The sequence below is a fragment of the Nelumbo lutea genome, chromosome 1 (assembly GCF_056320005.1).
Source record: "Nelumbo lutea isolate HS-2025 chromosome 1, American lotus-T2T, whole genome shotgun sequence".
Classification (NCBI taxonomy): Eukaryota; Viridiplantae; Streptophyta; class Magnoliopsida; order Proteales; family Nelumbonaceae; genus Nelumbo; species Nelumbo lutea.
In genome coordinates, this window is record NC_142684.1 from 103201673 (window position 1) to 103273761 (window position 72089).

Below are 72089 nucleotides of genomic sequence, written 5' to 3' on the forward strand. Positions count from 1 at the left end.
ACCTCAACCCTATCCAGCCTGGCCCAAGTTGCACCCCAAGGCCCAAACTACAATTTAAATCCAATCAGACCACCATGGTATCACAGCTGAGACCCGACGTTGTAGGCAAACTTGGTGTTGGTGAGCACATTGAATAAGCATTGAATAAGCATGTTGGCACCTATCCCACAATTCATCGCATGAAGAAGAATACTGAATACAGTGTCGGGTGTACAGTACCCACCAGATCCGGACTAACCGCAGCTAGTTAGGAATTTACGGAGGTTGTAAGAGGGAATCCACTATCCAGCATAACTTCTGTGTTGCAGAGTTATCTCTTCCCACTTTGTGAAATTGTCTCCCGGCCCCTTCCTCTATATTTACAACAGGATCTTAGACCATGTTTTGTCAGGCCTTCAGTTGGCAGAACTCTTTTTTTTTTTTTTTTTTTTTATAAAAAAATAGTTTTATATATTAGTTATGTTTTCTTGTAGAATTGATCCACTAGAACTCTCAAATATGAGGTGGAAATGCACTTCATCATCTAATTAAATCCTTTTTTTTTTGTGAAACCCAATTTTTTTATAATCATTTCAATAAAACCCCATTCTAATTAAGTTGTAACATTGCCATATATGCACTTGAAGCAATAATTTCTGAATGAAATTGTACAACTTTATGGGCGTAAAAAAGAAGAAGAAGAAAGCTTATAATTGTTTAAGAGGTGTATGTCAGTCCTAAAATGATTGAGCTTGGGATCATCTGGTTTATTGGTTCTTAATTTCCTTGATTAGGTATTAGCTCAACTCGATATCTAAGCTGATCCAATTTTTGTTCAGTCTCATTCAAGAGATGCTTATCATGCTTTGGTACATCATGAATGTTTATGAAAGGATGCTTCATCTTTCATACCCACCAAGCACACACAGAGAGAGAAAGAGAAATGCTGCAACAGAATATCGAAATCATAGGTAGTTGTTTGTTTCTAGCTACCTTTTAACAACCAACAACCATGTGGAGATTTCACAACTTGACGATTTATTACAGGGCATGAATACTACAAATAACCTGCATACAATGTATAAATGGGGTGGCCCATTCTTTAAACGGATGAGTTGACCTTGCCATGCATGTGACCGTACATTGTTTCTTTTTCTTTTTTTTTAAAAAAAAAAAAACAGATTATTTATCTCGCAAACAGCATCTTGTTTGACTCGTTTAAATTAAACATACAATTGGGGGCCGTCCCATTAGTATACAATGCACAAAGGCATCAAACTCGAAGAATTGATGCTATCAGTAGAGACAGAGATGATGCATTATGGGGGTGGAGTTGAAACTGTCTAAATAAGCCTGCTGTGAAACTCTGATTTTTTTTTTTTTTTTGTCATATTGATTCACTTTTTGGCATCATGGAGTTTGGAAACCAGGATTTTTAGGAGTTTGTCGCCAACGTTAGATTTTTTTTTTCTTTTTTAAGTTGATTATCTTTTGCTTTTTGATTGCAGTATCCGTGAAATTGAGCCCAACATAGTGATTTTGATTTCAAAGTTTTCAGGAATTAAAAAAAAAAAAATTCAGTATTCTTGAAGGTGAATTGATTCTCAATTTGTTTAAGTACATGACACTGTTTATGGTTAAAACAGGCAATACCTTACTAATGCATGTGTGCCATGCTGTTTGTAGACACCTTAAATTGATGTTTCAGATAATAGAACAACAATGGTATTAATCATTCTAGTTGAAGAGGCAGTCTTATGTGATGTGATAATTCATCTCTCACCAATTTGTATTAATCAATCCAAAACGTTTAAGGTAGAAAATGGCAATGGTATCAAAACAACTTACATCTTAAAAGATAACCCTAGAATAAAATCAATTATCCAATTTCAAAATTGAGGTAATGTTTCATTTTTGGAATCAAATTTATTTCTGGCCCGGCTCAAGAAATTAAATGTTATAAGAGAGTCGGTTTCCAATGATTTTGAACGATTCTGTCCTCAAGAACAACTACAATTAGAAGAGTGCCGCATTAACTTTCAAATTTCATGTTTAGGTGAGATCAAAACAAATAACACAATGGGGTCTCCTCTCCTTTACATGAAACTAGAGGATATTGAATGAGGTGAAAAGTAGTGGTTCAAATTACATTTTCTGTTTTTACAATTGAAAAGGAACCGAATTTTAATTAATCGTAGAATTCAATGGAATTAAGATAATAAGACTTAGCCCCTCTTGGGGATCACTTATTTTAAGTACTTATTCAAATAGGTACTTAAAATAAGCGGATCACATAATAAGTGGAATATAAGCACTTATTTATAATTGGCAAAAAAAAAAAAACCCCTGGGCCAACTTATATTAAGCGCTTATTGAATAAGTGCTTATTCAAATTTTGTGGGACAAAATTGTCCCTATAAACTTTTCAAATTTCCACTGAATGCCCTTTCTACAGAGAAGACGATAGAAACCCTATTGTTTTCTCCATTTGTGTGTAAAGACCTTTTAGTAGCGGTAGTGACAGCCTGGCAGGGAACTCGCGCAGAGCTCAGATTCCAGATATGTGAATTTCCTATATTTTTCTCAAACACTAATAAGTACTTAAGAATAACTTATTTTTCAAACCACTTATTTGTACCCATAATATCTTAAATAAAAAATTTAATGAGAGAGAATTGAATGGGATAAAAAGTAGTAATTCAAACTACATCTTCTGTCTTAACAATTAGAGAGGGTCCAAATTGAAAAATAGAGCTATTTTAATCAAACAAAAAGTTTACACTCATTCGTACTTGTAGTAATAAGTGCATGCCTGGAAAGAAAAATCAAATCTAATTCAACTCTCACAATATTAATTCAGTCTAAAGTTTTAAGTGATGAATAATTGATGCAAGGAAAATGGTCATTAGCAAGTAGTACTTAAAGTGGTATCAACCTTTGTCTATTTGTAAGAAGGGTAATGACATATACTTCTGACATCTTACCAGAAGTCTCTAACCAGAAGTACCATATCCCATAGGTGGGCAGAGTATGAGGTGGGTAAATTGTTAGTATAAACATGTTTAGCCAAAAGTTCATTTATATATAGTCTAATTTCAAGAATAAAAAAAAACTCTTAGGAATTAAAAAAAAAAATCCTAACATATTAATGATACAAAATTGGAATATTTTATATGAATTAAATGTATGTAAAATCTATTAAATATATATTATATGTATAAATACAATTTTATTTATATTACAAAATATATAAGAAATAAGTATCTCATATTTTTGAAAACCCTTATTACTTGTATTCTACACTTTTTTTTTCACAAAGTTGACATTTTTTTCCAAGTATGCTTCTCAATATATTTTTTTTAAAGAAAAAATCAATTAAATACACATGAATAATATACATTATGCATGAATGGCACATTTGTTAAAAAAAAAAATCAAACTCAAAGTTGCATATTTTTCTAAGTATATATGCTTTTCATCCCTGGTCGTGCAAACAAATGGTGGAAGAGCAGTTGTCTGAAGAGGACCCATTTCCCATTTCTAATCCCTCTCTCTCTCTCTCTCTCTCTCATTCCTTGGTTTGAAGAGGATAATGGGTTTCTCACCAGACAAGCCAAGATAAGAGAAAGTCATGTGCTTTAGCAGCATAATGTTGATAAATGCTTATTTTTTTCTTTCTTTCCTTATTTCTTTTGAATTGTTTGGTGGATGAGTGATGTGGAAATGTGGGCTTGCTTCTCTTCTGTTGGAACTTTATGTTACGGAAAGCAAATTGAAAATACATATATATGTCCTCGTAGACTCGTGGTCATAGAGACCAACCAATAGGAGTAGTTGGTGGAAGAGAAAGTGTTGTCCATCACTAAGTGTATTATCATTCACATACTTATTATTATTAGTATTTAATTTGGTTTTGGGTAAGAGTAAGACCACTGTACTGTACACCGACTTTCATTAAAAAAAAAAATCCCAGTTTCTTGTATGTCAAAGAGAATAAAGACATGGGAAAGTCTTGAAAGCCTTGATGGAAGGCTAATTAAACCTATTAAAATAGCAATCTCATGTAAACAAAGTCAGTCATTGACTCCAGACTCCAGAGAAGAAGCACGGTCGGGTGGGGGGAACAGATCTCAGCCATCAATCCAAGTGAAGAGTGTTATGATATTACAAGGCAAATTGTGTTTCTTGTCTAAACAAAAAAACACTGTCATGGGAACAAAGAGAACTTCTCCGGGAAAAATGCTTCTTTCCCAACAGTGAAAATTTTATTTACCGAATGCACAGATCTTCATATATAGTTTGCATAAATTATTAGATTAATTAAAAAAAAAAGGTGGCATTCAGGTTGTTTGAATGGGGACTACTTCTCTCTTAATTTGCTACATCTTTATATATATATATATATATATATATATATATATATATGGATTCAGGAGAAACTATTAATGGTTATGACTTGGGTTGTGTTTGGTACTATTTCAGTATCACAACAGAAAAGGAGGGTTAAGAACAACAATATTCAAGTGTTTTGTAATTTGTGTTGCAAGAAATATTTACTAAATTGTAGGAGGTAGGTTTTACCTATTCTAAGATCAATAATGAAGATGTTATACAATATCATCATCATCATCATCATCTTATATAAATCGATCTATGTATTGTTTGTTTCAAGTATTTGGAATTTATGATGTATACTAATTATTTTAAACATATATAGATACATGAATAGCTTACAACTAGAACATGACAAAACTTGGTTAACTGCCGGGTACGTAATTAGCTAGCTCTTATTCTTTCTTTCTTTCTTTCTTGACTGTTTGTAATAATGTAAAGGGAAAAAAAAAACGTGTTATTTTAGAAACTTAATTAACAAAATAAGGGCAACAGTCGAACTATAATTTTATGATTATTCTGATCAAATCAGTCAACCATTTGCTAATTTACAATTAATAATGCTTTGTCAAAAAAAAGAAAAAAATCCAAGGGTCATGTATCGATCAGGTGGGACACATGATCAGTACTTGATCTTGATGGAGATGGTTGAAATGCAAACTAGGGGCCGGGTTGTAACTTATTGAGTGGGTCTCGGGTCTCTGTAGAGCTTTTGTCAAAATTTTGAAGGGGTACGACGACCCTAGGACTTGCCGACTTGGGCTCCAACAATTAATGCACGTTTCTGTAGAGCTTTTGTCAAAATTTTTTAAGGGATACGGCCCTCCAGACCTGGGCTCCAAACAGTGTAAAAGTTTCAAATCAGTACCCAATTTGCACCCTTTTAAGTCAAACTGATAATCACTCAGGGGATGAAGAAGCAGTAACAGGATTAGTTTGGAATCCTACTATGAGCCTTAACTTACAGTATACGTGTATAACACACTCTTCCATCAGGAACTAAAAAGAGAGGATAATTTTATTATAAAAAATTAAGGTGGGGGTGGTGTTAGATCATCAGCAATTCTATAATTTTGTACAAAGTCTACATTGGCCTGTTACAATCAAAGCCTAACACAATCAAGTGATCAACCCCCCCTCCCAAAAGAGAAAAAAAAAAAGGAAAATCAAAGCCTAACACAGGGTCCACTTCAATCAAAGCCTGTTCCATCACAATAATGCCGTTTCCTTATTCAGTGTGAGCTTAATTAATTTACATATTGTGGTGGTTATTGACTTGAACATATTTGTGGCTTGTTAACTTATCAAAATCCATGGTGTAGCTAGGTAGGAACACTAGTATATGATGATGCTTCGTCTAATATCTACTTTTTAAGTTGAAATTCCCCTCATTGTGTCGATAATTGAGAGCAGTTGATTTGTTGGGAATAAGCCCCTTGAACTAATGCCACATGGGTGCTTCCAGTTATCCACTAATGAAACAGATATGATGCTTTAATTTAATCCTGCGTTGGAATCCATTAACCCTCTGTAGTCTGGTACTAGCTTCCAGTGTTAAAGTTTGATTAGATCCCAAGGCCAACGTAATGAATGAATTCTAATTTCTGAGTAGATGAGAAGCAATTGCTTACCAAACACCCTATATGGGAAAAAAGATTTTAGCTCCTCAGCTCATGAATAATAGGTTCTTCTTTGTCTTCTCAAAAGCGGACTGGTGAAAGGTTATATCCATCTTTCTATGACAATGATGATGCTACAGCTACAGGTCTACAGGTCCGTTCGGTTTGAATAATCCCACGGTCCTCTCGTAGCTACGAAAAAAGAGAACCTATCTTTGTACATTGAGGAGGGTAGTGATAATGCTATTGCTATCTATATTCTATCACCCACTAAGGTTCAGTCTATAGTCAATTAGTCATTAGTCACCCCCGATGATTATTGAAGTCCATCATGCATTCAACGGTCCACCATCGTTGATTAAATTCCATGGGTCACCACCATCATCATCCGTCAGTTTGGAGGCATTTCTTCTCACATTCCCCATCCCGCTTTCTGGGTTTCCCAGCTGACTAGCTGAGGCTCAGATTAGGGATGCAAACGGTTCCGATAGGATTAGATCCCATCTGACACTGTTCATGCCGGATTCGATCCGATCTGATATGATTCTATCTGAATTTGAATCCTATTGGATTTTTAGATTTGATTTGATCTGTTTTATTTTCTTTAAAAATTAATAAATTATTAAAAAACAAAATATACTAATTTAACTAAAGAAAAAATAATAATCTATAGTTTCCGGGTCTATTGGAAGATTCGATCATTCGGGTGAACGATAGTTTGAAAACTGAAAACTATAATATATATACATATTTTTTATAAAAAATAAATAATATAACAAATTTATAAAAATTATAAATAAATACTATATGTATATATATATATATATATATAACATCAGATCAGATCATGCACCCCTACTCAAGGCTCACTTGGATTAACTTTTATTTTCTTTCTTCCTAGTTCCTACAGTAATGAATCGAATATTTGAAGTCAAACCGATGTGGAGATAACTCTCCCACAGTATATCTTCATTGTGTATTGGGAACATCTTCCGATAATAATACCAGAAATGATATGTCATCATTGGGAAATGTTCTCAATGCATGGCGGAGATATGCTCTTGGATGTTGTGGGGGGCTGATTTGAACTCCTCTCCTAATCTCTCTCTCTCTCTCTCTCTCTCTCTCTCTCTCTCTCTTTGTGCAGTGAGGATTTTCTACTCACCTCTCTCTACCTTCACTTACACATTACCATGGTTTTTAAAAACGAACTGGTGATTGTACCGGTCGGAGGTCCAGTTATTGGTTCGAACGGTCTGACCGTTCTACTTGAACAGCCAGCCTATTTTGACCAAAAAAATAAAAAATTAGAAAACGATCAAAACCGTTTGAACGATTAACTGGCCGGTTCAACGGTTTACTAACCAAAATCAACGATTCTGGGAAAAAAACGGTTTTGGAGGAACCAGTTCCCAGTTTTTCCAATCCAACCGTCCGGTCCGGTCCATTCCGGTTTTGAAAATAGTGCACATTAACATCTTTTATTGTGTAGAGAGTGTGAACAGGAAATCTTTAATTTGTGCATGGGTGGTAACTAGAGGTGCATGTTGGTGTCAGAGGTCAACCCTAATTCAACTCTAACCGTAAAACTTCGGGTGGTTGGGCACGGGTTGCTCCGAATTCACTACTTCCATTTGTTAAATAGAACGATTTTGATTAATTCTATTTTAATATTATTAGGTGTAAAATAACATAACTATCATATTTTAGAAAAAATTATCTTTAAATTATTAGGTACATACATACATTAATTCTATTTTAAATTTTTGTCATATTAGCTGAGGTAGTCAGCTGTCAAACAATAGGATTTTAAAGAAATTATCTTTAAATTTTAATTATTTTATATTATGAGCAGAAGTGCTTTGATCAGAAAACTTCTCCTTGAGACAAGTGGTATCTTATTGGTTATCTTCAACTCTCTAAAAGTTAGTGGTAATTACCCCGCTAAAAATTAAGATAAAAACTAATTTCCAATGATATAAAATTTATGAAGTGGAGTATTATTTAGAAATGAAACTCGATTTAACCTATTAAATTAAATAAAAAATTATACACAAAAATCAAATGAAATAATAACCTAAATTTATAACATAGAAAATAAGTATCAAACAAAATTTATTAAAATACATAAATTAAGAAAAACATCAAAATACTGGCTTCATTCTTAATAGGGGTCATTTTCTAGTATATAGTGACATACTGAAATTTCAATCGAAATAAATCTGTCTGATAAATCGTCTCCGAGGCTGCTAAAATTTCACCTACATTTCAAATCATATATGCTGAAATGCTGAACTGAATTTGTGTCAAGAAAAATTACTCCTCCCTATAAAACACCATCATTAATTACTGAATCAATCTGACCAAAAAATAAGAGTAAGAAGAGGAGTCCGGTTCCAATGGGATTGAATTTGAATATACGGCTTGGTACGATGCAGCAAAGTCTATAACTGGGACCTGGACCGATCTGATGTTTAAAATGTTCTGGTCCCCGGTCTAAGCTGACCAGGTTTGTAAGTCTGGTCCTCCGTGTTGTCCGGGTTGACACTGTGACAGGGCGTGTTCGTCCAGGTTTTAATTGCTTTGAGCAATAATGTGGATCAAATCTAACCTAGTCTATGTCTAACCTGCTTGGATTCCTATCATGTTTTACACTTTTACTGACAGTCCCACTTCTATCTATGATATGTAAATGAGGAAATTATGGTCCCCAAGCTAAAACTTCGACTCTACTGGTAGAGTATATTATCCATATTACTTGATAACAATAAAATAATAGTATAGAAAAGGAACTAAGCAACAACTTACACGTCCTTTTCACAAATATACAACCTAGGAATCTATCATCATTGAATCTTATAACATGACTCCCCAAAATGGTGAGTCCAATCATCCTCCTCTATTCAATTCATAGCCTTTACTATTTCGCTCTCGCCACGTGGCAAATTTGAAACCCTTATTTAGTGGGGCATTGGTGAAATCAATGTTTGCAAACTTTAATGGCCGGAATTGGTCCAGTGAAATGGTGGGTGGGTTGCGGAGATAATATGTGGATAAAAGAATTGGGACGATGTGGCCGGCCAATCAGAATAAGAGATTGGCCGCAATTTCCTGAACATGTCCCATATAGATAGACTATGGGGAACATCATCCGTATAACCCTTCAAGCTTAGAAATGTAGGGGCGTCAATGGGCTACATTTAAGTTGGACCCGTCCAAATCAAATGGGTGTTACATGGACTAATAAGAGATATTGAATTTGACAGTCTAAATTTAAGAGTCCAACAAATATTTGTGGGATTGAGTTGGATTGAACCAATATCTAGTCTATTAACAGAAGATAAGAATATGTGTCTATTAACAGAAGATAAGAATATGTGTGTCAATAGAATCAAGATACATGTTAGCTCTAGTGGGCATCCGCACCTCGGATGACCAGCACCCATCTTGAACGATCAGCGCTCGCCTCGATTTGCAAGTAAACCTATTTCAGAAGAAGCACACCTGATCTCCACCACAGGTATGCGGAAACGATCACCTGGCAACACTATCATCGCACCTATTCATCCTATCAGCCAGTGGGCCTCGGGCTTCCTTCATGCATGAACAACATGATACATGAATCACCTGCTAATTAAGGTGTTTTGCCCTTATCACCCAGCGTCCTGGCCCACCAGGGCCACCACTAGATGTCCAATACCTTTCCGACACGTATCTCTTGGCACGAGCATCCCTTTACATTCGTTACACACTTTTGGTCTGTCTTACTGCTAATTAATACACATTGAACAATTCAATCTGCTACTAATTTACTTGTTGGAGTTATAAACACGAGATATCACTCTAGACCCTCTGACTCAAGTGCCTTGTGCCCTCCGAACTGCCTCTCAGTCCTTGCTGATACTTTTGATCTTCGTTAAAACCTAATTTAAATTAAAACTGATTTGAACAGAATGTACGATTCAGACATTGAATTGGACCAATTCAAAATCGTCCAAAATATTCATCAGATTAGAATCGGACAGGAGCTGAGGTAAATTCATATTGGACCGGGTCAGATTGGAGTAATATCCGATCCATTAACAGCCGTGGAAATAATTGCTAATTTTGACCGGCTGGTTTTTTCTTGTTTTCCTTCTGATAATTACATGAGACGAGGTGGGATTAATTGAGGTGATCATGTGCCCTAATAATTACAACGTCCCAACAAGAAGTAGCAGCGAAGAGGAAAAATTTGGTCTCCCAAGTCCCAAGTCCAATCACATTGTCATGTGACTTCACCTATGATAATTGATAAAGTATTGTTTGAACGAATATGTGTGCTACAGTGCTAGCTCTAGCTACACCCACGGTCAATGGCTTACCTTCAAAATTTGAATGATTGTAAATTTGTTTCACTCTTATATGTATTATTATAATGTTGACAAGGTCATTAAGCCTGAGACTACCACCACTAGGATTAAGGCTTTGTTTGGAAGGGCTGAGCAAGTGTGGTATGGAAAGCTATTTAGAATAGTTTCATGTTACAACAGTTATTGAAATGGGATTTCATAAATTAATATAATCTGTTGGGATTTTCATCAAATATAGCTTATTGACTTTTTCATATAGGACCCACCTCAGAGTGTCAGAAGCCACTGGCCCAAAGCCTTCCTAAAGACACTAAAGCTCAGTTTGGAAAGAATATAAATACAAATATATATAGTGTAAATACATACAAAATAATACAAACTGAGCCTAAGGAACCTGAGGTCAAAGGTCCCTCCCCATTCCAGTATTGAAAATAATGAAGCAGATCATCTAGTTGCCAAAAAGACTCACCGGTCACCAGTCATCAGTCATTAAGGGGGTTGATTTTTATTACTAATTAGAAAGGGGAATGTCTTAATTCTAATATCAAAGTCCTCAGTCATAGTAATCCTCAGATTAAGTAGCAACTAAGCCATCAACTAATTAATTGAAAACTAACTGCCCAACCAGACTGACTGACTGACTGACTCTAAGATGCCAAGGGGCGGATACATGCAACTGCAATCAGCAGAACGACTCTTTAAATGCACCTTGAAGAATGCGTCGTGCACCACATGGTGATCCATCAAATGGAACCCAGATTCAGATATGGTCTAAATGCACCCTTTAATTTTCTGATGAATGGAGAGTTAGCCCGTTAGGGTTCTGATCTGAATCTCCCCAAGTTGGGTGTGTTGAAAATTAGACATGTTGAGGGCATCTTAATTTCATATAAGATGTATGCAATTACGTAATGTGTGAATGTGGGCATTTTACAGGTCTAAATCATATATTAATTGGGGATGTCCCATCTCCCATGGAACCCTCTATGGGGTCACAACGTTAATAACATTTGGTTATTACAATTTTTTTTATATATTTTGCAGATTAATCCTCTAATTATTCATCCCCTTTATTTATTAACGCTATGTTTGATTTGAAAAAAAAGGAATAAAAAACAATAGAAAAATCTATTCAAGATCTGTAAAAATTTCTCTACCTTTTCCTTTCGTTCCTTACTTTTTCCTTCAAACCAAATAGTAGTACTATAACGATAGGCAGATGCATGTGTCTCTTTTATATTATATATATATATATAAAAAAAAAAATAGCATCACAAATCTTGTAATAATAATAATTAAAAGCAAATGTGGATCCATTCATCTACCAATTTGTTTTCTCTTAATAATTAAACAATTCTATTATTTTAACACAACATAAATTAATTAATGTGTACCATTATGGTTGAAACAATTATCTTGAGATTATTGTAGTTAAGGGATGGGCCCATTAGTGGGCGCGGGTCCCCCCTTGAGAGTTTGAGTTGGGAATTGGGACCCAAATCAATCAACAGGGGGCCAGGCTTTCCAAAATCCCAAGTTGAGTTAGGTTAATGAATTAAGGGATTGGCAGTTCCCACGGCACCAGTTATCAACCAGCAGCGGAGCATCCATCGTAAAAAACTAGACTCCATGATTGAGTTTGGCATGGTTCCCATCTCCCAGGTCGGTCGGGGCTACATCTCATCTACTACATGGTGGTCAGTGGAGACGTTTGTTATCGTGATCGATCATCCTCCATCCATCACCACATGCATTGACTCAATTCTTATTTTTTGATGTAAAATTAATGAAGCTGGAATGGAAGGGTGGGTCAGTTTGCTTTTGTTTGGAAGCTTAAAATATTAATTAGAGCAATAGTTTATAGTTTATACCTGGTTTTCCAGATTTTCTATGTATTTGCTGTTTACTTTAGCCAACCGAGTTGTTGAAAACAATGAGGGGGATGGACACGTGAACGTTGAATGGTGAGCACGTAGTGACATGGGCAACCCACGTGGATTGCTGCCATGCCACGTCGTGGAATATGCTGCTTGACTTCCCTTTTTTTACTTTTTCAGGTATTGATGATGAGATTGCTCCCACCCCAAGTCCCACCTGGGTATGGGTATGGAGTTTGGACAATCCATGATTCATAAATGATCTGATTCTGATTCTGGTTCTGATCCCCGTCACCTGTGGCGTTCTCTTCTAAGTTCTCTCATGAATCATGGCTCCATAATCCACCCAACTCGGCTTACAACGTTGTGAACCAGTTCGGCCCATACTATCACATCAATACATCACACATCACGCCACCATAGCCTGCGGCCTGCATTTCTGCAAGTGTTAAAAGCTCATTTATTTATTTATATCCAAATTCCAAACGGGAAAACATAGTCAAACCGGGAGAAGAAATTTACTGCTGCTAATTAATGTTAAGCTTAGAAGAGAGACAAAATTAGTGGACGAAGAGCGTAGAAAAAGTAAAGGTGACGATTTAGATGACGGTAGGCGAGAATCCCCAGGCATGTTATGTTAATAATTCAAGCCGGAATCAGAATCCGATTATTAGTTAGGTTAGTTAAATGCAGTAGTTCTGTCGTGTTTAATTAATTAGATTAAATTAAGAAAAGAAGAATGGAAAAACTACAAAAGCCAACTGCCGAGAGCAAGAGGGGGTTGACGCCGTCCCACTGGTCGCGGTTCCCTAACTATTTCTTATTTCTCTAATCCCAAGGGAGAATGACGTTAATAGAATATAATCTAACGGCGTTAGGCTTTGGACGAACCACGTGATTACCGGATTATTGAGTGTGATGTAAACGGGGTTGATTAATGTCAAATCACATAAATTGAAAACTTACAGAGAAGACTAGTGGTGACAGTGGACAGAGACAGACAATTAAATGGCACCGGCACGTTAAACCAAGCTGATTAGAGCCTACAAAGGAAGGGTCTGGCTTTCCATAATCCCAACCAACGGCGACCATAAGATGGAAATGACCATGACAACAAGCGCTTACCGTCGTGGCCGGTAAAGTAGGAGATAAAGATAGAATGGAAATTGTATAAATAAAAGAATATTCTACGTATATTAAAGCTTGGACATCTAGTAAATTAGGATGTCATCTGTTTGATCTTTATATAGGTTATAGATTAAGATGTATACCAAGAATTGTTTAGATCAGGACTACACACAAGGTGAGGTGAGAGAGGGAGCTTAGAACCCATTTGGTTCATAGAAATAGGGGTTTTGAATCGAAATTGGAATGGATTATTCTGATTTCATCTGTTTGATTGGGCAGAATTGGAATCTCGGCCTATTCTCATTCCTGCTGGAATGACATTTTCTCTTTTTGAGAATTAAAGTTGATTTTAATTTTCACTCCCATTTCTGCTTAAATCAAATAGACTATGGAAATATATCATTCCAATTCCTATTCCAATTTCGACTGCAAACCAAAAGTACCCTTAAAGTTTATTTGCTAAAGTTGTCAACTTGGAACCTTAGACTTCATTAATTAATTACTTACATGAGTGAGTGAGAAGGAGAAAGACTATGGTAACAAAGCAAAATAGGTTTATTTATGCCCCAAATTCCAATTAACTAAAAAGCAATTTATCTTCTATACATTTATTTTGGAGTTAATATCCCTTAACAAATCATCAACCATACTCAGCATTGCATATTCCCCCTTTTATCATCTTTGTGTGTCTGAGAGAGAGAGAGATTTTCTTATCAAAATGTACATGCATACTAGTATACAAAAATGGAAGGGTTAAGCAATGTATGAACAAAAAGAAATGTCTACAGTTTTTCTTTTTTTTTTTTCTTTTTCTTTTGTGTGTGTTCTGTATTACACATTCTAGGGGATTATTCAGGGGTGGGGACAAATCAAAGTGCATGATAATAAATCCATAAACCTTGCCATCGAGAACCTGGAGTTATGTAGGTTTGATCTCATGCCTCTACATTCGGATGGAGAACTTGAAGTTATGCCATGCACACTTATCTACTTTTATTATATACTAGCAAATGCGCATATATTTTGCATGTCAAAGTTTTAGATGATGATAATGATATGTTTCTGTTTTTTTTTTTTAATTTTTTATATTTTTTGTGTTTAAAATAATTTATTATACTTATTTTTGTTTAATATGTTGAATATATGATATTAGAGATGCACCCAAATGTTTTCTATAATACTATTATATTTTTTAATATTTTTTGTGCTTTTATTTGTTTTAATTTTTATTACTTAATTATGACATCAGGAATTGACACATTTCTACCTAAAAAGTTAAACTGTTAACTCACCACCAAATAGAATAGGAAAATGATTTTTTTTGTGTTTTTGTAATTTTTTGTATATTTACTTCTATATTAAAAGCTTTATTATTTAATTATGGCATCATAACTTGACCTATTTGACTCAAATGGTTGAATTAGTTATCCACCACCAAAATAAAAAATGTTTTGTTTTTGAGTTGGCTTTAAAAAACATGGGTTTCATATTGTTAAAATTCTTGTATAAAGATCTAATTGATAGAATTGACTGATGAGAAAATTTAACTTAAATATTGAATTCAATGAGAGAGAACGGGAATTAATACCTTAAATGTAATACTTAATGAGAATGAATCAAATGAAGTTGAAAGTAATAGTTCAAATTACATTTTTATGCTCTCACAATTATAGAGAGCTGATTTCAAAAACAAAAGTGTTTTAACAAATATTAGAATTTAATAAAAGATAATGAGAATTAGTACCTTAAATATAATATTTAATAAGAGGTAATTGAATGAAGTGAAAGTAGTAGTTCAAATTACATTTTCTGCCCTTAATTAAAGAGAGACTACAATAAAAAGTAGGGATATTTTAGTCAACAGCAAGAATCAATAAAAAATAAGGAGAATAAATACTTTAAATATAAGACTTAAAGAAAAAGAATTGAATGAGATGAAAAATAGTAATTCAAATTATAATTTCTTTTTAAAAATCAGATCTAAAATAGATATATTTTAATCAAATAAAATTTTCACATTTTCATTCTAATAGTAGTATAGATATAGATATAAATTACAATAGTAAAAGAGTTACATGAATTAATAGAAGTTACTAACTTATTGGATTTTTTCATTATGGTTTTACATATCCAAGTCAAAGATGATAAAAAGTGGATAGCTTTAAAAACTAATAACCGTCTACCACCTTACTTGAATAGGATAGTATTTTTTTTTTTTTTTTTAATTCTAAAAGATATTTTTACAGAAAGACATTGAATGACCGACAAATAGTTGAGTTGCCTACGGTCCAATCCAACGTTCATCTCTCCCTTCACTTTGGTATTTTTCCTACTTCCACCCTATTTACTTCCTCCTGCACTCCTGTACCTTCAACCGTATAGAAGTGTTCTGCAAAACCCAAGAATCTGATATATATCATGGATTTATCAACTCCACAAAACCCTAAAATGCACTTGGAATTTCTGATATATACTCCACATTAAGAAAAAAAAACCATGATTTCTGAATTGCTGTTGACTCAGATGAGCGGATCGTTCGGCCTAAAAAACCATTTAATCAATTCCGTTTCACTTTTGAATCGTTCCTTTGCCAAAAGCCATTGATCTGACCAACAATCCATTGATGGTTTGATCGTCTGGTTTGAATGAATGATTCATTCTAATAACAAAAATTAAAAAAATATATTAAAAATAAAAAACAGCAAAAAACCGTTGAACGGATTAACGGGCCAATGGTTCGAATGCCCGGGTTAATGGGTCGTTGATCAATTTAACGATTTTTGGCCAAGGACCGGATTGGGATAAAACAGAAACGATTGCCTAGACAGTTCTCATGCCGAATGGTCTAATTATTTGGGTCAACGACGGTTCAAAACCATGTTTAGACCAGATGATTGAAATGCTGACTAGTGTTTTTCAAACCACGACTCCGAATGGTTGGACCGTTTCAGCCTGGGAACCATTTAGGCAGTCAGTTCCGTTTTAACCTGAACCCATTCTTTAGCAAAAAACCACTGAATTGGCTAATGACCCATTGACCTAGGTGATTGAATCATTAGCTTGTTTGACTCGTTTAACAGATTTTAACCATTTTTTATTTTAAATATTTTTTAATTTTTATATTAGAACAGACCATCAGTTCAAACCGGATGATTGAATCATTGACACAGAAACCGGTGACTAGAATGGTTTCAGTTATAAAACTGCTGACCCAAAAAACAGTGGCCAAAGTGGTTCTGGTTCGAGCTCGGTATTTAAAATATTGCAAACAATAACCTATATCAAACCCGGTCTAATTAAAGTGATCCGAGTTGGCAACAGGTAATGAGTCACGAGAACAGCGTGAACAAGGCCAAGCTTGGTACGTACGTACAAACATGCCAATTTGTGCTGACGTGGTACAACTGTCCACCGATTCAAGCCAGTCGGATGGACATGACCGCTTGTCTAAGCATGTCACTACTCACCGGTTTAGCCGGTATCGTTGTAGACATTAGTTGCAGTAGGTTCCCATTCACGTCAGATAAGATGTTGCCACAACAAGCTTGGCGTTGGCTCCGTATGTCTTCACTCTTCAGTGCCACTGCCACCCCAGAAACGATAACCCACAAGAAGGCAAGAAGCCATGGAAGATTCGGCCCAGCCGGACGGTCCAATCTTTAAAACCGGGAACAGGTGGCCTTTGGTCCAGGTTAAATTACGGTTTTGAGATTTAAATAAAAGGGGGTGAAATTTGATATCTCTCCTTGTTGTATTTGGTACTTTGGTTGGGTTTACCGGTTTAGTACTCATTTTTATCTTTACCCTACCTTTGCTTGCATACTTGCATTGCGTGGTGAAAGGAGACGAAGCGCGGATTTCGATTTTTTCTCACGATACCGTATCGCTATCAGTAATATGGCAATAAATGGCGAAATTACTGATAAAGAGATAAGTGCGTACGCTGGAGCTGGAGAGACAGCATCCCGAGGAGGAGCTCACTCAAGGGTACTTAGTACTCTAGCGGAAAAATAAAAAAAATATATAAAAACCAAGAGAGAGAGAGCGCTTAAAGGAACGTTTCAATATAACCATAGTGCTCTGGTGGTTAGAGGAGAGTTGCTCTATGTGCAGATTATCATATTGAATCAGGATCATTGGTGAAATGGAGTTCACATCTGCGCCCCACAATGCCCCCACAGTACATCTTCACTTTATATTGGGAACATCTCTCGATGATGTCTCATCATCTCCCGTATTTGTTATCGGGAGATGTTCTCAATACAAAATGGAGATGTGGTGTGAGGCGCAGATGCGAACTCGGTGAGATGAGGCTCAACTCAAGCTGCCGAGTGCCGGTCAGTGGCCATAACGTGGGACGGGACGGAAGAAGAGCAGAGCAGACCGTTGACCTGTTGAGTTAAGAAGCAAAATGACACCTGTCGGTTACATGCAAATTCCAGGCTATCTTTTCAACGGTTCAACCAATATAAATATATGCATCAGAGAGCGAAAAGCCCCGCTCCTACAGTCACAGACTCAGAGTCTCACAACAGACTAATGGTAGTAGTAGGCTAGTAGCAGATTTCAACTAAGGAAGAAAGATGGGGAGAGAGAAGCATTTTTATTTATATATTTTTTTCTCGCAGTGATCGATCCTTTTGGTTTTGGGTGTATCATCTATGGATGGATATTCGATTCTATAGATAGATAAATCATTGAGGAGAGACGAGAGTGAGGAAACAGGGATAACAAGGTGAGAAAAAAAAAGGCTCTTTTGATCAAAAAAGAAAAATAAAAGGGCGCTCTGTAATCTATCTGATATCACCCTTTTCTTGTCTTCTTCCTTTTGATTCATCTTTACTCTTACTAGACCCGATCTACCCTTTTGTCTTCTATGACTACAGAGTGAATACAACAAAACTCTTCTTCTTTAATTTTTTTTTTTTTTATTTTCTTAGAAGGAAAGCAAAAACAGAGGGCGATAGACAGACTTATTTATATATATACAGATAGATAAAAGATTATAGAGGAAGAAAGAATAGCATCTCCGGTTATTTCTTTAGTTTAGTCAGTCCCCACCTCCAAAAATGGGTACTGGTTGGCGGAGAGCCTTCTGTACATCAATCCCTCGAGACCCAGATAACACAGTCGCAACAGAGAAGCAGCAACGAGGCCCCAGTCCCAGCCCAAGCCCCAGAAGCTGTACCAAATTCGGCCTTTTTCTGTCCGGCGGTAGCAACCCTTCCACACCCCGACTTCACTCCAAGTCCATTTCTTCGACGCCGCGCTTTCAATCCAATCCTTCCACCCCACGCTTGCAGTCTCAACCCGTTTCAACCCCGAGCTTGCGCTGCCGAACGACCGCCCCTGCAACTGTGCTGGCACCGTCTTCGCACGACACCCCCAGACTCCAATGCAATACTACTACGGCGACGACAAAGAGCCCCGGACTCTTCCAGGCTTCGGACGCGTCGTCTCCCAGATCGCCTTCCAGATTTGCTCTCTTCAAATCCAGCTTACGACTCTCCCGAGTAAGAATTCAACCTTCTTGTTATTATTTTTCCTATTTTTATCTGTTTTCGTTCCTGTATCTTTCCTTCCTTTTCGTCAGCGTAAGCGCAGTTAGAATTCGCTCGTGTTAACTGGATTGGTGGAATGATGAAAGAATTTGACTTTATCGCTTTTTTTTTTCCTCTGACCTTTTCAGAATGGTTGCGGAATCTGCTTGCAGAGCGTGAAGTCGGGGCAAAGAACCGCCATTTTCACGGCGGAGTGTTCTCACGCTTTCCACTTCCCGTGCATAGCTTCCCACGTCAAGAAGCACGGCAGCCTCGTATGCCCCGTCTGCAATGCCAACTGGAGAGAAGTACCTTTGCTGGCCGTCCACAAGAATCTACAATCAACAGATGAAGATGTAGTAGATAATAAACAAGACAAAACTCACGGTGCAGTGAATAAGCTGCAGGAGAAGAGGCGAGAATCCACCACCCCTCGTGACGTGAAGACCAAGTACAGTCAGCAATCCAAACCGTCTGATTCAAGAGTTTACGACGATGACGAGCCACTGCTCTCTCCAACGGCCGGTGCGAGGTTCGTTCCGATACCGGAAGCAGACGAGAACGAGGGCGAAGAAGAAAATGAGGTGGATGATGAGATCGATGAGTTTCGGGGATTCTTCGTGAATCCGATTCGTTCGTCTTCGTACAAGGAAACAGACGAAACGGCAATCAATACCGGCGTCCTGAGAAATGTCGAGGTTCGAATGCTACCAGAGGCTGCCGTGGTCTCTGTCGACCGAAGCCACGAGACTTACGTGGTGGCACTGAAGCTGAAGGCTCCTCCATCCTCGGCGCGCAATAGCAATACGACGTCGGCGCTGCTGGACCCTGGGCGTCGTGCGCCAATTGATTTGGTCACAGTGCTCGACGTTAGTGGAAGCATGACCGGTGCCAAGTTGCAGATGCTGAAACGCGCCATGCGCCTAGTTATATCGTCGTTGGGCTCCTCCGATCGGCTTTCCATTGTGGCTTTCTCGGCAAGTCCCAAGAGGCTTATGCCGCTGAGGAGAATGACGGCTAGCGGGCAGCGCTCCGCGTGGCGCATCATTGACCGGCTGGTCTGCGGCCAGGGCACCAGTGTCAGCGACGCCCTGAGGAAGGCCACAAAGGTCCTTGAAGATCGCCGGGAGAGGAACCCCGTGGCGAGCATAATGCTACTATCGGACGGCCAGGACGAACGGATATCGAACAACTCGGCCAACCGACGGTGCCCGACCTCCTCGAACGTGTCGTCGACGCGATTCGCCCACCTCGAGATCCCGGTTCACGCGTTCGGCTTCGGAGAAAACGGTGGCAGGCACAGCCATGACCATGAGCCCGCAGAGGACGCCTTCACCAAGTGCGTTGGCGGATTATTGAGCGTTGTCGTGCAAGATCTACGAATACAACTCGGGTTCTGTCCCGGCTCTGCTCCCGCCGAGATATCCGCCGTGTATAACTGCAGCGGACGTCCAACGGTGTTCCGGTCCGGGTCGGTTCGGCTTGGCGATCTCTACGCCGAGGAGGAGAGGGAGTTACTGGTGGAGCTGAAAGTTCCGGCGGCTGCTGCCGTGGGGGCCACCCACCACGTAATGTCCGTCCGGTGCAGCTACAGGGACCCGGCCACGCAGGAACTGATCAACGGGAAAGAACATGCACTGTTGATACCCAGACCACAAGCCATCCGATCATCAGCCCCGAAGATCGAACGGCTGAGAAACTTCTACGTGAGCACTCGTGCCCTGGTGGAAGCTCGACGCTTGGTGGAGAGGAATGAATTATCGAGTGCGTATAACATGCTGTCTTCCGTTCGAGCGCTGATGATGCAATCCACGAGTTCTATCTGCGCCGATGAATATTTGCGCAGCTTGGAAGCCGAGCTAGCCGAGCTGCATTGTCTGTTACAGATCCAAAGGCGTAGTGGTGGACCTGGTGGTAGAGGCACTACTGAGAGGGAAGCGATCTACGTGGACGAAAACGGGGAGCCGCTTACGCCGTCGTCGGCTTGGCGAGCAGCCGAGCGACTCGCCAAAGTAGCCATTATGAAAAAGTCGTTGAATAGAGTGAGCGATTTGCACGGCTTCGAGAACGCAAGATTCTAAATCTTTTAAAAAATATATATATATATTTATATATTAAAAAATGCCGTATATTTTGAAAAAAAAAAAGAAAGCTGAACTACTGAAAGAGGGGCGGCCCAGGGAAGAAGAAAGGCGACAAGCAGTAGAAGACGGTATGGTGCTTTCTCCAGACTCTCCAGAGGGTTAGGGTCAGGGGGGAGGGGATAGAAAAAGAGAGAATGAAAAAGGAAAAGAGGAACCCCACAGAATTTTGGGGGAGAGCGGCTTCCTTTGTCTCCTGTCCTCCCCTCCGGTTTTTATCTTCTTTTCATTTAAAATTTTCATTTTTATCAAAAGAAAAACAAACCAGACAGGGGAAGGAGATGGATGCGTATGGATGTATTGTATTTTGTAAGGTGGGGAGATGGGAACTGGGAAGATAAAAATGTTCTTCTGTAAATAAATGCGTGTAATGGTAATGGATGGATGGTTCTTAATTTATTTTAATTTTCTTTAGTTTGAATTTGAAATGTTTTATTGGTTTTGTGGGGTTTGACGTGGATTAGTTATTGAATGTGGGTGGTAGACAGAAGATAAAAAGAAATAATAATCCCATGCGTTGATAATTAGACAAATTTCATGCTCATGCGTTGATACAACAGTGCGACTGCAAGGGAATGAATGACGCAGGAATAATACATACTTTCTCTCTGTCTGTCTCTGACTTCATTGCTTCCTTGTTCCGGAGTTGGGATTTCAGAATTCGGATTTAATTTGTTAGTGGATTAAAAGAAAACACGCACGAGAGAGACGGACAGAAAGGTTGGTGTGACTGTGACGAGGGATCATAATGGTTTCCAAAGTTTTACTCTATTTCTTTGGATTTTGAAATTCCCATTTCTCCAATCACTCAGCGAAAAAGAAAGTTTCCTTCCCATGGATTCTTCTAACCAGCTCATTTCTCCGTGGATTGTCAGTCTCCATCTCCATCTCTGCTACTGTTCCTCCATCTCATCCTCTCTACTGGGTATGTTGTAAATGCATCAGATGGTGACAGTGGGAGGTGGATCCCACCCAAGAGAGTCTGGGGTCCTATCGAATTTATCCAATCAATACTTTGTTGAGTCTTAATCAACCCGTCCTCGCTCATACATCCCTTACAATCTTTAATTACACCAAAAATCTAACGGTTATTGAGATACAAACGGAATTGGTGTGGGTCCGGTCCCTACATTCAATGACAGAAGACAACCCCTTGGATAAAGAGGTGTATAGATGGAGATGTGTTTTGCTGACAAAGGTGAGAGGAGACTGGAAACTGGAGAGGACTGCCCGACTGGTACAAGTTCCTCCACCTTTGGTATGGTCATATATTTCTCGTGTGGGGTGGGATGATAGTGCTACGTGGGTGACCGAGCTGCTCTTTGAGATGGAAGGGAGGTAGCTTGGGGCGATGAAAAGAGAGAAGTTTTGTAGAAACATGATCCAAACGTAATTACTGGCCTTCTCTATCACTCTCTCGCATTTTTATGTGATGATGACTTCCTTAAATTGCGCACTTTTTGGTTCTAGAGCCCCCATTCTCTCTCTCTCTCTGCATTTTTCCCTGGAGAATTTACTCTACTTTTCATTCATGGAGATGGAGGGCTTCTCTGATCTCTCTCTCTCTCTCTCTCTCTCTCTCTCTCTCTCTCTCTCGGAAGGCCGTATTCCACTCACAGAGCAAGCGGGAGAGTTTGCCCCAGACCCAGTGCGCATGTTGGATCCAGAACCCCAAATATGCGGATGGCTGGCAGCCGGCAATTGGTAATTGGTGAGAATATGCATTACCAAGACCATCAGAAAGGATTGGTCTGGTGTCTGTCATCATCTGTGACTGTGGTGGTGACGCCTGAATTTGGCCAGAGGGCATCACATTCACATCGCGTGGCTCTAGACCGAAGTTTAGTTCCAAGAATATTGAAGAGTTTTTTGAAAGAGGGTTGGAGGTTTGATCTGTTTTGCCTCGTCATTTGAGAAAGCAAGAAGCCATCCAATAAACCCTCCGCCAAAACTGTGAATACCCCAAAATCTTGCTGCAACAGCCCAGATTGTCCCTCACTTATACTACCAGGGGTTGATGGGATGGCCACATTAGGCATGTGATTTTATTGTATTCCCCATTTCTGGAAAATTCTTACGTTAGAAACTCAGAATGGAATGAAATCCTCTCTCAGATAATGGCCCTTATGGCTCCTCAAAACCAATTTCATCCCCTTCAAAGTTCAAACCAGCTTCAAATTATTAGACTCCAATAATCACCCCTCAACAGTTAAAAATGTCTAGTCCATTTGATGTAGACGGCCATAGATATCTGATTCTGGTGGGAAAAAGAAATGCCTTGAGTTAAAACTGAGGATCCAGACAAGAGGCATTGGCTCCACAAAGAAATTATTGGCATGTGCGTCACACGCAGAGGACAAGGACCAGCCATTGAATTTAGGCCCCATCTGAGATATTACTCATTGCTAAGAATGGGCATAGTCAGCTCAACTGCTCAACTCAACGCCGTATCTTACTATTTCCATCTGGACCAACATTTGAACCTCAAAAAAATAAAATAAAAGTATTTATTAAAGCTCCAGACATAACTCAATTTCATGAACATATATATATATATATATATATATGTATGTGATAATGCTGATTTTGAGCACAGACGGTCTCTTAGGAGGGAAACATTTTAGTTATGAGTCTCGTGGGTTGACACCTCCATCTGGCGTCTGTGCAATACTGACTCCACGGCGCCAATGAAAAAGAGGTAAGAGATAAGGACATAAGAAAAAGAAGGCAAAACAGAGAAAATCTAAGATAGGGGGCCAAATTGTGAGCATAATTCCGTGGAGGGTCAGTCTTGTTTGAAAATAGGATTTTAACATACAACCTAACTGGAGGTAGAATGGAAAAGAAAGAATCATCAAGTAGACATCTTGGGTGCTACAAAATAAGAAGAGACGAAAAAAAAGTTTGGATTCATTGATTTATTTTCCATTCCACAGCCAAACTAAAGCTTCCCAGGCATTAGTTGGTGACAAAGCACATGATGCAGCACTGGACTTCACCTGTACACCCATGACCAACACAGTTCAAGGCACTAAACTTTCTTCTTTTTCTGGACCTTTAGCTCTCTGACAACCATCTCTTTATTGGGTCTTTTGTACTCTCTTAAAAGTTTAGTTTCAGCTCAGTTGAGCAAATTTACTCTAGGCATGATAGTTAACTTTCTTTTGCTCACTCTGTAATAGGAATATGATCCTTATTGGAAAGCTCTGTGTTATCACTGAAAACTGACAGTTACAAGCCTATAGATACCTTGGTTAGGGCTATGAATATTATGAGCTTTCAGAAGATTAAGGGGACAGGAAAAATTAAATAGAACAAAATAGTGAATGGCATCTGATTGTAGACTGATGGAATCACCATCTTTGTATTACTTTGTCCTCCTAGGTCCTAAGTTTTAGGATTTCTAGAATATGGAATATAATACATGGAAAATATGGATATCGAATTGTTCAAACTGTGTATCTACTCCAAAGGCAGATTTACTTAATTGAAGTAAAAAAAAAAAGAGTAGATTTACTTAATTTAATTTGATTGCTACTGACTTTTATTGACAAATTGAGCATCTCTTTCTCACAAAATGCCCTGAAATTAAATGAACAAACATGAACACCTCCCAAGTTTTTGCTGTCAATATGCATCATAAAGTATTGGCTCATCTTTGTCCCTGCATTATGCATTTGGTCATCCTATCTATCAAAGATATCACATTTGATATGTGAGACACCTCTAAAGATTTCTGGCATGTTGGACACTGCATGACAAGGAACCTCTGTCATTCTGTCAAGACATGTCGGATACACGATTGGACTCATGTAGACTGTCTGCCTTCATTTACTTCTAAAATAAAGATGTTGATAAAGCCATGCCACATGCAGTTTAATTATAACATTATTTAAATTTGCAAAAAATAATACACAGTGCATATTGATGAATCAATTTTTTGTGCTAAGTACTTCATCATTTGGTCTGCTTCTAAGTGGCCAATGACTCAGAGGCCGAAGTGAACTTTTGCTGGATGAGGATCTAGATGCTGAGCTGACTAGGCCGAGCTGGGGGCAGATTAGGTACCGAGTTAACTAGGCCGAGCTGGGCAGGTTAGGTGCCGAATTGACTGGGCCGAGCTAGGCAGGTTAGGTTGGAAGGAGTGCAAATACAAATATATAGAGTATAATTCCATGTATTTTGCATTATCTTGTATGTATTTATACTGTACATATTTGTATTTGTATTCTTTCCAAACTGAGCCTAAGGAAACATTACCTGCCCCCATTTACAAAATGCTAAGATGCAATGGTTACTGGGGGGAGGGGGTGTTAAAGGATAAAGAGACAAAAGACCTGGATTTCTTTCCTATTTGCCATTACATGGGCCGCTTGTACTTCTTTCCTATTTACATATATAATCTTGATATTAACAAAAAAAACTTGTTAGATGCTTGATGTGCTCTACTAAAGGCTGTTCATTCCATCTATGCTTTCCACAGTTCCTTTGAGATGATGAACTGATTTCGCATCAGAGAGCAAAAAGGCATTGAATATTTTGAGGGAGATGAGTTTTCTTAAACCTCTCACAATTGCCCATCCTGCTGCTGAATTGGCATGGCTAGGCTGTCCTTTTGCAATGCTAATGTTGCTGTCATGAGAATAAAGGAAAATGCCAGATACCTGATGAGGCATAGTGTGTGCTGGTGTCATAAGATCCATCCACTAAAACAAATGACTGTTCTGTGGAGGGTAGCCTGAAGTCATTTGAGATTGTATTATTTTTTGGATCAATCTGGATTGTGTGGAAATCGGGTAAAGTGAAGTAAATATCTGCTCTTCTGCAAACACTCAACAGGTTGGGATGTTTTCCTTTGAAAGTTACTTGGTTTCTTTCGTCCTTAGGTCCTATGACGTTTGTGCCACGGCTAGTCTCACATTATGAAGCCACTCTTTATTTTCAGGCATACATCTGGTTATAGAGTGGCCACTTACAGGGAAGGGCAGCTTGATGTTCATATTTGTCTTGGTTTGGGTTTTAACTGAGTAGTAGTTTTCATTTTTTTCTTTATACTTTCTTTTTTCAATAAATTGTTGTTATTAGAAAAGAGTACCCTAACAAAAGATGATTACTGTGTATCCAGTCCACAATCTCTGTTCAAGTATGATATTTTTTTTCATAAAATATATCTTTGGTTAACTGCTCTTTTTTTTTTTTTTTTTCTTTTTTTGAAGCCCTGAGACTAAATCCATTCAATAAGGAAAGCTACATTTCACTCCCCAATAGATTTGAAATAAAGGAAGGAAGGGAGGACCAAGAAATTGTACTGAGTACAGGAAAGATCAAATTTGGCCAGCTTATGAGCTACATTATCACAACTTCTTGGACTGTAACGGATATGAGCTGATGAATAAGACCTCTACAGATAGCAATCGTGTGTCGAATCCGCCATGGTGGCTCACTGTTGTCCACCAATGAAAGGCCAGTGATAGACTTAGCATCACTTTCAAAGACTGTGTTGAGAGATTTTGATTAATGGCCATTTTCAACCCTTTCAAGAGAGCCCAAAACTTCCGCTAAAGCTGCTGGGAAGCGGTCAGGGGGAACCACTCTACCTAACAGGCACTGGCTCTTATCATCTTTTAATGGCATCTTCAACCCTTATCGTCTCTTTTATGATAAATGATCCAACTGTTGAGAAACTGTCTTAGGCAAGAGGTGAGTCTGCATGGGATAAGTACTCTCTCTAATGTAGAGTGGATAAGAACTGTCTCGGAAAATTTTCATGGATTTCTAGACACATTATATCCAAATAAAATATAACATAATAAAACATAGACTATAGAAAATTTAAGCAATTTCTTTAAAACTACACCAAGATTAAAGAAATCCCCTTTAGAGAGCTCTTAGGCAGTACAAATCATTGGACCAATGGAGTGAAGTATTCAAATCAATACCAACTCCATATGAGAAACAAGGGAAGATACCTGACAATAATGTTGGAAATTCTAACCAGTTAGTCTTCATTTACACAAGAAGCTCATGTCAAAATGTTCCTTCATCTTTCAAATTCACAAAATGATACACATAAAATTCCAAATAACTTCCAAATGTTTTCTTAATTGATGAAACAACTTCCCAACTAACCTGGGCTCAAAAGCCAAAAAGACTTCTTTCCCATTTTTGGTACAATTCCCCTTCCTATTTTTCTTGTTCTCATTGTTCTGGAACTTGTGTGATCTTCACTTGTAAAATATATCTCACTTAAAATTGCATTTAATGTTGCATAAAAATCTAAAATATAGTTTATATTTGACATAGGTTATAGGGAAATTGGATTTGCCCCTCATAGAGTGCGCCTCACACCAACCCCACAGCATGTTGCAACCATGCATAGGGGACATCTCCCATAAATGACAACTTAACAAATACAGAGATGTTCCATATGTGCTGCTCCAAGTGCCGTGAGGAGTAAATCTGGATTCAGTTATATGGGCCATAAAAAAATGCAAACCAGGAAAATTGGATTGAAGGTCTCTGAAGCTGAAAACTAGGAAAATTATATTATAGTTGTCCAAAACAAGTGAAAATATGATTCATCATCTGCACTTCAGATAGATTTTGTACATTTCATTCACCTCCCAGTTATCTAGTTAGTCAAGTGTCAACCCCTTCCTTTGATGGCTATAATACCAAAAAAAAAAAAAAAAACAGAATAGCATAACAATGTAATTATATGAGAAATAGATAAAACATACAACTTTACTCTTTCTTTGGGGAACAGAATAGCAAATTGTCCTAAGTACATGCACCAGAACCTATAGTCAAGGTGATCCATCAAATGCAATCCTGTACTAGGGAAAAACATGCAGAGTATCAAAATAAGTAGGGATAGAACTTTCCTCCTCCTTTTTGATCAGTCTAAAGTTCCCACTTTACAAATTTGTGATCAACAATTTCCTCCCTGGAAGTAATATCTGCACCATGCCCAAAAGAAACTGAATTAAATTCAAACTACAAAATGAAAATCAAAAGATATAATAGAGAGGAGATGAATTTCTTTAAACGCAGCGACTGAAGCCCCATTAACCACTTTGTAAACAGAATTCCTGTTCTGGATATGCCTAATTAGGAAGGAAACAATGAAAACCAATGTTTTAAAAAACCAATCCAGAACCAGAACCACTTTGGCCATCAGTTTCTGAGTCAGCAATTTGATCATTTGGTTTAAATGGATGGTTCATTTTAATTTAAAAAATAAAAAATAATTAAAATAACAAACGGCCAAAAACTGTTGTTCAGATTGAGCGAATTGAAGTTTGATCGCCCAAATCAGAGTGTCACTCACAAAATCAACGGATTTTGGTAAATGAACAGTTGAGGGGTGAAACGGAATTGATTGCCTTAATGGTTTTCATGCTGAATGATCCAACTGTCTGGATCAACACTGATTCAAAAACCATGATGATAACTATAATCCAAATTGGTTGCAGTAGACTTGCAATTGAATTGTACCAAGGGCTTCATAATCCTAACTTTAGGCCAATAGAATTAATTAGCACGACTAAAGACCAAGGAACCATTTAATGATTTCTATCACCATTCCAAAATTTGAACCATAGAAGCGAATATGAACTTGTTCTCGTACTCCATTTTTTTGCAATCAGCAATCCCCATCTCCTACCCACAAGACAATACAGTTGTAGTTGTACAGAACTCCTACCCACAAGACAATAAAGTTGTACATTGGGAATAGCTCCAGACGTGTGGCGAAACTGGTTTTTCGTTGAGATCAGAAGCGTCGCAAATCCATGTATTATACCTTTCCGGTACCATAGCAATATATGATGCCATAAGGTATGATGATACGGGAATAACTTTGACTAATCAAAAGTTCAACCCCCGCCCCTGAACTTTGATGCATATTCAGCATCACCCCTAGATGTCTTATAATTCTTTTTCTTGCAATTTCACCCTTTTGTTTTTTACATAATTAATGAACCAATGTTCAATTTTTATCCATAAAATGCATGCTAGTTTTCATTTTGTCATTCCCAAAATTGTGGGCCTATAATTACATTTCCTTCCTCTCGTTATATGCATGGTTTTACATCCCAAAATATCAATCAAACACTAAACACTCTTTATATGCTTTGATATATTAATAGGAAAAATCCATGCTGCCGGAAAGACAAGATATTAGAAGGGTTTTGACAAATAAAAAATCTCATGAATTTTGATAAATGACCATCTAATTGGTTATCATTTTTATGATCTCAGTTGATTGGTGATAAGTTTTTCTGGTATTATAGGGAGAAGGAGGGCTGAATCGTGCTACTTGGTCATTCATTAAAACCGCATCTACCCCTTACAGTGTAGTTGGGTGATTGCAAATCGGTTGTCAAGATAAAACAACCCACAGGCTACTTGTAGGCGTGCACTCACTTCCAGACCTCCGCAAATCACAGAAGATTGATGCTCAAATTTATAGAAAAGACAAAGAGTCAAAAAATGGTGTGTAGACTGGGTCGACCAACACTCCTCTTATAGAGTGTTCTCAAACCCGAATGAACACAGAGGTGTCCGTTCAGACAGAAACCTCTTTAGAACAGTGCACCTATTTGAAGAGGCATAGGGAGGAAGAAGAGACACGAAAAGAGAATGCTTTAATTTAAAAATTAAATTCGAATTCGAAGAGACATTTTCAATTGAAAGAGTTTAATCAGGTTAAAACAAAACGATTCAGTGCATCACGGATATGTACATGCAGCCGCACCCGTGCCCATGCCCCAACCCGACCCACCTGGCTCAGCTCGGCACGCACGTGTGAAAATATTAATATTAATATTTATAATAGTATTAGCAAATTGCAAACAAGAATTAATGTTTAACTTTTTTGTCATCTTGTTTCCAATGAGGCCAGCATTCTTCAAAAGAGTATTGAACCAAGAGATTGTAATAATAAGAATAATGGCTTACAGGTATAGAGGGTTATGTTGGTAATGGAACACCCCAGTCTACACCAAACTTCCATATGCAAAATGTTATGATCCATTTGTCTCATGTTACTATGTTAGTAATATGGGATGCTAATGTGAAATATCCCACATGGATAGTATGAGATGCTATTATAGGGTATATATGTGCTTAGGTTCCCTCCCTCTAATATAGCTAACTATTAAGGGTGAATTCTCCAAAGGCACAACACAAAATGTGTAGGTACAATTTAAGTTCTCCGATCGTTGTTATTTATAATTTTTCATAGGTACTATCCTTTTCAATTGGGCAGACTAGAACAGACGATTTACATTTTCTGCCAAGGGAACCAAAGAAACCATAAACAGAATATCGGTTGTGGTTCTGGGTGATTCCGAACACTACCACAATCATAAATAGCAGAAAGACTATAATGAATATTTATAATGTGGCTCAGGAACACCACCACCTTTTTTATTTTTTTGAATCAGAAACCAAGCACCACAATGTTGGAATCCAAGTTATCTGTTAAGGGATAAACCCAAGGATCATAGACAGTAAATAAAATATTTGATCATTTAGGATCATCAAGTGGACAAGTAATAAATCAAGACCAAATACATCAGACAATAAAAACCATCCACACATGGACAAACAGTCAAGTAGATAATAGCAATAGCAGTTTGGATTTTGGAATATCATAAATTCACAACATAGAGCGGGTCCTTGAACAAGCACACTTAGGCAAACAGACAGGTTCACATCAAGCTCTTTACAGACTTGTCCCCTATTGGTAACAGGAACTTACATAACACTAGTTAAATTAAGCGGTGCTCCAAGACATTGCTTATCTTAGAGGTTTTATAACTACAAATAATAATACACACAACATAAACTAAACCAACATGAATTACCAGGCAATCAAAATATAAATAGAAATGACTAAGCATCTAATCCATGATTTGCCATCCAGTCTACATCCCGCTATTCTCTTTTCTCCTTCAGGTTCTTCTCTGCTTATCTTGAGTGTTTTCCATTTGGGTCGCTGACCAGAAAGCAATTATCATGTTCAGACACCATTTAGTTCCTGTTCCTGCATTTCTCCATGGCCCTTGGAGCTGCAGTGAAAAACAAAATGATACCTAAGATACAAATTTATTCTGGAAGAAACTCAAATTTGCTCAGGTGATGTCACTAAGAGAGTTCCACTGTTATAAACGCAATGAGGTGCTAACTAGTCCATTTAGCCTCTCTAGTCGATATCAAGACTGGTTTGCAACCCAATCTCATATAAGCAAAAACTCTGTGCACACAGCATCCAGATGCACATTGGGAACCCCTACATATATGTTCAATTCAAGATGTTCTCAATGTGCGGCTGCATGCCCATATAGGAAATGATTTAGGTGTCCATAATTTAACGATGGATATTGCACTGAACAGAATGGAATGGCAAAACAGGATTCATGTAGCCTTAGACTTCGATGATGATAATTGTTGATTCCACAAAGAAATAAAGCCTTAAAATAACTGTGGTTGGATGGTCTAACTATTTTAAGCAAGTCTGGATCTGCTACGACAATAACACTACAGCCATACATTCGAAACATTTCCCCATGAATGACAATATACAAGTACAGGAGATGCTCCAATGCGTGGCTGCAATGTTTCGTATATATGTGTGGGTAGCAGATCCAAGATCATTTGAAGCCTGATTACCCCAAGTTTCTGCATTGTAATTATTGACAAACTAGTTATTAATACAATTGGTCTGGCCCAAAGTCAATCAATTAGTCAATGCTTTGATAACACTGGAGTGTTCCTTTAAATCAAGGAAATAGGACATATAAATGTAAATGTCTCACACGACAACCTAGAATGCATAAACTAGGGAATGGAATTTGCACAAGAAACTATATAACATGTTTGGGGCCAAAGGAGATTTTCAGCATTAAAAATGCATGAACATAGCAACCATAAATTAACTTCTCCCAAATGGCTGATATTTACTATAAAAAGTTCTTGCCCACTTAATTCATTAGTTGATTCCACCCAAAGACGGTACAAAAATGAGTGCCTAGAAACCAGAAATGTGCATCTTCTACGCAAAATATGTGCATGATAATTTCACCTCCCTGTCATCCATCTGATCAATATTATGTGCACAGACTGGTTTAAAATTCATTTTTATTCTAGTCAGTTATTACTAACAAACTAGTATAGGATAATGGAGATTGGAAGCATTGTGACGTGGTGACAAGAAGCATGGGATTTTCATCCATATCCTCCCTGAGCATGAAAAGAAGGGAATAAAAACGTATGGGCAACATGTAATCATTTAATGTGAGTGGACTCCGAGTCGTGTCTTCAATTAGGTGGGGTATGCAATCCATTCTTCCGTAAGGTCAGAAACTCAGAAATCATTTTCCAAATGGAAAATATACACACCTAAGCCAATGGCATCAGAGCTTTTCATAATCCTCAACCGTTTGCAAGAATCAATGAACATCCTGTCACAAATCCAAAGGCATGTTTAGAATGTTTATGCACAGTGCAGTTCAATCATCAAGTAACATTGAAAAAAAACAAATATTTTGGTCTTCATCTACTTTAACAACAGGTATGAATGAGACAGTAGATAGTAAAGCTAGCATTACAAGTCTGTCCACAGATTCCTCAAGTCAAAAGGGAAAAACAAAAGCATATATGAATGAGACAGTAGATAGTAAAGCTAGCATTACAAGTCTGTCCACAGATTCCTCAAGTCAAAAGGGAAAAACAAAAACATGAGTTTTTGTGCGAATATAGGGGTTTATAGGGTGTACTGTCTTGTCACTTGGTGATTTATGGGCTTGATGACAGCCAAGCCCACAATGCTAGCAACAATAGTATATTCAAGACCTTCAAGGCCAAAACATATAAAATACCAAACTTGTTCATGTTATTGGGTGGAAAAAAACATCAGGCCAAGTAACTTGTTCCTGTGTAAAGTTGATAGGATCTGGTTCAGCAGAGAACCAAGGCAGGGGGCACCTGGGGCCCTGGTTCATCCATCTCTTGCTTCAGGTCTCAAGTCCAGCAACCTGGTGAAAGTATCCCACGTGACACCTCCTATCACGTTTCTCTACACCTGAGGGCGATGTCAGCATAGCTAACACGAGCATTCCCAGTATTTTAAAAGCACAAGGTGCAAAAAAACGCACAAGAGCCAATTTGCGCCTGAGGTGCAAGGCAAAGTGTGTGCCTTTTTAAGAAAGGCGCAAAATTACATAAAAAAAGCTAAAAAATCAAAATTACATAAAAAAAGCTAAAAAGCCTTTTTTTTTTTTTAAAGTGCAAAAAATTCAAAAAAATATTAAACATAATGTTAATAAAAAATATAAACTTAAATTTTAAAATAAATGTTTTAAAAAAACCTATTATCCAAAATTAAAATACATAAGCATAACATGTAAAGCGTATTCAAATGAAAATTTAAAAATAAAAACAAACATAAAAAGCATTTTCAAGCATAGAAAACCCACAATCTCTTTTTCTCCTTAATTGCATTGCTTCAAGTAGCTAATGTGATGTATAACATATTGCATTCTTGATTTTATGAGCCGCCTTTGTACCACACCCCTCAAGGCAAACCTGAACAAGTCTATGTTGGGTCTGAAATTCTTATTTCTCACATCCGAGAACCCCCCTATTTGCTAATGTTGTTCATTCATTCATTGCAATAAAATATCTTCTTAAAAGACGATAAAAGTTATAAAATCATTATTTCTTAAAAGACAATGAAAGTTATAAAATCATTATTTCTTAAAAGACAATGAAAGTTATAAAATCATTATTTCTTAAAAGACAATGAAAGTTATAAAATCATTATTTTTTAAGTGAGAAATAAGAATTTCAGACCTTAACATAGACTTGTTCAGGCTTGCCTCAAGAGGTGTGGTTACAGCAAAAAACGCAAAACTTTAAAAAGGCACACGCCTGGGCTGAGGCGCAAGGCACATCAGGCGCACACCTAGGCACACCAAGCATGCGCCTTTTGAAAGGGGTGCACCTAGGACCTAGGCGAAGCACGTACCTCAAAATGCACCTCGCCTGTGCGCCTAGGCGCGCCTTTTAAATCACTGGCATTCCTGAATCGTCTATAAATAACTGCTGAAAATCCCTAAAGAATAAGAAAAAGCATTCAAACATTCTCTTCTGTCTCTGTTACTTACTTCCTTCTTTCTCTTACCCATTTTAGGAGGAAGAGATAACTTGAAGAAAGCAAAAAGCTCATTTGTTTTGAAGTTTTATCAAAAGTAGTGCTTGTGTATTCGTGATTCTGGAAAATCAGCTTCCTCCTAGATGCTCCAGGTACCTTTATTAGAAGGGTTTCCAAGAGGCTGGACAATGGACATAGGGATAGCAATTTTCCCTATCACCACTGGGTACCTGTCCTCCCCAACCAGATGGGGTCGGGGATGGAGACTGCTATGGCAGGGTGGGGACAAGAATGGGGACTAATTGGGATATAAGAGATGGGGAACAAAAGTAGTTCTATATAGTTACAATAATGCCACTACATATATTGGACAAATTTCAAATTTCTATTTTATCTTGGTGATTAAAGATGTTAGTTAAGTGCTAAACCAATGTAGATTAGTGCATTTTTTCTCTTTTTTTAAGTAAACCTTTCTCTCAAATAAATCTTTTAATTAAAAAAAAAAAGAATTCGGGAATTCAGGTCCCTGATGGGGAACCCATCTCCATTGTGGATTAGGGATGGAGGTTGATTTATATACCTGACGGGGATTGGTGTTGGGAGTGGGGAGTTAAGAGTTGTTTATGGAAATAGGTGCTCTCTGGACTTCTGTCATCAGCAGCAAATATGGAAAAGATGCCAACGATTGGGATGGCAAGTTTCACTTGAATCGAGTGAAAGCCAGCAAACCTTGGAAACATATAGTTTCTATCTAGAATACCTATATTTCTTCTATTAGATACAAAGTAGGAAGTGGGGATAAAATCAAATTCTGGACTGACCTTTGGTGGGGAGAAAACACTTTGGCTAACTCTTACCTCCGCATATTTAACCTTTCCCAAACCCAAGTCACCATTACCTCCTGTCTCCTTGCTTCCCCACCTGAAATAACTGAGCTTGGAAATTTGCTGCACTCCTTAAGAGAGGTCTATCTGTCCCCCTCAATCTTTGTCCAAAGAATTTGGAAGCTTCATCCTGCCGGTAAGGCCCTAGTGACGGAAGCCTCTACCTCTAGGTTCCCTTTCAAGAGGATTTGGATTTCCCATATCCCTCTTAGAGTTTCCTTTTATTGTGTGGGAAGCTTGTTTTAAAAAGATAAGCACTTGCAATTTGCTACAGAAGAAAAACAGAGGTAGGATGTGGGTCTATTTCTTGGCATGGTGAACTAACAGAGCACCTAAACAAGGGAGATTTGGGTCTATTTCTTAAACCTTGCTGGCAAGGTTCAAAATTTCAATACAATACACCCCATATCAGACATATTGTATCGTATCGATAGCTTTCCGAAACCCCAAATAAGGGGTGTTTCGGAATTTGGGGACTTTCAGGGGGTAGGCAAGCCTAAAACGGACGCCCTGAAACATTTATGAAGTATCGAAACACTCGGTACGCCTGTTCATGCATATTGGGCGTATCGATACTTTAAACGTTGCTTGTTGGATACATCTGGGTCACTCCTGAACACATTGAAGACTTCTTTGGCAATGGCAAGGAAGAGGACTAGGAAAAAGGGGGAAAGTTTACTAGTGACAGTGGTGACTTAAAGCAGTAATGTGGGGGGTGTGGGAAGAAAGAAACAACCAGATTTTTGACAATAGAGCTAGATCTATGGGTGATTTGATCTCTCATATATCCTACTTGACTACTTGTGCAATCTGTGGGTGCTGAACTTGGAGGTGTCTAAAGGTTTACATCTTTGAATGATCTTCAATAAAATATGGTGGAAATCTTGTTATATTCTCCCATTTCTCTAAAAGTAACAAGCTTTCCTCTTTTAAGAGAAGAGAAGTTGACTCTGAACTTTGATGGAGATGCCCTTGTTAATCCTGGTGTAGCCAGGATTGGAGGTGTGTTTACTGGCTGTATTAACTGGACTCCGTACTGCAAGAGAGCAAGGCTGAAATACAGCTGTGCTAACTGGACTCTGTACTGCAAGAGAGCAAGGCCTGTCTTTGCTAGTCATCAAAGGTGATTCTAGTAATACGATAAAGTGGATGGGGGGAAGGAAGGTGGGTCGTGGAGGCATGCACATTACCTAGATGAGTCAAGAGATCTACTGGACTCATTGAATGTCAAATTAATCTAGATTCTGATACATGCCTTTGGAGAACTTACCCCTAAAAGCTAGCTGTTAGAGGGAGGAAACCCAAGCACATATATATCCCACAACAGCATCCCATACTACCGATGTGGGATACCTCACATTAGCATCCCATACTACTAACGTGGAACAAATGGATCGTAACAATCCACCACGCCCCGCAGTCCCGACGCCCACACAAGCTGGCTTTGCACTAGTCCACCTAGTCCTGGCCGAACACTGCAATACCGACATCACCACCTATGCTGCAGAATTGCACCTAGGAGGCATAGTGTAGGCTCTGATACCATTTGATACATGCTGATGAAGGGTTTTTTGGCAGCACCCTTTTGTTGTGACTACTTCCTAGTGTTTGATGACTCCGAGGTTGAGCTGGAGTATTTCTGCTGAATGAAGGCTTGGATGCCGAACTAACTGGATTGAATTAGGAGGCTGCTCGGGTGCCGAGCTGGATAACTCTTCAAAGAGACTAGCCAAGAAACTGTGTCAGAGGACCCGGGGTGGCTAACCAGGCCAAGTCGCTCCGATGCTTAAGTTAGTACTCTTGTAGTAGATTGCGAGCTAAAAATCAGAAAGTATGAGAGCTAGAATGTACTTAATCGCCTCTTTCCAGTGTCATTGGGGTTGGTGCCTTTATATAGGCATTGTTTGGCGAGGGCCTCACGCATTGCATTCGAGATTTCCAGGAGGTCACTCCTAACCGGTTCAAGATCCTCAGAGGTAACCGCCATGCACGTTGACCATCCTCCGGAACATTCGATACATGGGCCAACTTCAGTGAAACCTGGGAGCATCGAGATATGCATTTTGTCAGTGAACACATCTCGCAGGTTATCGCCTGGTCCCCAGTCAGGCCAGCAAGCCCTCGAGGGAGGTCGCTCCTCGCGTCGAGGTCACTTCGGCCGATGACGAGGTGCTACAGGCTGACCCTGGATGAGGTGCTGCAAGCCGACCTAAGTTGTGGTCGAGGTCGCTAGGTCGGCATAAAGGCAGGTCGCCAGGTCGGGGTAAAGACAAGCCGTGATCTAGGACTCCAAATCATCACTTAGGTGGTGTCTAGGTGTCATCTCGCTTGGGAGCCTTGAGGGGCTCGACCCGCAAGGGCGTTTGCATAGTTCGTAGGTCGCTAACTCCCACGGGAGCTGCAAAGGGTTCAATCTGTAGGGGATACCTCACAAAGAGGACTGATGAGGCTTATCCGAGTTGAAATAAAGTCGGTAGAGCTGCTTAGTCTGTTGGCCATCAACTTCCTACGAGAACCATGATTGGCTCGACCTTCGAGGACAGCCTTACTCCGAGGTGCCTGTCGTTGAACTGCTAGTTGTTAAGGTTGTTCTGCTACTACTTATACTGCATCGACATGAATACGTCGAGCTGCTCCCATGCTCACATCTGGAAATACATGCTTCATCTCGTGGAATTGCCGTGATTTGATCCCGACAGGAACTGCTGATGGCTCTACCACAGGGAGAGGGGCGTTCACATGCAGTAGCGGGGTATTTATTTGGGGCACTAGGGATGCTGAGTTTGGCTTGAACTTGTCTGATTGTCACAGGGGAGTTCTCCAAGTTCATCATAGATGTTTTTGCCCCCCAGTAATCGGTATTCGTTCTAGGTGTTGATGTTGCTCAAATGTGCCTTTGAGTTCATAGAAAATGGAATTTAGAAAGTGAGAATTTTAATTTCTAAAAGGTGAGATCTTTAGTTTTCTGGAAGATGAGGACTTGGCCTTTTAGAAGGTGAGAACTTAGCTTCTTGTAGCGTTTCCCACAGATGGCGCCAATTGATGAAGGGTTTTTTGGTAGCATCCTGTTGTTGTGACTACTTCCTGGTGTCTGATGACTCAGAGGTCGAGGTGGAGTATTTCTGCTGAATAAAGGCTTGGATGCCGAACTAACTTGATTGAATTAGGAGGCTGCTTGGGTGCCGAGCTGGGTAGCTCTTCGAAGGACCCGGGGTGGCTAACCCGGCCAGGTCACTCTGATGCTTAAGTTAGTACTCTTGTAGTAGATTGCGAGCTAAAAATCAGAAAGTATGAGCTAGAATGTACTTAATCGCCTCTCCTGTGTCATTCGGGTTGGTGCCTTTATATAGGCATTGTTTGGTGTGGGCCTCACACAACACATCCGAGATTTCCGGGAGGTCGTGCCTAACCGATCCGAGGTCCTCGGAGGCAACTGCCATGCACGTTGACCATCCTCCGGAACATTCGGTGCGTGGGCCAACTTGCCAGAAACCTGGGAGCGTCGAGATATGCATGTCGAATTTGTCGACGAGCACATCTCGCAGGTCACCGCCTAGTCCCCAATAAGTCGGCAAGCCCTCGAGGGAGGTCGCTCCTCGCGTCGAGGTCACTTCAGTCGGTGATGTGGTGCTACAGGCTGACCTTGGATGAGGTGTTGCAAGCCGACCTAAGTTGTGGTCGAGGTCACTAGGTCGACATAAAGGCAGGTCGCCAAGTCGGTGGTAAAGGCAGGTCGCCAAGTCAGGGTAAAGACAGGTTGCCAAGTCAAGGTAAGGACGAGCCGCGATCTAGGACTCCAAATCATCACTTAGGTGGTGTCTAGGTGTCATCTAGCTGTTCTGAGATGCCATGTGTCACAATGTTATTGGAGGGCCAAATCCGCCCTCATCACGTGCCTTGGGAGAACTCACCTCTAAAAGGCCCTATAGCTTTTAGGGTTGAATTCTCCCAAGGCACGTATCAAAACAAATGTTACGATTCCAATTGGGTGTAACATGAATTCCATCTACTTCGAGGGAGATGAACACTTCCAAAGAGAAAAACAACTTTACAGCCAACTCCTAAAGAAAGATTTAGCCTCACCCACAAGCCACGTGTCCAAATTCAGTGCAACCAGTCTCTCCGTAAAATGGACTAAATTAGACGCATTACATGGACTCTTGACCAAATCAATGCAAATACTTAACTATCACCCCTCTATTTTCTCTCCCATGACCACTACTAACACCAACCTCTCTAATTACTTTGACCCTATGGACCCATCAACGATCCCACTTATTAGACACGTGACAAATTCCTAGAGTTAAAACTCTTTAGCAAATAGCTTGGCTAAATCTGGTGCACACAAGCAAAACTTGTATAGTGATTAGCAAAAATACCTTCGCAACTTGTGTGTGGTTTGTCCTCTTGTACATTTTTTTATCAATAGTCCTCTTGTACATTTTCTCACGTACTTTCTTTTCTATGCTATATGAAATCAATTACTCTTTTTCTCAAAAAGAAGAGTTGTTTTATGGAAACTTTAAGAAATAGAAACAAGAACAACAAGGCCATGCAGACTATGTATTTAATTTTTACATGTGATTCATGGAATTGGATTTTTTTAGGTTGACTTATCGGCTTATCCAAAGCAAACTTGTATAAATCTTCCGTGTCTCAGCCAAGGTTCAAAATTTCATCACATACTGGCACATATCAACCGAATAGTATCATATTGGTGGGTCACAGATACACCAAATATTGAGGCTTTTGTATTTTGACCTCTTTCACCAGGTAGAGAAGCCTAAGACGGACCCCTCTAGTCAAGTTTTGGAAAAAACATGTAAATAAAAAAGAGGTCCATGTGGTCAAAACACCCAATACACCACATGGTCCACGCCCCATCCAATGTACCAGCGTGGATCAATATGACAATATTTGGAACCTTGGTCCCAGCTTCATATCTAAGCTAGTTCAGCTACCAATTTACATTCGCGGACACAAATATACGTAACAGATGGGAGTCATAGTATCATATTGGTGGGTCACTGATACACCAAATATTGAGGCTTTCGTATTTTGACCTCTTTCAGCAGGTAGAGAAGCCTAAGACTGACCCCTCTGGTCAGGTTTTGGAAAAAACATGCAAATAAAAAAGAGGTCCATGTGGTCAAAACACCCAATACACCACATGGTCAGCGTCCCATCCAATGTACCAGCGTGGATCAATATGGCAATATTTGGAACCTTGGCCCCAGCTTCATATTTAAGCTAGTTCAGCTACCAATTTACATTCACGGACACAAATATACGTAACAGATGGGAGTCATAGTGTCAGCATAAGAGACAAAAATTCTAAATTTTATTGCAAGTACAAATGTCAGTAGAATGTAGCAAGCACATTTTCCTTTTTTCCTGGAAAGAATAAAATTTTGTACAAGATAATAAATAAAGAAAACACGTGATCTCTGCATATCATATAAATATTGGTACGATAACATAATTTGATAGGCACCATGAAACAACCAAATAGGTCTGGTTGATCATGATAGAGCTACAGCTCCAACCCAATACATCCCCCAACATGCATATATGTGTATAAGATACACATATGTACTTCCTATAAATCATATACACTATTTATAAATGCCATTGTCATGGTAAAATACAAGGCATCAAGATCCACCTTGAATTATGGACGAAATCTAGGTATTGCAAGTAACTTATGTGGATTATGGAATTATCCAGGCGTTTCTGCCTGTAGTACTACTTTTTTCCGTGCATGCATGTACAGTTAATAATAAAAATGCAAATTTCTCCTCTTCTGTAATAACCTCTAGAAATGCATTTTAAATACTGCTAAAAAATAACCAACATATCGACTGCAAATAATCATAAATAATTCCCCCATGGATACCTAAATAGTATGTTTGCAGGATGACAGGGAGTTTAAATAATTTTTTTTTTTTATTTGATGATCAGTCGGTGTCCATAATTTATATTGGTTCTATGGAGGTAAATTAAAAAGATTAGGTTGGATTAGTGCTTACTCCCAGGGAACATCTCCCACAAGCATCCAGTCACCATCCTTGTCCTCGTAGGTAAGAACATATTCTGATCCATGTAGAAGGTCCCTCAGCTTACTCTCACTCAGCATTTCCCTCCCTGGTGCTCCATGGGAGCCACATTGACCTGAAATCATGCAAAGACTGCAGTAACTGGATCTATACTAACATATTTGTCTCTTAAACAAACTGTCTGAGCATACATCCACATGGTCACAATTCAAATGAAAGAAACTACACAAGATTAAGACTCTGAACTAGCTCACCTATGGTAAAACAGCTGAACATCTTCTCAAGAGCAGAAGACAGCTCCTGATAAGCAGAGTAAGTTCTAAGATCCACCTTCCTAAGATATGGAGCACCATCCATGCTGACCTTGACAAAGAGTGCACCTGGACCTGGTTTCCCATCGACTTCATCATTGTTCTTTGAAGTGGTAGCCAGTGTGTTCTTCCTGAATGATCTAATTGGTGGCCAACCCACAACCTGTGCCCTGCCGTGAATGGAAGATCAGTGACTGTTCCCATGGTAAACTCAAAACCATTTCATGAAACCCCTCTTCAAGTAATTTACTTACTTAGCAGCAGGTGCACTGGTATTGTTGTTACTAGCACCTATCGTGTTATGGTCGGTCTCATTGGAAGCACGAGGCTTCAGGGGCACAATATCTTTCTTCATGCCAGGCTGAGGTCCAGAGTGTTCTTTCGCGGAAGCAGATTTTACTCCTGAATTCAGTGAAGGCCTCACTGGTAGAATTGCATTTACCCCAGGGCTAACATGAAATTTCCCTTGGGGCTTGGATTGAGAAGTTTCTGAATCAGATCCAACAGAGGGAAACATCCAATTACCTTCTGTAAACACAGCACTTTTCACCTCCGAGAAGTTGTCCATGGCATCCGAGAAACCTCTTTTGTTGCCTGTGACAACAGCTTTCTGTGAAGATGAGTAGATACCATCCTTTGAAGGGAGTAGAGGAAACAAGGGCTTCTCATCTAGTTTTCCAGGGTTCAGAAGGCACAGTTCAGGATCCCTTTCAGGAGATTGAGATCCAGGAAGCCCAAGTCTAAGCTCTGTGGCTTTCAGATTCAGACTGCTTTTATTTTCTTCAGCTAAGCCAGAGATTGCAGAACTGTCCACCGAAGAACAGTCAGATAATCCCATGTAATTACGCTCTTTCAATCCTGAGCCATTCTGGCAGCTACAATCAACAGAGGGCGATGAAACAACTGAGACATTGCTCTGTCCCTCCCCAACACCGAGCAGTGGTGGAGACATTAGGTTTCCAGAACTTAAAAGTTTTCCTCCCAACCTGCTGGCATTCAAACCATCCTCCTTTAGATAAAACTTAAAATTCTCAGAAAAGTTGCATTCCTGCTATTCGAGAAAGCCAAAAATCTAGTCATTTCAAAACTGAAAATGAGACCTAACATCAAGTCGAATAATTAGATACTACCGACTGCGGAGGCCGATAAAAACCAATCACAGATGCTGAAAGATCCCACTTCTTTATAAGCCAATTGTCAGGAAAACATCACTAGCATTATAAATTATAAATAAGCACGTAAATATGTAGTTAGAATTAAAACTCGAGAAGAATCCGAAAGGTTGAGGATTTAAACGGAATTTAGAGACAGAGTAAAGCTTAAATACTGACGAATATAAACTTGATGATTAGGAAAATTTTAATACATAAAGACAGCTAATATAAACATTGAACCCCTGCACATGTGTGGAGGAAACCTGATGAGGTTCCGGCCACCCCGAGAAAGTTAAGCTCTCTAATATGCTCAGCTTGGAGAACAAGAGATCACAAAGAATAAAACCGCCAGAGAGGCAGAGAGGCAGAGAGATGTAATGCTATACAAGTTTTTAACTCCACCCACAGAGAGAGAGAGAGAGAGAGAGCAATGCAGATTTAAGAGATTGAAAGATTAAGAAATTTATAGAATAGAAAGATCTTTGTATGGCACCATCACAAGAGAGAAATGGCACGTTCATAGAGAAATGGTAGCACTGGGGGGACGAGTGGGAGATAAAATATCTGAAGAACAGAAGGTCGGAAGACTAACCAATTGGCGGTTCCACCTCAAACGAGGAAAGATGATCGTAGAAATAAACTAATGAAGCTGGAAAAGACATACAATTAAGGGATCAATATGAACTCAAACTATATTTATATTAAAACGGAGAAAAAGCAAGAAAAAAAACCGAAAACCAGTTTTTCCACATCCACAATGACACTGGCAGACAAGAAATCACAAAAACCAAACAGTCTCGGAGAAGAAAAAATACAAACCGCAAAGGACCAAACATACCATGGATTACTCGAACTCAACCAGAACAAGCTCAAAATAGAAGCGGAAAAACTTAAAAAAGAAAATATGGGCCGGACACTGAAGATTCAGACACTTACACGGATTTTGTGTGGATCACAGTTGCAGTCTTGCAGAGACGAGGATGAATTAAGCTTTCGATTCACAGAAAATACACGAGAGACGAAAACGGAGGCAGAAAAGAAGCAGAGCTAAGGCCCCTCCATCTAGCAGAAAGCAACAAAAGCTTCTTCCTAGGCTGTTCTCTGTTAAACTCAAAAACAGAAAATAAAACCAGAAACAAAAATAAAATAAATAAATAAATAAAATGAAAACAGAAAACCAGCCTTTTTTTTTCTCGCAGAAAATTTTTTTCTGAAATTCGGGCAGTTGCCATTATTATACCCCCATTTATCAATGTTCCGAGGGAAACAAACCAACAGCTGCAGTTCTCCATCACTTGCATCCAGACCGTTGATCTTCCAGTTCAATTAGAAATAAAAATTTTCTGGACGGTTCTCACGAGTGGTGGGGCTGGAAGAGGAAATGGTATGGTCTACAGTGCGAGGCTTGTTGGGTGCCAAATGACAAATACACCCTTTACTTTTCTGCTAATACAAGTATATAACGACTCCGATTAAGGTTATTACGATAACAAATGGCCTTAGAGAAAGAGAGGAATTGTCTGGCCAAATTTACAAACTCAACCACTCCAATAACCAATAGTCCATCCACTCTGGTTAACGGTGGAGACTCTATGTTTGATTTGGCTTGGTAGAATCACCAGAATGCCCTTATCCGAGCATAGTCTGATAGCTGGAAGCCTGGAAAGATGGGTGGGGGGGGGGGGAGGGGTTTAGGTTGAAAAAACAGGAAAAGAGAAAGGGTAGAAGAGGAAATTGAGGTGTAGCGAGCAGTGGGTGTAAGTCACGTAAGGAGCATTAATTGGGTGAGAATGAGTAGGGGGACAGAGGAAAACAGGGAATGAGATGTGAGGGGGACAAGAAAGCGGCATTTTAAGTTGGATTGCCGGGTTGGGATTAGGACCCCTAACCCCTCCATTTCCCATCCATCTTTATCATTGCTTTTCTACTTTTTCCCACTTAATTGTTTCCTTTTTTTTTTTACGTTTTTTACTTATTTTTTAATTCCAAATACTGTAGAGTGTAGACTGTAGTGAAGCGACAGAGTTCAGTAGCCATCATTAAACTGCCTCTGCCTCTCTCGCACGCCCTTACCCATGCACATGCATGCATCGTCGGACAGCAGGGCCCTGCTTTAGATGGACGGTTGTGATGAACGCGGCGCATATAGGAATCTGTATCCCTCCGGATGCAAATGGTGCATGCATGCATGGGGCATGATGAAAGCGACGGAAGAAAAAAAGGATTATTTTAGAAAAAATAAAATATAATAAAAATTTGTGTGGGGTATCGGCTTTTTAGCCGCAGATTTTGCGGGATGCTGCCACGACAGCGGGACCTACTGCCGAAGCCCTACCATGTTTTGCCGGTAAAACCTTCGCTGTTAACCTTGTTTTAACTTTAAGCCGAGGCTTAAAAGGAGTGAAAAGGCTTTTCATTTTTGGCTTTTTTGTGGTCCATCTCAGCACACAATGAACAATCAACCCTTCTTAATAACCTTTTTCGCCGGCAAAAATCATTTCTTGGGTCTCCTCTTTTTCCAATTGATTTCCGACACGTCACCAGTTAAACATGCTCGCCACGGGTAGGCACGTGGCCTGGGTGACACGTGGAAGGTCAATACTCTGCCCCTGCCCCCTGCCCCTGCATGTATCATGTGTGACGATCCGCTGGGGCGGCCTCACGTGAGACAACATCTGACAATCACCAGATGTGAAGTCCCCCAGCAAAACTTAATTTCAACCAAGTGGTTGTCAGGGACGGGATGGACGGACCTCTCACATGCAGAGAGAATCGGACTCCTTCGCCGAAGCGGTCAACACCACCAGTCATTCAGGCCACCGCATGTTGCCACGTGGCTAGTTCTTTAAGGAATGTAGATCCAACGGAGGGAAGTAAAACTGGATCTGGATACTGTTGGTGTTTGGGAAGAGTGGGAGGCTTGTTTGATGGGAGGAAGACATGAAGTAGTTGTTTGTCCGTGTCTGATGTCTCCCGTCTCCGTGTGACGAGAGAGGAGAGGAGTTGGTAATGAAACCGTGCACAGTGAACAAACAGAGCCTAAAATGTGATGCCCAGCGGTTATTTTGGTGATGTTGAGAGTTGAGAGCCCACCAGTAATTTGGTTTGGCTTACAGTTACACCCACACGGGACGGGAGTAAGGGTGGTCATCATCACGCCCCATGGATTCATGAATTGATTATTAGCAACCAAACAAGTCCAAAGCTGTATTATTGATGATGGGCTCAACGGTGCCATAACGATCCATCAAACTGTTTGTGCACGTGCACTGGGACCAGGCGATCATTGATCAGATGTGTTCATCCCTTCGATGGGTACTCTTTCTTCCTCTCCTTGGTGGTTGAAAGGGTTGATATTCACTGCCCACAGATCACCATCACCGTCTATTGGGAACATCTCTCATGAATGAATGATAAAGAAAATATTTACAATGTGCAACTCTAATGTTTGTGAGTAGAGATGTGAAAACAGCCATTGGGTAGTAGATCATAGCCGTTCATATTTGGATAGAATGGGTTTTTCTGGGCTGTAGCTACTCAAACAAGAATCATAAAGGTTGGATTTGGTTGCAATATAATCTTATTTGCATTAGCATAAAAGAAAAAAATACAAATTTTGGTATATTTTTATTTTGGGTTTTACTTTTTTTCTATTTTGGATATTATTTTATTTCATTTACACTGTAATCAAATAAAATAAGTAAGGTAAGTTTTGAAATAAAAATAAATCAGAATTTACAACTAAATCATTTGCATTATCATAGCTTTCCAGTAACTTAATATTAAAAATACAAGTATTTGATTAAAGTACTAATTTGGCATTTGGCGACCAAAGTACTTTTTGACTCTCTAAATTTGAATAATGTTCATACCTCATTTGTTTTATTCTAAGGAGATATCAAGTAAAAGACAAATTAATGTTTTTTCTTTTTGAAAAAAAGTCTCAAAAGAAAAACAAAAAAAAAGGATTTTGTACCAAAAGTAAAGCTAAGATGACCATATATATATATTCGAAATATTCTACAGTCCTAGTTCTGTAACTGTCTTTTTCGATGGTCTCGGGGACTATTTCATAACAGTTAAAACTCTTTTCATATCATATCTTTTTCACATCATAGGTTTTCCTTAAAAGTTGATATTCATTCGTTCTCTGCACAATACCCTTAATACAGCGTAAAATGTAAACAAAGTTTCGAAGATAATCCAATTTATCCAACAAAATGTCAACAATCATCTTGCTGTTGCTCTCAACCTCGATACCATTATAGTTAGCTGTCTTCGAATTTATGATTCTTCCACTCGACTATTTTTGAAATCCTAGTATGGCAATTGGGTGTCCTATTTTGGTTTGACTTTGTTTTGGAGAAATCTGCCTTTTGTCGCTTTTAATTTTTGACTGCCTCGTTTAAGGATTGAATGAATGACTTAACATTTTGCTTTTTAGTGGATAAAAAATATTTGGGCATAAACAATCAACCTTCTTAATTACTTATTCATAAATGACAAAATAACATCGAGAAAATCTATGATATGTAACAGATGTGGTATGGGAAGAGTTTTAACCAATTAAAATTCACCCATGAATTTTGATAAATAACACCCGATTGACTATTACGTTTGTGATTCCAATTAACAGGTCAAAAGTTTTTCAGATATCATATCTTTTTCCATATCATAGTCGAACCCCAATTTTTAACATATCTTAGTGGAAAGGAAATAGGTGCTTTGTTTTTTTTTTTTTTTTTTTTTGGTGGGTATGAGAATGAAATTTAAGATGGCTGACCATACATCTAGAATAAAGTTTGGGGCTAAATAATTAATTAGGCCATTAATTTTTTTATTTAATTCATGCATTTTATTTTTTTAGTTATAACATAATATTATTTTGTTTGATTTTACTCTATGTGAACATTTTAGATAGGGCTGCAACTTGGGTTGGGTTAGTCGATCTCAGCCTGAAAAACTAGGGTTTGGTTGAAAAGTATGAACCTGACTTAATTTTGGGTTGGGTTAGGTTTAAGGCCTTGGCCAACACAACCCAACCCAAACCCAATTTAACTTCATATTTGCATGTATAAATATTATATAAGTATGTATTTATGCATGTAAGTACTTGTGTATATGTAGATTCACCATCATACATGTATGCATATGCAACTATGCATCCATAAATGTATATATCTTATACTTACGTATTTTTTTGCAATGAGTAGTTATGTATATGTATTTATCTATTTATTTATTTGTACATGTATCCATGTCTGTCAAGAATTTTTTTTTTTAAAGGCATTTTTTCAAAAACATAATAATTATGTTTTTTACACATAATAATCATGAACCCTTTGGAATGTATGAAATAAGTAATCCCTTCTCTCCATAGTAAATTAATGGAGCTTGGATGTCATGGAAATTATAACTAACTAATTGACAATTATAAGATTCTTTTAGTTTTTTCATGAAATTTTAGAGTGTGGAGCTACCCAATTAGGCTTACAAGCCAAGCTTCACTTAATTAGCAAATGAGCCTATATATTGAGTTTGAACTGAACTCAAATCTTGGCTTAAATCAAGTTGAATCAAGCTTTTCACAAGTCAAGCTTGAATAACTCATGAACAGCTTGATTTATGTCCATCACTACTGCCCACTCCCCAATCAAATCTTAATCTATATCTACTCTCTCATTTAAAATATTCATATTAATTAATAAATAGTTAAATACGGTTAATATTTAATCCAATCCATATTCAATGAGTATTAAATAAGTGTTATTACCAAAAGTTTATAAATACAGTTAGTAAATTACCAAAAAATAATAAATATTGTTATTAATTAACTCATCATGATTTTTAAAGTATTTTGGGTAAACAGTGTTATATTCACGTTAATTAACAACATTTTATAGAAATCAAAAAACTCTTTAACTAATTTCTATAAAATTGAGAATTATATTTAACAATTATCAAAAAGTATAAAATTTTAGTTATTGCTATTATTATAGTTAATAAGCGAATGCAGATGGGGGAATAAAATATTATAATGTTGAAAAATAAAATCATTAATTAATTTATATTGAAAAATAAAAGATAAATTGGTGTAATTTTGCTAGTAAACTACTTAATAAAAATTTAAAATAAGTTTCAAAAAATCTCCATAATTACACAAATGTAATAATTTTTTTAAAAAAATTTCATAAAACTACATTTTCATAAAATAATATTTTGGAAACTAAAAGATATAATATTGTACTTTTGGAAAAACTTTGAAAATTTATTTAAAACATATTAAATAATTATTGAAAATTATTGGAATATTTTGGAAATTTTAGAAAATTTTATTACATTTGGTAGATTTTGGAAAACTATTGAAAAATGATGTAATTTTCATTGTAAATGATTGAAAATTATTAAAAAATAATGAGTATGGGAAAGTGAAAACTATAATTTGAACCAATAATTACACAAATTATTAAAATAAATTAGTATAATATTGGAAAAAGGAAATCATTGATTAGTTTATATTAGAAAATATAAGATAAACTAGTGTAATTCTATAAGTTACCATTTAAAAAATGTAAATTATTTAATAACAATTTAAAAATAAATTTTCAAAACTACACAAATGTAATAAATTTTCATAAATTACATTTTTGAAAATTAAAGGCAATTTAGTATACTTTTAGAAATTTACCATGTGGTTGATACTCAGTATATCTTTTAGACCAATTTTGTAATCAAATTGAACATTGCGTTGATGGGGAGTGGGTGCTTTGCCTTGAACTTGCCCAACATTGGGGGCGAGGTGGGGAAATTTGAGGATTCCCCATCCCTAATGGGAAGTGGGTGCCTTGCCCTGAACCCGCCTAACATTGGGGACAGGGATGGGGTGCCCCACCCCGAACTCGCCCTATTGCGAATCCTATATAATTGTTACTTATAAGTAAAATTAATAAAATTGTTACCTTTTGTAATTATTTTTATTTATTTAAAGTTAATCAAAATATCATTTAAGAATAATGAAATAATAACAATTATTAAAATTACTACAAATGATTAATAAAATTAAATTTATCAAAAAATATTTATTCATATTAAATTAACAATAATTATTTTCTGTAAATTGAAAAATAAAAATATTAAAATTTTAAATATTAATAATATATTTGAATAATTTATTTAATTAATTAATAACAAATTTAGATTATTAATATATTAATTAATTAATAATAAATAAAATTATATAATCTTTCAGATTTTTCCATACATCACACGGATCCCCACTAATAATAAATATTATAAGAAAGTCATGAGATATATAATATATTTGTTTCTTATAATTGATATGGGACAGCCAATCCAGACCGAATAATAAATAGGAACACAAAAACTCCAAACCAAAACCACTCCAGTGGTATAAAACCTGAAACTAGAATTGTTATAATCAGCTCAGTCAATTCGGTTGCATCGGATAAACCCGACTCATTGACAGCCTTAGGTCTCTAAGGATCTCTAACTTTATTATACCATATCCGGTTCCATTGTTAACTCAAAAATTTCAGTTTCAGCCTGAAAATGTTCATTCATTTCATGGACAATTGCAGCCAATTTGGAAAATTCCCCTTTGTATTTCATTACTATAGATGATAAATTAAAAAGAAAAACTAGAAATTAACTTCGACATCGCCAATTCATTTCATGGACAAAAAAACATGTTTACTTATGGCTATAGGTGCAAAAAATCATGTTTATTTAGTTTTGAAGCAGTCTTTCAAATCAAATAGCTAGCTAGGGTGGTTTGGAGGGTGGAGCTGGAGTTATTATACAAACACCAATTCCATTATTCCAAAATAGGGGGCATTTCCGTTACTAGATTGCCCCCCATGACGTGATAAGTTAGAAAATGGAAAAAGCAAAAGCAAAACACTTAATCTGAATGGTCCCATTCAGATTGCAGTAATTTATTATTATTACTTTTTGATAAATAAGTATAACACTTTCGTTTTGTAAACCTGTGTGAATTGAATTGGACTATATCACCATTTTTCGGTTTATAGTATAGAATACAAAATCTTATATTTTTGTATTTCTTTATATGTATTTGCACTGTATATAATTGTATTTTTGTACTTTTGCCTAAATTTTGTGGATCAATCCACATCAGTGTGGTTTGAATGATTACAAGGATATTTATCTTACTATCATCCCCACTCTTTATAGTATAGAACTATATAGTGTGCTATGGTTTAAACTATGTGGTTTCAGCTTTCAACCACACAATACCTCACCTCACCTCATGACCCACGGTCGATATAATGATCAAAATACTAAACACTCTCCAAGTGTAACTGTAACTGGTGAGGTATGTACACTAATTCTATGATGGATAGCAAACGATTTGGACTAAGATCATTCCCTTTTGGTGGGTAGAAAATTTAATATCAACTAATGGTCACAAACCTTTAGTTAAAAAGACATCGATCATTATATATTTTATATCTATTTCTATGCTACATAAAGTGAATACTTGCTTTGGTTATCATAAAAGTTAAATCACATATTTAGTAGCATCATATTGTATTCGGGTTTTCACTTTTACTCTTTCATCTTGTACTTGTATGAATGAAAAATCGACTCTGGATTTCCTGCCCATGAGAACTCTGTTCATATTTATCATAGCCATACATGGAAAATATCTCATCCTCTGTATGGTATTATGCAGAGAGAGATGTTCCCAATTCTCAGGGATAGTGTATTGTGGGTAGGCATAGACAGAGTTCTTATGAGCAGGAGATATGGAGTCTGGCAAATCATACTTCTTCCGTTTTTTTATACAATAGAAACCATATAAAGTGGATAACTTCCTTAGTTCCCGTGCAAATTATAGAGATAAATCATATATTTATTAGCATCATGTTTCTTTTTTTTTTTTTTTCCGAAGTATATTGAGGCAAACCTTTCATTGATTATTCATAATATCTTTGTGGATATAATCAGTGGCAAAAAAATGGACAGATTGAATTGGAACAACAGGAACATTTGTTTCTGTATGATTGTATCTGATCGAGTTGCATATGTTCTGTCGTGGTGTCGTCATCATCTCTAGACAAGAAAGTGTCTAAAATTAAAACGGGAATGTTTTTAGAAAGCAACTTGAATTCAAGAACAAACAAGCAATTGGTGGGCTTCCATAAAGACAATCAGTAATAGATTGACAATATGTGTCTCAAACAGCCCATTTGCATAAGAGTTCATTGAATTAGAACTATATTGTATGTTTCCTCCTATTGACTCCACTTATTCATAATTAACTCCCACTATTAATAGTTGTTAGATCCATTTAAATTTTATAATTTAAATAACATCATTCTCACATTAAAAGTATATGTTGTTGACAAGGTTTGTACCAAGTTTAAAATATTCTCATCACTATATTGCTATTTTAACCTATTAAGGCTCCGTTCGCTTTTCAGTAAGTTATTTATCCTGGTAAATGCAGTTATTTGGATAAATTTTTCTTAGGATACACTTATCCGAATAAGTACATTTACCCATATTCTTTTATTTTTCATGTAAATAAAGCAATGACCATTTTATTTCTCATGTAATTAATATTTATATGTTTGAATGTGTTACTGGTCCCATGAATGACATTTCACATGTATGTAAAAGTGATCCACAAGTGTGTTTATCAAACAGTTTTAATCTCTGTAACTTTTGAAAAGATGTTTGAAAAATATTGCAACCAAATGATCTTTGGTTTTTAAAGATCTATCTATGAAAAGATCCATGGATCAACAAATATATTGATGTACCAACCATCACCCATAAGCCACCGAGCTCCCTTGCGGATGGATATCTTCCCTACAACACAGAAAAGATTCACCACCGTTTAAATATTTTGAGTGCAATACTTGCGCCCATAATTCAGTATCTGCCCTTAAGAATCTCAACCGAGTTTCATTACCATGGCTTTATATTTTAGTTCCACATTTCTCACTCCAAGATCCCTTCCTCACCAATTATAAAGATGAATAGACTGTTTATCCTCCATATCACCCCCACCAAAAATCTCATTCCATGTTCATGATGTCTAAGCAACATTTTTGGAAAATAAATGTGTAGTAGACATAAAATAAGAGGGGATTGCTTCTGCAGTGCTTTTCAAAAGAATGGTTCTACCTATGTAGGAGAGGTACTTACCCTTCTAGCCCATGAGCTTGGACTTCACTTTTTGAACCATCATCTTGCCTTCCTCCTTCCCATTTCTGTCGTTAAACAAATAACATCCAACATACTTGTCATTTCCATTCATAGGTTAGAGAAGAAAGTAACAACTTTCTCTTTCTCTTGTGGATATTCTTACTAAACCAAATGGAAGACTTGTCAAAGTGAGAATTTGGATGATATGCTCTTCACTGTTTGTGCATTGGAATCCACACTCTCCCCCAAAATCAAAATACCATCTACAAACATGAGATGAAATAATTTGCAACCCGCCAAACCCATTTCAATGCCATGGAGCAAGAGTGTTGAACATGTAAAAACATCCAAGAAAGGACATTCATGCCTAAAATGAACAAGCACGGAGAAAGAGGGTAGCCTCAGTAAATCCCTCTTTGGGTATGAAGAGGCCTTGAAGGAAATCCATTAATTAGGACAAACAACATCCCGCCAACTTGCAGAAAAGGTCCAAGAAGCCCTACAACTTTAGTACGTGAAGGATGAAATTCCATTCAATCTTATCATAGGCCTTCGACAACTCCAATTTTCAGATGAATCCACATAACTGTCTTTCTTGCTTTATTTTTAGAGAATGTACCATCTCAGTTGATATGACTCTACTGTCAATGATTTATTGGCCAGGTACGAAGGCATTGTGAAGAGGAAAATCACATTAATTTGTTGTATCCCATTTGGATTCTGTCACAAGTGTTGAATGAAATTGACCAAATCTGCTCCAAGAGTACTCCAACATGTTTTGATAAAAAAATTGCGTGAATCCCATATGGTTTAGGCAATTTTAAGGCACCAATATCGAACAAAACTGATTTCACTTCTTCAACGGAAGGGATTGTAGTGAGCATGGTATTGTCATCAGCTGAAACATCCACGGGTGCAAACTCACTTCCAAGGTCCTGTAATGATGAGTTAGTAGAGGAGAATAAACAATTAAAATACTCACAAATGGAATTTGCAATCTCTTTTCGGTCCAACGTCCACAGGCCATTTAACTCTTTAAGCAATCAATTGAATTCTTCCTCCATATATTTCAAAGCAAATCTGTGAAGGAAGTTGGTATTCCAATCACCACTTTCGAGCCAATTGCATCTTGCTCATTGCTTCCAATAAAGCTCCTCAAGTTCCAATCAGCTTTCTAGTTCCCCAAGTAGATGCCTCTCTTTTGCAATGTTGCTATTTATTTGAATACCTGATTGTAAAGATTCAATCTGTTCCAAAATTTCTTTGCTCCATTTCCTAAAATTTCCTTGTTTTTGTCTTCCCCAATTTGAAATGTGAACTTTACATTTGTTGCATTTATCTATTAAATAGTGTATTTTTTGGCTCCAATCAAATTGATATACATAAACATTTATAATGAATAAAATTCATTATCGTTTCATGCTCATATTGGTATGTTTTCTATGAATTATTTCTTAAATTGGGCATTTAAGAGATTCATGTTAGTTTAGAATGTTTTTAGCCATTTGATAGACTTAGGGAGTTTTATCCTAACAAGATTGACATTGGTGTGTTGCCAAATAGTTGGAGCAACTTGTCTTATCTGTTAGGGTTAGACCTTAAGCACAGCCAATGGGTGTTTACAAGAAGTATTAAACCCAGACCAATTCTAGTTATGCCCTAGACATTGGAGATAGATGAACAAAACTCGAAAGTTGCACTTTACCCCAAACTTGATTATTATACTACACTAGGTGTTAGACTGAACTATCTCTGATATGCCAACCAGTGAGATCCACCAAGGGTCAAATACTTGGATATGTTGGGATAGTTTGTGAATTTACCTAAGCAAGTGATCATAGTGATAGGATTGGCCCCTTTGTCAGACAAAGTGGATATCATGACTTACATTCTCTTTGATGGAAACCTAAACTGTCGACAGTGGATTTCAACTTTATTTGAAATTTGATTTACAAAATATATATTATTATATCATCTTATTTTATGAAAAAGGTTTACAAAATGTTTTAATCCTGTAATCCATCTGAATAGAGAGTGTGACAGTACATCTTACAATTAACGGAGAGGTCCTTCCTTATGGGTAGTATTTTGATGATTATGAATCAAGAAATTAAGTGTAAAAGACCATTATAAAGTTCATTACTTGATAGGATTTATCTCATATAAACTCATTATCCTTGTGTCTTTATAAGGTGGCCGAATCCAAAGATCATTTACGTGTAAATATTGGGCCCAAACTGAGGCCAAGCTTATTGAATTAGGGCTTTACTGCCTTGAGTAGTGATTTCAGCCTAACCTCTTTCAGAGGTAGACCCAAACCTTTATGGACTTGTGTGAGACCTTTGTGGGGTCCCACGCCATACAGTATTTAGGCCCAAAGTGGCCATGCAACACTTAGGGAAATAAGCCACTAGAGATAATGTGATTAGTTAAGTTGTCATGTGATTTGGGTTGAAATTGGGTATGGATCTAGGTATGGAGCACCTATCCTCTTAAGAGGATAATGATTACCAATTAAAAATAGAGTTATGATACAAATTTGATTTGGATAAACTCCTAATTAGATAAGGAAAGTGCTCTATATAAAGGAGAAAGAGGGGAGAGTCCAATTCAACTAATTCTCTCGACTTTCTTGTTCTCTCCTCTTGTCCTCTCCTCTTGTCCTTGCCTCCTAAATACCCTAGCACGACCTATTCATTGCAACAACTGATTTTTATTAGTTTTTCAACTTTTTTCTTACAAGAAAAATATTAGGGAAATCATGATCACAAATCCCATTCGATCCAAGCAAGTTGGATAGTAGTTTCGTTGAAATAGTGTTATTGAATTGGCTTCTCATACACATTGCACCATCTTCAGTTAGAGGCTGGTTTTGGGACTAATATTAGGTGTGAACTACCACTCTAAGATCTATGATCTATGGAATCTATATTAGGTATAATCAATTTGGATTTTCGTTTCAAATCTGGTTCAATTCAGTGCAAGATCGATAAAAAAATTTCAGATTTCAAATTCACTAGTAAATCGGTTCTCGAGTTGGGTTAGAAATTTTTTGAAAAATCACCCAGCCATCAAGCATGGTTTGGTCATTCATAATCTGGTTTCTAACCCTTCCAATATTATCAATAAAGGAGCCTCCACTACTATCCCACACTTAATTCATTTCGTCAAAGAAACCCTGTTCAGACATCCAAGTGGCCTTGAATATGTAAGTTTTATGTCCCCTTCTTGTTTTTGAAGTTGATAAAATGATTGGCCCGTGGTCAATACCTACCACTAGGAGGTGATGAACCCAAGCGGAGGTAAAAAATGCTATCTAGCCTTGAGTGCAAATAGCTCGATTAAGACACTATCTCACTAGCTCTCTTGTGCTCCTTTTGTTGGACCTTGTAAGTCTGTTACCTTAAAAACCAAGATTAAGAAGGTAAAGAGATGTCATGGATTTAAAAGCCCAAAACATTGAGAAATTGTAAAAGCATGGCCACCTTCCTTTTCATTGACTTGAACTAGGTCGTTTAGATCGCCAATGATAATCCTTTCATAAGTTAGGCGACTACAAATAGAGTGAATTTTTTCCCATAATTCTTGTCTATATTGAGAGTGAGGGTGTTTGTATAAGAAGACAATGGACCAACAAAAAGATACTAGTTTGTTATAAATAGTGAGAACGGAATAATGCCAAGTTTTGAAATTAACTACCACGTGGATAGATTTTTCCCAACCAAGCCACAGACCATGCACCACTACAACTAATACTTTCAACTATCTCAAAATCGAAATCAGGAAATCTTCTAAGATTTTTCTTTTTGGATTTTTCCAGGCTACATCTAGTCTCAACAATGAAAATCACTTGTAGTTTATTTTCTCATAAGAGTCTTTGCATATGTCAAATTGTTGAGTATAGGATTAGGGCGGCGTCGATTGTGAGTGTAAGGTTTACATTTGATGTCCTTTGTATAGCGTACCTTGTGGTAAGACATAAGTTTCTTCTTCAGTCTATCGTCCACTTTAGCTTCAATTCTTCCTTCGATATTAGTCTTCAAGGAATAGGAGTCTATGTCGTGGCCTATCTGACTACAAAAGGCGTGTAGAAGTGTGGCAATCATTCATAGTAGTCAATGATCTCACTACTAAGAAAGGTTTAGGGACATTGTTAACTAGAGCTTTGTATGCATCCATCTCTACTTTAATCCTAGGGAATTCATTCCATCTTTCTACCTCTTTCGGTTGCCCATCTCGCTTGCTATTGACATACCCACTACTACTGTAAAGTATTCAACTAGTAGCCCATACAACCACACCTGATGTAGGTGCATGTGGCCTGGCCCAATAGAGAGCCTGCACGTGTTTGGCGGAGGCGTTCAAAGCGGACCCAGTCAGGGTGCACACACAACAGAGCTCGATGGGCATTTCGGGACCAATGGCGTAGAGTCACCTGGCGACCTCGGATGACCGCACCCCTCGGATGACATAGCATTTGCGAGACTCGAGCTGGTCGCCCGCACTACCCCCACACCAAAGTCTATAGGGAACTTCATTGCCAGATGATAGGTGGAGACCACCACCTGGAGAACATGGGTGATCGGCCGACCTATTATGGCATTGTATGGGGAGGGGGTCGCGACCACTAGGAAGTCGTGGTTGAGTCTGACTACGCAGGGCCATGTGTCGACTTCCACAGGTATTGTTACCTTTCCAAGGGGCCGGACTTCTTCTCTGCTGAAGCCCACCAAAGAAGTGTTTGTGGGCTTCAAGTCACTTCTCTACAACTGAATCTGGTCGAACGCGGCTTTGAAGAGAATATCTGTCGAGCTGCTCGAGTCAACGAGTACGCGCCTCACCTCGAAGTCGTTGATCCTCAGCTTTATCACAAGCACGTCATCGTGCGGGTAGTGGACCCCTTGCGCATCATCCTCCATGAAGAAAAATGGCTCTTCTGTTCTCAGCCGCTTTGGAGGATTCTGTTCTTCCTGGGTAGTTTCACAAATTGACGTCCGAGCTGCTGCTGAAGTACAACCCGCGACGACTAAGCCTCCCACTATCGCGTGGATGGTGCCCTGAAATGGCCTCTCTTCTGGAGGCTGCCTCTGTGACTGTTTCGGTCGGCCTGCTGCTGGACTCGGGAGTATCCTTACCGTACTCCCCTTGCCGACCTGTTTTATTATTATTATTATTGCTATTTTGTACAAAGTTCCTTAAATATCCGCGACGGATGAGTTCCTCAATCTCGTCGCGGAGGTTTTTACAATTTTCAGTACTATGACCATGATCTTTGTGAAAACTGCAGTATAGATTCTTATTTCTTTCATTGGGATAACGAAGCGTCCTTGGTCGCCGTCAGGATTTTGGCTCGCTTTGCGTTTAGTGGGGTGTAATCAGTTCGGTCCACTACTGGAGTTCGGAACCACTGACCTGACTTTGCCCCCCGAGCTGCATCTTTTTTCTTTCGGCCGTCCCCTTGGCCGGAAGGCTATCCTTCCCTTTTCCTCTTCTCGGGCTCGCCTTCGCCCTTTTGGTTGATCTCTTCCTCCTTGGCTATAAACCTGTCCGCGAGCTTAAGGAATTCGGTTATGGTTGTTGGTTGGTTGACGACCATGTGCCACTTGAACTCTTTATGCATCACGCCTTTCTTGGCTGCTACGAGGTGCAGGACGTGGTCCAGGTGCGGTATCTGCATGGAAGCATCGTTGAACCGCTTGATATAGCTCCGGATGGACTCTCCCTCTCTCTGCACTATGTTGAGGAGGCTTTCTTCAGTTCGCAGGCACCGCTTGCTGGTGACGAAGTGGGTGCCAGGTTCCGGTACCATGTGCGGGCTACTCCTCTGAAAGCGGTGGAGAAGGCCACACACATGCATGACTCACTGGCTCTCGCCAGGTGCATCTGCGACTAGAAGGCATCTACATGATCATTTGGGTCAAACGACCCATCATACTTGTCAAGAGGGGGGAGCTTGAAGTCTTTAGGCATTGGGACTGCCAGGAGTTCGGAAGACAGGGGGATGGAACTGAAAGGAGGGGAGCCTTGACTTCGCCTGAGCTTACCTCTTCTTTGCCCTCGAGCTCGGGCAGGTCATGGGTGACAGACCGGCGAGCTCGGCGGTGGCGTCTTTGCTTCTTGGCGGGCTCGGCATTTGTGCTGCTCACCTCCATGCTGTCAGGAATGGTTTGTGCAGGAAGTAGCTCGGGTCACTGGTGATGGCTGTGGACAAAGGGATCCTGCTTGGAGTCTGCAACCAGGATCTCAAACCGGTTCCCAAGAAGCGGGGTTTCAAACTTCGACTGCCGAGGTGATGTAGACCTGGCGAGCTAGGGTCCTCCTGACCTGACTGCCCGCGGCGAGACCGGGGTAGCCGGTCTCTCTTGTCTACCGCGAGAGGAGGCCTATCTCTTAGGAGGGTTTTGGGAGGCTTCTCCTTGGCAAGAGGGGCGTTCGTCCTAGTGGCAAGACCTAGCTCGTTGTGAGGCTGGGTGTCGAGGCGGGAGCTATGGCTGCTGAAGCTGAGGTTGAGGCAGCTGGGGGAACTACTGCTGGTAGTGGTACTGGGAGACGTGGTGCAACACTTGCTGCTGATAAAGTTGGTGTTGCTGGAGTTGCTGCATTTGGGCTTGCATGGCCCGCATGCACTGCATCAGATCGTCGAGCTGGGTCTGGCTGGTCGCTGGAGGGATGACAGTTGGTTCAGCAAAGGTCATTTCGACCGAGGGAAGAAGGGGAACACCGACAGGCGCCGTTGTTTGTGGCATGTTCAGGTTGGGGACTCCATCCACCGAGAGGGGAATGGTGAACTGCCTAATGCAGACCGTGGGAACCTGGGGTTGTTCCCTGGCGTTATCCATCTCTATGTTGCGTCCGATATTGCTTGAGGAAGCCATGAGTGTTGAGTTTTCAAGGAAGAGAGAACTGTGAAGGTTTAGAGAAAAGCTTTTTGAAGCGTTCCCACAGACGGCGCCAAATGATGGTGCGCAATCTGGTCACTCCTAGCTGGCACTTACGTGGCTCCTAGAAGGTACCTGAGATGGAGAAGAAGAAGAATCCCCGGGGCCTTGCCAGTGGAAACACTCCGATGCTTAAGTTAGTATTTTGTAGGAGAAGCGAGGAGAAGATGAAGGCTAAGAGTGCAGATAGCGCAAGTGCTAGAAGATCATACCTCTCTTCCTTGATAATAGGCTCCTTATAACAGAAATCCATTGCATCCAGCCCACTAGCCTCTGACAGGGTAGGTATAACCGCCAGTGTCAACCTGCCGCTGCCATTACTGGTAGGGACTGAGGTGGCACGCGCGGGCAGCTGTTGTAAGCTGCCATTGCCGGGTACGAAGCTGGCAAGTGCGCCCTGCCTTCCAGAGACGGCAAGGAGAATGCCGCCAGGAAGGGGGAAAGTCGCCTGGCGAGGTGTCAAGTGGGCCCTCCTTCTTGCAGCTTACTGTGTTGTCGTATACCGGGCTTCCTTGGGCAGGTCCGTCCCAGCCTCGAAGTACCGAGGTGCTCCCTCCTTGGTGGGGGAAAGCTCGAGGCTCCCTAGGGGGAGCCCAGGCTCTCTAAGCTAGGCGAGAGTCTAAGTTATCGAGGTATTAGTCCTCGGTGAGTTGCTTGACTCGCCGAGTTGCCAGCCCTTGACTCGGCGTGTCCCTCCCGTCGAGTCGAGGTTACGTTGTCAGGTTGAGTTGTTCACCAAGCCAGGTTACACGCATGTGTCCTTGGGCCACGGGGTTAGGCCAAATCATCCTCCATGTCAATGGGGGTGTGAAATTTTTGAATTTTGTTCCTCTCTAATTATAAGGATAGAAATGTAATTTGAACAATTATGTTTATACTCACTCAAATCCTTTTGATTAATTAGTCTTATATATTTAAGGTATTATTTCCTATCAACATTCATTGAATCTAATTATTGACTATCAATATTCATTGAATCCCTTTTGTCCTCATTCAATTCCCTCTCATTAAATCTTGTATTTAGGATATTAACTCCCATTCTCTCATTGAATTCTACATAAGTAATCATATTAAATAAGTGTGATAAAGAATAATTGTTTTCATTGATAGTAGAAATAAAATTCAAATTTAGAATGAACTTCAAAATAGAATTGTTTTCCTATTTGGTGCCAAGTAACAATTCAACCTTTTGGGTTAGTCACAATTACATAATAATAAAAATAAAAGAAATGAAAACAGACAAAAGGAAAAAAAATACCAATTTGACATATCTCTATATTCATTATATTAAACAAAAATAAGTGTGACAAATCAGAATTATTTTTATAAACATAGAAATATAAAATAAAATTTAGAAAATTTGGAGACATTATTTTCTATCATCATCATAAAAAAAAATTAAGAATATCTCCCTACCCACACCTCACTACAGCTGCACATCGAGAATATCTCCCTTATTTGCAGTTAGAATTCATGGGAGATGTTCCCAATGTGCATCCTAGTGTCGTGTGGGTAGGAGATCTGGATCTCACACTTACTAGTTTATAAAAATTAAAGTTGATTATCTTCATGAGCTTGAATAGGATTCTTGTGGGTAGGAGATCCAGATCTGCTTTGATAACCATTCTAGATTTTCAATGCTGAATCATAGGAGATTGCGCAAGTGTTTCTTTATAAGTGCTTATTAAGACAAACACTAAACAACTGAGGGCTGGCTCGTTGGTGTGTTAGCTGGTTTGTTCCAGCGTTAACATGAAATTGAATCCCACAACCAGCACTTTGGGGAAAAAGGGGTTAAGGAAAAGTTATCAATGGTGCATGACACCGAAAACCCCCCCACAAATACCTAAAACATTCCAAAAGCACCCAAATAAATTCAAATAGATGTTGGACAAAATAAATTAAATAAATAAAAGTCCAACTGTCCAACAAATGTTTTTTCAACAGAAAAAGCCCATTTGAAAGAAGCTAAAAGTTATGGCTTTTTTGTAATTACTTATTGAAAAAGCACTTATTGCATTTCTGGGCCATCTTGGCCCACCACGTAATAATCAAAATACCTATATTACCCCTCATTTGAAAGAAACACATTTTTCACCAGACACTCATTAACAAACGGGAGTGGGTTAGCTGGAGACAAAAACATACACACCCGGTTGAACTACCTATCTGGTGTGTATGATTTTATCTCCAGCTCATCCGAACTGTCAACAATAAGCAATTCCAAACATCACCTGTCTAAATTTTTGAGAATATCATTTAATACCTCAAAAAGAAATTGTTGCAGTCGTGTGCATGTGATATCGATCTAGACTTGACCAAAACTAAATTAATGGGCTAGAGAACCAAATCCCTATTCCTTTGGCCAAGACAATCTTTTGTCTTTAATCGGTAAATCTTAGAGTGTGATTGCAGCAGGCCATACAGATCATACGAAATCTGTTCATTAATTGTTGCCATGAGATTTCTCAGTGAAGAAGGGACGGCTTTGTAGAGAGAACTACCTTGCAAGTTTAGGCTCCTAGCCTTTAATTTTCACTATCTAGAAACAAGTTTAGTGCCTTGTTCTCTCTTACTAAAATATTTAATTTGTATACTTGGGAGCTTTGTTCTTGGAAAAATGATAGCTTTCTTTGTCTAATGGGAATTAAGAGTCTAAAGGATAATCATGATGGAAGGAACAAGTAATTGATTCTACATTCACTAATGAATGGGATCTACTGATTGACAGTACTCATACTTTGTAGCCAAATTTGTGATAAACCAGTATGTTTCTCAGCAAAATTAGGTGCCTTTTCTGTTAAAGAATCATCTAAGCCTTATCCCAATTACTTTTTCTGTTAAAGAATCATATAGAAAATTTGTTAAATCTGAAATCTCAACAACATGGATGGTTTAAGAATATCTCAAGAATTCAACTATATATTTCTTTGGAAATGTGCAATGCCCAGCATTAATGCTTTGAAATGCTCAGCAAAGTATGGGTCCAACTAAGCTTTTACTTTTTCTTGCACAAATTCTCCTACTGTAAGTTTTGCAAACAGGAATTGTTATTTTAATTTATTCACAAATGAAGAGCTGAATTCTGGTAATATTGTAGTGATGGAGATGGTAGAATCTCTCTTAATATGTTGAAGGTAATTCTGGATTCTGATTAATTGGACGACTCTGCAGCATCATTGAAGGGAAGGGAAGGTCTACATGGTTGATTGGCAATTTAATTACATTAACATAACCTCCATTATTTTGGATAACTATAACTAATTTGATGGCATTATGTGAATTGACATGCTAATAAAGTAGCCTAAAAACTTTGTAAGGGAATGCATGAAATGTTTGGGTAACATAAAATGGCATTATGTGAATTGCATGTAAAGCAATGCATGAATAACTTTTGCATGCCAATGGAGGACATGTGTTTGAGCACATGTATTCTCAGTGTTAAGTGTAGGGTTTGGATGTGAAAATCAAGAGGTGATCGAATTCTTTACGGGAACCAATTAAATAAAGCCCTAACACTATATGATAATCAATTCCTTTTCTTTCTTTGGGAATTAATATGATAACCAGAATCAAAAGCATGTATGGTGTATAGAAAGGTCAGTTGAACCCAGCTGATTGACCCATTTTGGGGAGATCAAATCAGCTACCCACAATTTCTTATAGCACTTCCCCGTCATGTATTGAGAATATCTCCTGATAATAGTAACAGAAATGATATGATGATGTTATCATTTGGAGATGCTCTTAATACATGCCGGGGATGTGTTATGGAACATTGTGGGGGCGCAGTCTCATGGGGGGCTGATTTGAACTCCATTTTATGTTTTTATAATTCCCTACTTGAATCAACATCGATCATGTACATGTAGACAGCGAACCCAAATGAAAATCCCCATATGTCTTAGAACAGCCAAATACTAAGGCATTGATTGAGCTCTTTTAGGTTAGGACCAACCGACCAACAAACAATCATCACTAGCTTATTTGAAAGAAACGAAATCGTAATATGGAAATGCTCAGCGCTCTCTGTTTCTCATCTTCAGTCCCACTCTTAAGGAGTGGTAAGTGGTGAGTGGTGAGCCCCTACCCCAACCATGTTATTAGTTTCGGTGCGACAAGCACTCGAATACTGCACTGCTATGAATGGGGGAGCAACATTATTTGTAGCACTCTCTGTCTCCCACAAACCTCGTCCTTCTACGCCTGGGACTACCCTTTGGTCAAACACCGCCTTATTGCTGTCTCTTCCTACTTTTATCTGCCAACTTATTCTATCATCTCCATGATGATAGCTGCCCAATATCTAGAATAGAGGCTTTCGTCTTCTTAGTGCAAAAGCAAAACCTTAACCTTCTGTTTTGTCACACGAGGAGAAGGAGAGGAAGAATTAAAAGAAAAGTAAGTAATGGTGGTAAATCATACTTATTGTGATTTTAGGAAATTTGGTAGCCTCACATAAAAGCCAAAAAATTAAAAAAGAAAAAAGGGAAGTTGATGTGAAAACCAATGCTGACTTGCCGAGTATTCATAACATCAGTCCACAAATCTGGGCATTAGCCGTGAGCAATGGAATGCCTGAGCATTGTCCTCAATTGGACAGATTCGAGCATCCAAGTTTTTCTCAGTTGGCCAAGCAACACCCTAACCAAGAAAATTTCAACCTTCAATTGTTGCCATCGCTTCTAGCCCTAAAAGGCTAAAACCCAATCCAAATTAAAGCCAAAACTCAAAAGAGAGTTGGGTCTTAATTAGCTAGGCCTAGAATAAACAGTTTGAAATCTTCTCCCTGGGAATGGGGTGGGGTCTTTAGTTCTGTAAATGGGCTGAGGTCATTTACTAGGTTCTGTACTAAGATGGGAAATGAATGGGCTTTAACCTTTTATTTTTTGGGTACTCGAATGGGCTTTAACTTATGAAAGGTCTAAAATGCTTAGTCCTTTCAAGTAATGACGTGGTGTAATAGAAAAAGAATATGAATTATATATAAAGGAAAAAGGGATTTATTGATCATTATCGATAATCCAAGTGCATGCGCGCAAGTGGAAGCTTTTGCAGTTGGAGATGGTCTCGACTTTGCTAAAGAGTTGGGTTGGATGGTGAGACGTGAAATTCGTTGCCCGGGAAAAATGACTTCTGTTTGGTTGAATGTTTTTTCAAAAAAGCTTTTTTCCGTGCTTTGAAATTCGGAAAAGGTATGGTTTGAGAAAATATCCCTTTTTAACATTTTCAGATATTTATACCATTGCTACAACGATTTTATGATGTTTGGAAGGGATATAAATACAAATATGTAGAGTACTGCAAAACCTTGTATTGGTATATGACTTTGAACCTAAGGTTATGTTTGGTTGCAGTTCAAATTTATTTACATTTGTACAAATGCATGGGAGTGCAAATATAAAAAATGCAAATTCTTGTTTAATTTTATTTTGGATTCTATGTTATTCTGCTTCATATCTTAATTTACTTCATTTGTACTTCAATCGAACAAAATAAACTAAAATGGCATCAGTTCCAAACATTATCCTTGACTGTTGTGTGATATTATCGCATCTTTTATGAAATTCATCTCACATTGGTGTTGTTTACCCTTTGATCGGGTAACATTGTTGTTAAGGCTGTTTTTTTATTGCAATACAAATAAATCTACACTGATGCAAAACTATGGTGGTGCAAATGATTTGAGTGTAAATTCCGACCTATTTCTATTTCAAATTTTAGATTATTTTGTTTGATTGCAGTATGAAGTAAATTAAGACATGGAGCATAATAAAATAAAATCCAAAACAAAATTAAATGAGAATTTACATTTTTTTTTTCATTTACACTCCCATGCATTTGTACTAGTGCCAATAAAATTGTACTGCAACCAAACACAATCCAAGGCACAGTTTGAAAGGAATATAAATACAAATATGTACAGTACAAATACATAAAATACAAGGCTTTACACTACATATTTGCATTTGTACTCTTCCCAAATATAGCATTAGAAAGAATATATACAAAAAGTAAGGTTTTGCGCTCTACATATTTATATTTGTACTTATTCCATTTGTAACTTGACCTATTACTCCTGACTTCATCTTCTTCTTCCTATAAATTAATTGTAAAAAGGGATTTTTAGACTACAATCCCCCCAGAGATTTTTTTTTTTGCAGCCTCTACTCCCCCACCCCCTCACCTATAAACCACATCCTGCCCGTGAATTTGACATCAATCTACGGACAGGATTCAATCCACCCCTTCCACCTAAGGGTGGACTGAATCATAAAAACCCCGAAAATTAAATAAAATAATAAAGCAAATGTGCAACGCTCACAGGCCCATATTCAATTATTCATCCAACACATGCATGTGAGAAATGTTGCATGCCACGATGGGGATGGGGTATATCATAGAACTTGCCCTCAAAATGGGAAAATTTTGCAGGTTGTTTAGGCCAACAGGCTGGGCTGTTGCAAACCTTTTGGGTGTGACTCGTCAACCCATTTAATCTCTTATTTGACTTTTTGGTCAAAAGAATATTAAATATTAAGGAAAATTACTCTTTTACGGTTTTACATCACACCCATCGTAACATGTCATTCATGTCCAAGAATGTTGGGTCCAGCAGCCAAAGTTTTTTTTTTTTTTCAAAATGAAGGTTGCATTTGGTTGGAGGACACTCTAGAGACCCCTCGACAAAATGTGAAAACACCAACATTTGCAATAAATTCAAGGCATTACATTAATTGATCATTTATTTCAAGTTTTGGTGTGTTTACATTTCATTGGAATAGAACATGGTTGTCAAATGATGTATACAACGTATTCAATGCTATCGTTGATGTCAATTCTACTGGGCCTATTATCCCTCCAATTGTTTTCGAATTTTAGTAGGTGGTTGGCATGGCTGTTGTTGTTTCGGAGATGTTTTCTGATAAAATGGTGCTGTATGCATGAGGGTTTATTGCATTATTTTTTTAAAAAATGGTTTTTTTTTTCTTTTTTTTTTTCTTTGGCATTGATTCTGCTACGTAGGTTGTTTTCTGGGATAATAGCACTGGTTTTGTTTGGTAATAGCGTTGTATAATTGTTTTCAGTATTGGTCAATATTATCCAATGCTCAAGATAATGTCACATTGATGCTACGTCATTGCATCGTTAGCAGCAACAGGCTGTTTTTTAAGAAAACATTGAATTTGGAGTTTCTTCAAATCACACTTCCCCGATTTTCAAGGTGTGTTTGGAACAATGTTTTTTTTTTCTTTTTCTGGAAAAATGATATCAAATAAGAGGCCGTTTTCTGAAGCACCACTTTTTCTGGTGTGGCACCGATATGACACCGTTTTCTCAAAAAATGTCATTGATGCCAAACACTATCTTAGTTACTGTTACAATGTCAAGTTTTTTCATATTTGGCTCCGTTGCAGCAGCGATTTGGCGATTTCCTATCCAGTTTCCGCAAGGACCAGTACCCGTTTTTTGGGGGTGTTTATGGTCTGGTCTGGTTTGCCTTGAAGAAGATTTCAAACCGAATTAGTAAATTATGGTTTGAGAAATTCTTAGACCAAATTAAACCATTTTAGAAGAGAAATTAAACCAGACCAAACCATTCTATAACAGTTTGGTCTGGTTTCTAATGTGGTTTGGGCCATTCTAAACCCAATTAGAATAACATGCATACCTATATAAATAATAAATATAATTTAAATATCATATTAAAACGTTAACAAGTGCCACCTACTACTATTATATAAATTACATTCACACTTTTTCAAACATAAACAACTCTTTGGACATCAAATTTCAAATTAAAAATTAAAAAAAACAATAATATATAAAATATTAAATGAATACATACATACACGCATGCATATATATTATATATTACTAAATATATTAATTAATACTTTAGTTTATGATTTGGTTGAGTGTGAATTGGCAGTCTAGACCATATAATGAGCACCCTCTTAGTTTGACACTCTGAATTTCCTAGCCACAAGATATTGCCGCCTATCATCAGTTTCTGCAAAATTAATAAACTAGAGAGAGAGAGGGAGAGTAAAATAATAAATGGACTAAAGTTTCTTATAATGGTCTGGACGTGAGGCCAAGGTAAGTGCTACATACTGCACTGATAAAATCCGAAGTTCAATCCCTACATAAACATGTTACCGAATCATTGGGCACAATTAAAACCATCAGCCCAGCCCAATCTTCCGAGTTTCTGGAGCCCGTAAGGGGCAGCCCAGCCTACATTCATTATATCCAGAATTGAGAATCCACGACTTGACAGTCCTTTGTTACGCATCCCACCACTGGAAATGTGATTGTGTTTGGAACAAGGTTTTTATTCACATGGAATTTCGGTAGTTTGTTTTGCCCTTCAGGATTTCGGATTTTATTTTTTTTTTTCGCCAAGTCAAACCTTCATGCCTTACTACTAAGAAAATCACTGACAAACAGTACTAGTTAGGGAAAGAGCTTCTCTTACTATAATTCAGATTTCTTCAATCTTCATACCGACATGGTTGATGGTTGTCATTCTCCGCATCTCTCTCTCTTTCTCTCTCTCTCTAAAATACTAAAAACTTTTCTTATATTGACCTCAAATTTGAATCTTCAAATAATAGGGGTGCAACTTGCGTTTCTAATAAATATATCTTCTATAAATATTCAAGGACTTTTCTTGATATTTACCTCCTGATTTCACCAGGTCTGTACCGGATGGTGATTTAGTGCAAATTAGCATTTTACACTGTGTCGGGTATGGGATTTTGGGCCGGGCCCATTCAAATTTTGTTAAAAGCCTATCTCATATGGTTTCCCTCTTTTAACACGTCCAAATCAAGGGCTAAAACCATAATCAAGGGAAAAGAAAAACGTTTACGTTTGGTTCAATATCTTGTAAATATGATCTCTGTTCTACCAAAAAAAAAAAATTCTCACCTTACTACTTTCAGAATACTTATATTTTAAATAAAAAAGTAAGATTAATTTCTGATTTAAGGGCCCACTATCTCCAACATTGATTTAGCTTAATTTCTTAGCATTATTCTATAAAACTTGTATAGTTTTCCCTACCTTATCCTTCAAATAAAGCACAGCCTTGAGGTTTGTATAATATGCTATTGTTGGTTGTTACTTTTACAAGGTGGGTCCCACATACCACTGGTGAATATGTATGTGGGGTTCGTGGGTGAACATGTATGTGGGGCCCACATACATTTTATAAGTTGGGCCCCACATACCATTGGTAGACATGTATGTGGGGCCCATATGCATTTTACAAGGTGGGCCCGACACATCATTGGTGGACATGCATGTGGGGTTCATGTGTGGGCATGTATGTGGGTCCCACATGCTTTTTACAAGGTGGGACCCACATACCATTGGTGGACATGCATGTGGGGTCCATGTGTGGACATGTATGTGGGGCCCACATACATTTTTCAAGGTGGGACCCATATACCATTGGTGGATATGCATGTTGGGTCCATGTGTGGACATGTATGTGGGGCCCACATACATTTTTCAAGGTGGGCCCCACATACCATTGGTGGATATGCATGTTGGGTTCATGTGTGGACATGTATGTGGGGCACACATACATTTTTCAAGGTAGGCCCCACATACCATTGGTAGGTCTCACTTACACATTTAAATAGTTTTTTGTTTAAAAATAACCCATTTTCTCCCAAGCGCGTGCATCGTGGCATACATTCAAAGAAGACAAGGGGCATAAAAAAATTGTAAAAGCTTCATTTAAGCTTCATGAAAAAGCCCAAATTCAGATTATTGACATCTTTTATTGGCTGGAGCTTTTTCCTAATAGATCTTTCTATTGCTAAACAAGAAAAGCCCAGACTTTAGGCTTCCAAACGCAGCCATATTTATCAATGAAATTTGACATGTAGATGTAAGGGTTTAAAAAATCAACACATTGGTGAACACACCCAAAAGACAATGTAGACCAACTCATGGTGGTTCGTTCTCTTTGGTAGGGTCTTTTGCTAAGATCCGGATTTCGTCCTTATTAAATGAAAACCTACAAATATATAGATGTTTTTAATGCACAGCTGCAAGTGTTTCGAGAACATAGTGAGGACTGAGGACTAAATCCGATCTCCTTTGGCTGGTTGTAGTAAGACTTGGGATCAAATCCTTTTTCCACGGGTGTTGGGCAGGGTATGAATATGGGTATGGTGGATGGGCTACTCCGTTGTGTAGGCCCATGAACCCAAAATAAAAGGACAATGCAGTAAGGGCACTTTGATCAATGTTTATACTTTATACCCAAGGCTGAAGGGTGTATTTGTCCGGGGTGCTCTGTTATGTTTCCATTTACATGTGGCAAGTGCTTATTATGAATGGGTTGTGATTAAGAAAATTGGGGGATCATCAGAATATGATTTATTAGTAGTGGCCGAGCTAGAAAGAATTACAAACTCTGAGACAAAAAACAGAAGGGCTTCCGAATGTGGTTTGACATTGTTAAACAAATGAAATGAAAGGAAATGAACATGGTCCCTCTCTACAAGAAGCCTATTATCAACTCATGGTGTGCATTTCTATTTCTTGCTGTTTGAAGGGTTGTCAGTTCTTGTTGTGGGCTTGGACTAATTGAGGAGTATGTCAGCTACTCAAATTTTCCACTTGGGATCATTTCTAGTTACAGTGTTTTATACTTGGGTACAGATATCCTCCATTCGACGTTTTTTTTTCAAAAAAAAAATAATAGAAAGGTCTTTCATTGATTCTATCAACTTTAAGGTTGTCTGATTCTGATAATAGAAGTTTAAGGACCTATTTACTTTTTACAGTTAAGCATTCAGTATTCATAAAAAAATTTTAACCACAAACAGAAAATAAATCCTTAAAATAAGTAATGCCAAATGCAGCTTAATTCATTACTCGTACCGTAATATCAGGGGATATATATATATATATATATATATATATATAAGTATTTATAGGAAATCCTTTTCTTCAAAGGTGTCATGGTGTCCAATCAGGTCCCCCATGACAGATGGCTAATTTAACTTCATACATAAATGCAAATAGAACACCTTTAGGGATGTTCACCGAACTAAAAACTAAACTGAACCAAATCAACCGGTTAACCTGTTGATCAGTTTTGGTTCTTTGATTTTTCAGTTTTTTATATTTATAATATATTTTATAAATAAATAAATAAATAAATAAATAAAAAATATATATATATATAATATTATATTATAAATAATAAATAATAGATAATATATTAAACATTATAAAATAAATTATTATAGATAATATATTTATATATAATTCATATATATGTATATGATTTTAATTAGAAGAGTTGTGAGCTGAGAATAAGGAAGTCGAATTATTGGGCCCGGGCAAATTTCAGCCTGCATTGAAAATGCCAAATTGCACCAACGGAGGACATTGAGATGTCACGAAAAAAATCCAGGCGAAACAACAAATGATAAGATTGGTGTGGACACAGGCGAAACAACAAGTGACCCACCCTGGGGCCCTCCTACTTATAAATTCATAGAAAGTTGCGACGAGGGCCTGGGCTGCTTTTGGAATGCTTCTAATTTCTAACTACCTAACGTCTGATGTCTCAATCTTATCCCAATCTGAGGCCCAGGCCCCATTTTCCAATTTCCAGCCCTAAACAGGTTTTGGGTTCGGCCTGTTTAAGACTTCAAGTTGCACTTCCTGACTGCTAGTATATACCCGTTGATTCTAACTCTGTAAGGTAGGGATGGCAATTTTTTTCATCCCCGATGGGGATATGACTTCTCTAACTCCATCGTATTTAGGATGGGGATTATTTTGGCAGGACAAAAATAGGGCCAGGGATTAATAGGGATACTCAGGTGGGTTGGGATTGGGGATTGAGGTCTCTACCTCACCCCGATTCTGATTATATATAATAAATATTATTATATATGACATTATTTATATTTTTCTATCAAAATATATTTAAAACATTATTTATATTTAAAATTTTTATTTATTTTAAGTAAATTTATTTAAAAAAACTGTAAACTAAAAAATTTTAGGATTTAAATCCTAAAGAAAAATCCATCTTCATTAAGAATAAAAAATGGATGACAACTTTTATCTCCAATGGGAATCAGGGATAAAGATTAATTTCAGAGTCGGAGTTAGAAATGGGAAATATGACCCCCGCCCTGAACCCGCCCTATTGCGATTCTTACCCATAGGTAGGGCTTTCAATGGACTCATGGACCGGGCCGGACTGGTATTAGTCTACAGCTAGGATAATAGGACCCTATGCATGGTACATGAAAGAGCTGTCTCTCTCCAATGAACAGTTTAGATATTATTTGTGGTAGCATGTTCAAAGAATATAA

General features: G+C 38.1%; 2 protein-coding genes across 8 annotated transcripts; one reads left to right on the plus strand and one right to left on the minus strand.

Moving 5' to 3' along the window:
• The first annotated feature begins 17847 nt into the window (after positions 1-17847).
• Positions 17848-21433, plus strand: LOC148876502 (E3 ubiquitin-protein ligase WAV3-like). The gene is made up of 2 exons (XM_088976608.1): positions 17848-18860; positions 19037-21433. The coding sequence occupies exons 1-2, from the start codon at positions 18417-18419 to the stop codon at positions 20966-20968; spliced, it is 2376 nt and encodes a 791-aa protein (XP_088832734.1). The 5' UTR covers positions 17848-18416; the 3' UTR covers positions 20969-21433.
• Positions 21434-30649: 9216 nt separating this feature from the next.
• Positions 30650-44045, minus strand: LOC148876503 (auxin-responsive protein IAA9-like). 7 transcript variants are annotated; one of them, XM_088967026.1, is made up of 7 exons: positions 43529-43815; positions 43185-43241; positions 41693-42424; positions 41382-41608; positions 41101-41242; positions 32435-32496; positions 30650-31104 (listed from the first exon to the last, which is right to left on the minus strand). In XM_088967026.1, exons 3-7 carry the CDS (start codon positions 42388-42390, stop codon positions 31067-31069), a joined length of 1167 nt encoding a protein of 388 aa, XP_088823152.1. In that variant the 5' UTR covers positions 42391-42424; positions 43185-43241; positions 43529-43815; the 3' UTR covers positions 30650-31066. The 7 variants fall into 7 exon arrangements, with proteins under 7 accessions (XP_088823152.1, XP_088823153.1, XP_088823156.1 ...); XM_088967027.1 differs by having other exon boundaries at positions 41693-42427; positions 43529-43811; XM_088967030.1 differs by lacking the exon at positions 43529-43815 and adding an exon at positions 42569-42649 and having other exon boundaries at positions 41693-42427; positions 42856-43202.
• Positions 44046-72089: the final 28044 nt, after the last annotated feature.

Excerpts from the sequence above, each read along its gene's own strand:
- LOC148876502 (XM_088976608.1), top strand. The coding sequence starts at position 18,417 with ATGGGTACTGGTTGGCGGAGAGCCTTCTGTACATCAATCCCTCGAGAC. Across the intron at positions 18,861-19,036 it reads CCAGCTTACGACTCTCCCGA|AATGGTTGCGGAATCTGCTT; the intron begins GTAAGAATTCAA and ends TGACCTTTTCAG.
- LOC148876503 (XM_088967024.1), bottom strand. The coding sequence starts at position 42,390 with ATGTCTCCACCACTGCTCGGTGTTGGGGAGGGACAGAGCAATGTCTCA. Across the intron at positions 41,609-41,692 it reads ACCAGTGCACCTGCTGCTAA|GGCACAGGTTGTGGGTTGGC; the intron begins GTAAGTAAATTA and ends CATTCACGGCAG. Across the intron at positions 41,243-41,381 it reads GTTCAGCTGTTTTACCATAG|GTCAATGTGGCTCCCATGGA; the intron begins GTGAGCTAGTTC and ends GCATGATTTCAG.